At 42.3% G+C, this 72,089-nt stretch overlaps 1 protein-coding gene, 1 long non-coding RNA gene and 1 other non-coding gene across 8 annotated transcripts; 1 reads left to right on the top strand and 2 right to left on the bottom strand.

Moving 5' to 3' along the window:
• The first annotated feature begins 19,330 nt into the window (after positions 1-19,330).
• On the top strand, positions 19,331-56,783 carry AGGF1 (angiogenic factor with G-patch and FHA domains 1). Of its 3 annotated transcripts, none has more exons than XM_077817013.1 (14): positions 19,331-19,743; positions 20,676-20,778; positions 22,313-22,434; positions 24,997-25,143; positions 27,071-27,256; positions 41,070-41,424; positions 44,194-44,305; positions 45,591-45,642; positions 49,290-49,391; positions 49,780-49,945; positions 50,454-50,533; positions 51,923-52,050; positions 54,614-54,713; positions 55,618-56,783. In XM_077817013.1, exons 1-14 carry the CDS (start codon positions 19,561-19,563, stop codon positions 55,816-55,818), a joined length of 2,037 nt encoding a protein of 678 aa, XP_077673139.1. In that variant the 5' UTR covers positions 19,331-19,560; the 3' UTR covers positions 55,819-56,783. The 3 variants fall into 3 exon arrangements, with proteins under 3 accessions (XP_077673139.1, XP_077673137.1, XP_077673140.1); XM_077817011.1 differs by having other exon boundaries at positions 22,313-22,518; XM_077817014.1 differs by lacking the exon at positions 41,070-41,424 and adding an exon at positions 36,516-36,585 and having other exon boundaries at positions 22,313-22,518.
• LOC144264970 (uncharacterized) lies at positions 43,706-70,001 on the bottom strand. 4 transcript variants are annotated; one of them, XR_013346134.1, is made up of 6 exons: positions 69,912-70,001; positions 67,181-67,292; positions 62,565-62,687; positions 59,069-59,180; positions 58,667-58,743; positions 49,410-49,920 (listed from the first exon to the last, which is right to left on the bottom strand). It is a non-coding gene; the product is annotated as an uncharacterized LOC144264970 (long non-coding RNA). The 4 variants fall into 4 exon arrangements; XR_013346136.1 differs by lacking the exons at positions 49,410-49,920; positions 62,565-62,687 and adding an exon at positions 43,706-48,875; XR_013346135.1 differs by lacking the exon at positions 62,565-62,687 and having other exon boundaries at positions 59,060-59,180.
• On the bottom strand, positions 66,147-66,285 carry LOC144265485 (small nucleolar RNA SNORA47). Its single transcript, XR_013346301.1, has one exon. It is a non-coding gene; the product is annotated as a small nucleolar RNA SNORA47 (small nucleolar RNA).
• Positions 70,002-72,089: the final 2,088 nt, after the last annotated feature.

Raw genomic sequence — 72,089 nt, 5'->3', positions numbered from 1 at the left:
TGATTTGGTCTAAACCCCTTTTTAGAATAATGCATATTCTATGGCACCAGGCTTTAATAGGAAGTTGCCTAGCGATTGCCCTGAGGTGCTTTACCACAAGCCATGCTGCTCTATTTCAAAGGATTTAACAGAAAGATTACTGGGGAATTGTGGTTTTGCAAACATATATTTTGATAGGGGTTTGAAGAGGGCTGAGGGTATGTTTCCCAGAATGGTGAGAGGATGAAAAGGAGCTGTTTTATAGCAGAGTTCCTTTTTGGATAATTATTTAAGTGTAACCCTTCTGCCCGTCAGAGTTGGCAGCAACAAGGGCCGGGTTCAATATCTAGGGGATCCATTCCAATAACACAATGCAAACCAGCTCGAGCCCCCACCCAGTGACCTGGGACAAATATATACCACCCCCGCTGGGCACCTCCAAGAGGCAATACTTCCCCGCTCGCAAGCACATAGTCTGAGTGTAGCAAAAAGCCTTTTAATAACAGAGAGAAACAATGTGGCATTGTGTTGGGGAAACACCACCAACAGGATTCATAACACAACCCATGAGCAAAAAACCCACCTCAAGCAAATTGGGGCATGCCCTTTCCCTTTTGTTCTTGAGTCCAGCAACCCCAAATCACCCAAAGTCTCAAAAGTCCAATGACCCAAAAGTCTCTGTCCCTGGTCAAGGCAGCCCCAGAGTTCAAAAGTTTATCTACAGAGCTTTACCTCCCAACCTGGGTGGAGATGGGGGCGGAGGTAAGAGGCACCTTACATGATTTGAAGCTGACTGCCCCACAGCTCCATAGGCCTTCGCTCCGCTCCACCCCACAAACTGCTTCGCTCAGCTCCACGGCCCACACGCAGCTCCTGCCATCCCACGAACTGCTCCACCAGCCGATCCATGAACTGCTCCGTGTCCCACCAGCAGCTCCCGCTGTCCTATGAACTGCTCCACCAGCCTGTCCACAAGGCACTCCAGCTGTCCTTCAAACTGCTCCACAATATATCTTCAGGCTCCCCCACTACTTAACACAACGCTCAGTGATTTCAGCTCTTAGTCAGTTCAGCTCTTTGGTGAATTCAGCTTGTAGCAGCGGAGCCTCAGTGCTGGTGCACTATTAGCCCAAAGTGAGCTCAGCAACCTGTAACTAGACTCCTAATGGAATCAAAATTAGCTCTGATATTCCACAGTGGAGAGAGGAGGACATGCAATTAGCATGTAATGCCCTCACCAAGGGGCCCATGCCACCAAGTATTAATACCTGTCCCCAGCCTCTCTCAATTCACAGAGTTTTGGAACCCATGACCCTTGCCTAGCGAGTGCTACTTAGTTGATGGTGAGTCCCTCCATCATAACAAAAGGCCAAGTACAGTTCCAAGCACAGTTCCCATAATCAGGGTAATAACAATTTATTCTTCCTGCCCCAATAACAGAGACACTGGGGATCCCACAGCAGCCAAAGTGACCATTTGGGCAGCTATGGCCTCATTCTAGGCGGGGTGGGTGTGCCTATGCAAATGAGATCAGCCCCCAAAGTTCTCTTCCACAACTTGCCACACCTCACCACCAGATGTCAGGGTGGAGCTCATCCTGACACTGCTTACATCAGTAATATTACAACAGTTATGATTCAGGATGTCTAGCACTTTGTATATGCATCTTTTTATTATTTAAATCAAAATAGAGTCAGCTGCCTCAGACACAGCCAGAGTGTTAAGAAAGCCTCTTTAGCAACATACCCAGCTTTGTATGTTTGGCATAGGGAAGCATATATTAACTGCAGCTCACATGCCTATCGCAAGGTTTCAAAACCAGCTTCACATTTATATGAACAGAAGTATTTCATTACTGAATAATTACTATGAATGAAAGACGGCAGATAGCTTTTGATGATATTTTTCACAGTTTAATACTATTTTTGCAAACAGATTAAAGCTGTCTCTCAACTTTACATAAGGTAAAGTAACACAGCAGCTTACAGAACAATATTGTGTGTGGATGACTGAAGGGAACAGATAGAGAGGAAACAGATGCCATGATACCAGTGGCGGATTTAGAGTTAGTGGGGTCCTGGGCACAGCCGCCCCCCTGCCCTGGGGACCCAGCCAAGAACAAGAACATTCTCTCTTATCTCCCCCCCCACACATTTTTCATTCTTTTTTTCTTCATTCTCCTCCTTTATTATAAGTAATGGGAAGTAAATGAAAATAAAGTGAGGTACCTTGATTGGGGCAGGGGGTTAGGGTGCAGGAGGGGTTTGGGGGTCAGGCTCTGGGAGAAAGTTTGTGTGCTGGGTGCAGGCTCAGGGCCGGGGCAGGGGGTTAGAGTACGGGAGGGGGGCAGGTGGCTCCCAAAGCGACCGCACACACAACCCTCCGGCCGTGGCTCCTAGGTGAGGGGGGGCAGGGGGTCTCTGTGTGCCGCTGCCCACAGGTGCCACCCCCACAGCTCCCGTTGGCCACAATTTCTAGCCAATGGGAGCTGCGGAGTCAGCGCTTAGGGCGGGGGCAGTGTGTAGAGACAAACCCCCCACCCCCCAGGGGCCACAGGGACATGCCAGCTGATCCTGGGAGCGAAACAGTGCAGAGAAAGGGAGGCAGAGCAGGCAGGGAGCTGCCATAGCCCTGCTGCTGGCAGGCCTCTGCATGCCCCATGGGGGGAGGGGGACAGCAGGTCTCTGTGAGCTGCCCGGGTGGGGGCAATACATGGAGCCATCTCCCCCCCGCCAGGGGCCCGCAGAGATGTGCCAGCAGCCAGCTACTTCCAGGAGCAGTGTGGGGCCACCGGCCATGACATGCAGGCAGCCTGCCTGAGCCCTGCTGCACCTCTGGCCGGGACTCAGGGGCAGGTTGTCAGATATTTGTCCTGCATTTTGGGGGTCCCCCTGTTGTTGGGGGCCCCATGCCACTGCATGGTTTGTTTCATGATAAATCTGCTCCTGCGTGATAGCACATATTGTATGTTGAGCACTGGCCATCAAAACACCCATCTTCCTGTGGCATAGAGTTTGAATTCAATTTTTCATTACATTTTTATTTTGGATAGATAATACAGTAGAACCTCAGAGTTACGAACACTAGAGTTATGAACTGATGGGTCAACCACATACCTCATTTGGAACCGGAAGTACATAATCAGGCAGCAGCAGAGCCAAAAAAACAAACAAATATAGTACAGTACTGTGTTAAATGTAAACTAGTAAAAAAATAAAGGGAAAGTTTTAAAAAGAAAGATTTGACGAGGTAAAGAAACTTGTGCTTGTTTCATTAAAATTAAGATGGTTAAAAGCAGCATTTTCTCCCTCTTTTAAAACTGTCTTAAGTCAATGTTCAGTTGTAAACTTTTGAAAGAACAACCATAATGTTTTGTTCAGAATTACAAGTGTTTCAGAGTTACGAACAACCTCCATTCCCGAAGTATTTGTAAATCTGCAGTTCTATTGTATTTAGAATGGCAGACTCTAGTTTCCATAAATATTATTTCCGCATTATACAATAGAGTTTAATGTCTTCACAGTGTGATCTTACAATGTACGGAATAGGTTCTATGGCTAGTTACTGTACTTGTTTGTATTGGTTTATGAGCATTTGTAGTGGGCATGTAGTTGTAGTACGTAGCTGGTCATGCCCCTGTTTGCATAAGACATACCTGTTTCCAGTCTCTTATCTACTGACAGCTGACAAACAACTGGGTACCACACTGTTGTACTCTTCCACGGGTTTTCTTTGTGTTGGTTTTCTGTCCCCTATATTTGCCTTGTGGGTCTTGTGCATCCACGCAGCACTCCTCAGGAATGGATCCTTTCAGCATATTGTATGAATTTGTAGCCTGAAAACCTTCAACCATAGGAGACTATCCAATTGTATAAATGATAGCCCCTCATTTTGGCTTTACACTTTTTCCTTTTAAGGGCATCAGTTGAAGGAATCAAAACCAAAATCATGCTATTTTAGGGAACTATTTTTTCTATGGCAAGAAGTGCTATCAGCTTGAATGACAAGCAATTAAAAATTATTACAGTGCCTACACAGACAGTCTAAAACTGGTATTTTCACCAACTATAATCATGTATAGTGGGACAGAGCTCCCGTATATCCATTATAAAATTAGTTTCAGGGCTTGTGAACATACTGCATTAGTGCACAGAAGCTGAAGTGTATATTCTAGTGTGCCTCAGTGTGCCATGCACTGAGGAGCTGCATGGCCCCTGCTGACACACTAAAAGTTCCTTAGTGCATGTTGACATACTACTGTTTTGAGATGTAACTATGTCGACATGACCTGGGAACCTTAGTGCATGCCAGCAGGATCCATTCAGCCAGTTAGTGTTTGACACACTGGTACGCACTAGAATTTACACCTCAGCTGGTGTGCACTTGCACACTTTGTTTGTAGGCAAGCTGTCAGAGAGTTTAATGGCAAGATAATAGAACCCTGTGTGGATATAAAAATTTGGATCCCTATCTGAGCCGCAATAGTTAACTTGCATCTCACCCACGAGCTGCACTCCACCTTTTATATGCATCCGCACCCTATCTCACTGTTAGAGCCCTGCGCAGACACAAAAATTTGGATCTGCATCCAATCTGCAATCCACAAAGATGGTACACAATACAACCACATCTGCATCCACTGAAGCAGATATACAAGGATATAAAGCGCATATCTGCGGATTTGCAGGGCTCTGTAAACTAAATCCTACACTGAAGAACTTCAACTGGAAATTAATAGTAACTGTTGCCAGCCAGCACTGGAGGGAAAGGAACTGCATTGCTTAAGGGAATAGACAGCTTTATTGGTGCATAATGGAAAATTCCTGGGCACTGATTAGATATACCTTGAAGGGTACTGTATACTTAAAGCTTAAGCACTTTTCTTCATGTATTAAGGAAGTAAAATTTCTATATTACATGCAAGGATGTAAATGTAATATAGAATGTAAATATCTGTTATTAATGTATGTTAGCACCACTGTAAATCTATTCTGTACCCTACTATGTAAAAAATTATCCTAATATGGACCCAAGGCTGAGGGGAGGCCCCTTTGCCTGACATTCCCCACCTCCTCTCTGTCCTCACCTCCATGACCACTGGCAGCAGAACATGTGCATGAAGTGAGGAGGCAGGATTTGAGACAAGGAACAGATATCCTTATGTGTTGTCTACCAGACAACACACATAAGGCGATGGGGCAGGAAGAGGACCAGAATCAATCCTGGGGCCAAAGAATCCTATCCTAGGAGTTGAGAGAGGCTTTCCAGCAAAGACTGACTCCTTCACTGTGATGCTATTTATGTTCACTCTGATGAACAGCAGTGCTTTTCAAGGCTCTGATGGCAGTTATAGTGTTGGGAACCGCTGTAGCAGCGGTCTCCAGCCCTTTTAAGTACAAGATCATTTTTTTAATTTAAATGCAACCCAGGATCTACCTCAAAGAAAATGTAGAAATAACAGTAATCACACAAACCCATACACCCTTGCCCCACCCCCTGCCCCGAGGCCATGCCCCTGCCCCACCTCTTCTCCAAGACCCCTCCCTGCTCACTCCATCCCCCCTCCCTCCATCACTTGCTCTCCCCCACCCTCACTCACTTTAACTGGGCTGGGACAGGGGGTTGGGGTACGGGCTCTGGGCTGGGGCCAAGGGTTCAAAGTGTGGGAGGAGCTGAGCTAGAGCAGAGGGTTGGGGTTCTGGAGAGGGCTCAGGGCTGGGGCAGGAGGTTGGGGTGCAGAAGGGGGTGCAGGGTGCTGGCTCCAAGAGGGGGCTCAGGCAGCAGGTTGGGGTGCAGGATGCAGGCTCTGGGAGGGGGCTGGGGCAGGGGGTTGGGGTGCAGGAGGTGTTCGGGGTGCAGGAAGGGTTCGGAGTGCAGACTCCGGCCGGGTGCCACTTACATCAGATGGCTCCCAGGTGGCGACACAGCGGGGCTAAGGCACAGCCTGTGTCACCTGTAACTCCTCCCCCTCAGGAACCTACATTCCTCTGCCAGACAAGTTTGGCAGTGACCACAGCCAGTTTCATAGTTTTATGGACCAGTACTGGCTCCTATTCCTGCTGTGCCTCACAGTCCTTTCCCACTGATGAATCTCAGGTGGGACTTAGCCTGCTGACTGGGGAAGGCATTGGCTTGGGCTTCCCTGCTCCTGGAAGAGTCTAGCCATTTCCTGAAGCAGTCTGAGGACTTTGTTCTAGCCATTAATGGTAATTTTTAATGATCTGAGCTATGTGTGCATAACTGAGGATGCACTCTAGATCAGTGGTTTTCAAACATTTTTTCTGGTGACCCAGTTGAAGAAAATTGTTGATGCCCGTGACCAAATGTAGCTGGGGATGAGAGGTTTGGGCTGTGGGAGGGGGCTCTGGGCTGGGCCAGGGGTTGGGGTGTGGGAGGGGGTCAGGGCTCTGGGCTGAGGGTGCAGGATCTGGGGTGGGGCCAGGGATGAGGGGTTTGGGGTACAGGAGGAGGCTCCAGGTTTGACCGGGTTTGAGCGGGGGGCTCAGCGCTGGGGCAGGGGATTGCGGATTGGGCCATGGGGTTGGGCCCCGGAAGGGACCAGCAGCAGGTCTGGGTCCTAGGCAGAGACAGGCAAGCAGCTCTGCACGGCTCTCGCCCACAGGCACTGCCGCCCCCCGCCCCCCAGCTCCGGAAACCGGTCAATAGGAGTGCGGAGCCGGTGCTCAGGGCAGGGGACAGCACACAGAGCCTCGTGGGCCCCCAGCCTAGGAGCCAGACCTGCTGCTAGCCTCTTCCGGGGCGCAGCACGGTTTCAGAATAGGTAGGAACTAGCCTGCCTTAGCCTGGCAGCACCACCAACGGGACTTTTAATGGCCCAGTCGGCGGTGCTGACCAGAGCTTCCGAGACCCTGTCCCTTCCATTCCGCGACCCAGTTCTGGCTCATGACCCACAGTTTGAAAACCACTGCTCTAGATCCTCCAGCAGGGACAATAGCCAGTTGCTAATTATGTCACAGAGTTTTGGCATGTGGTAGCTGACACCACATGGAACGAGGCTGCGCATTGCTACCACTCCCGCATTGGCCTGGAAGATTAAATCAATGATGAGCTGGCGCAAGTAGAGCCATGGGTCAGTCTGGACACCTTGATCAAACTCAGTATTGAGATGGACAACCGCCTACTGGAATGCCGCCTAGAGAAGGTCGGCATCCCGAACCTCGCTAGCCTCACTAGATCTAGTCTGCCATCTCCTGGTGCCCTCACCCCAGCCCAAATCTATGCAGCTTGGCCAAGCCCAGCCTCATCTCTCTGAAGCAGAGAAAATTGACATCGAGTCTGTACTGTGGGGAACTGGGACACTTCACATCAAGCTGCCCTGTGAAAGCTTGGTCTGTGTTTCCAATCAGGAAATGGCAAACCTAGACCTGGGCCTGCCCAAGGGCCTGGGTTGGTGTCTTCCCCCTCACTCTGGTACTTCACACTAACACAGGTCTGCCAGGACTTTGGCAACAGCCTTCCAACTCCTGTTCATTTTCCTACACCCCGCTATGTTGGAGGTTAACCTAGAAGTTCTAGTGCAGTGGTTCTCAAGCTGTGCGTCACAATCTCAAAGTGGATTACAAGTTTGTTCTAATGGGGTCGCCTAGACAAAGACAAATGACACAATAATAATAGTAATAAAAGTTATTTTATTTTCTAATGGGTCACTTTCTCTACTCAGGCACATGTCTGTCAGAACTGTCTGAAATGGTTACCTAGCAACTGACTCAGCACACTGTGGTTGAAGCTAGTTTGAAAAGTTGCTTGTAGAAATCATTTTAGCAATGGACCATTTTCTAAAGAAAAGTGGTGGAAAGGGGGGTAAGGAAGGGGAATTGATTGCCACTTGCAGCAAAAGAAGAGCTGACAATGAGGAACCAAACAGTGAAAAACTAAGAAATTGCAATTATGATTTGAAGTATTTGGAATCGGGATTTATATGGACTGTTTTGAGCAGGACCCACAGCCACAGTGTGTGCTGTGTGGCAAAGTTCTGGCAAAGGAGAGTTTAAAACCGTCTAAAATGTTGCGGCACTTGCAGACACGGCATAGTTCTCTTCAGACAAAACCATGCTATTTTTTTTTCAACCAAAAGCTGAGAGAGCTACAGGCCAGAAGACACTAATGGCAGTAACTGCAAATGAGAAAGCTGTTGCTGCATCTTTTGCTGCGTCACACTGGACAGCTAAAACTGGGAAAACACACACTATTGGAGAAACTTTTTTTCTGCCATGTGCCAAGGAAATGATTTTGAGTATGTTGGGGCAAAGTTCAGCAACTCAACTTGATTAGATTCCCCTGTCTAACGACACTATTGCCAGGAGTATTCACAGTATGGCAAATGACGTGACTAAATGAGTGATCAAGCAAAATCCTTTTTTTTTCTCATTCAACTTGACAAAATTACAGACGTGTTGGGTACCGCTCAGATTCTGACATACATAAAATTTGAGAATGATGAAAAACTCCAAGAGGAATTTCTGTTCTGCCAGCCATTAGAACAGCGTGCTACAGATGAACAGCTCTTTGCACATTTGGGTGCTTTTCTCTCTGATTGGAATGCTGGGAACGGCAATGCTGTGTAGGAATTCACAGTGATGGTGTTTGTGCAATGACTGGAAGAAACTGTGGGCTAGTCACCCGAGTGCAGGCTGTTGCTCCGCAAGCAGTTTGGACTCACCATATTATATACAGAGGCAAGCCCTAGTTGCAAAAAAAAAAAAAAAAATGCCACCCGTTATAAACAAGTTCTTAGTGAAGCTGTTCGCATAGTTAACTTTATCAAAAGTAGCTCAACACATGTATGTCTGTTTGGAGTTTTGTGTGATGAGATGTGACAGGAGCCGAGCATCATCAGTTACTTTAATACATCGAAGTTGGGTGGTTGTCTCAAGGAAAGGTTCTCAATCGTTTGTTTGAGCTCAGAGAGGAAGTGAGAATTTTTCTTTCAGACAAAGATTCCCCACTGGCTGAAAAGTTTGCAGATACCAAGAAGCTTGCTTTACTAATTTACCTGGCAGACTTTTGTGAATGCCTAAATGTTTTAAATACCTCATTTCAAGGGCACGATGCTTCCTTCTTTTCTCTCAGTGACAAAATTGAAAGTTTCCCTGTGGTAAGCTCATGTGGCCAGTGGCAATTTTGAAGTGTTTTTTTTGGTTTTTAGGTTTTTTTAGTGGGATGACTTTTTCGATGAAAATGCCTTGCCAAAGCATGACTTACAATCTATTATCTTCAGGCTCCTGGAAAGCCATAAACTACAGTTTCGGGAGTACTTCCCTGAAAAGGATTGGAAAACAGAGGCATGATTAGAAATCCCTTTAATGAAGAAGTGACTGCAAGTGCTGTTATGTCACTTACAGTAAAAGAAACATTTATGGACCTTTCTTGTGAGGAAACATTGATGCTGAGATTCTCTAAGAAACCTCTTGCTGACTTCTGGATTTCTTTGCTGTCATCTGCAGCATTGAAAGCACTCATGCTGTTTTCATCCACCTACCTGTGTGAAGCTGGGAACTGCAGCCAATGGGAGCTGCAGGGGTGGTGCCTGCAGGCAGGGGTAGCGCGCAGAGCCCCCTGGCCCCTCCACCTAGCAGTTACAGGAACACCCAACCCCCTACCCCAACCCTGAGGCCCCTCCCACACCCAAACTGCTTTTAGAAAGGTTAATTTTTTAGTATACTTTTAGAAAGGTTAGTTTTTTGTAACCTCAACTGAACAGAAAACTGATTAAATACTGTAAAAAAAAATAGACACCCCTAAAGTATGGCCTAAAGATAGAAACTGCTTGAAATGAATTCTTGTTAAATTGACATTGCTTGAATGACTGTAGAAGTAAAAGACAGATAAGGTGGGTGAAATATTATCTTTTATTGGACCAACTTCTGCTGGTGGGAGACACAAGCTTTCGAGTGTACACAGAGCTCTTCTTCAGGTCTTGGGAATGTACTCAGAGTGTCTCAGCTAAATACAAGGTGGAACATTCTGAAGGCTCCCTTATCATATGAAGGATTGTCAGGAACAACAAGCCCTTGGCAAGTCAATAAATTAGCTTAATCAACCTGGATATTACAGAATTTTTTCATTCCACATTTGCGGATTTCTTCAAGCTCCTTCATCAGCCTCCTGCTGGCCACCATGAAGTAAAAAGTCAGCCATCCTATCCATGATGCCAAAACAGAACCATGAAAATTTGTAATAAACCAATGCCATCTACTGGACATCAGTGAAACCAGCTGAAAAAAGCTGAACCATCATCAAATTTGGAGCACATTTGGCCATCATCTAACAAAATACTAGGGGTATCCAGGGATTTCCCTACACCCCACCCCCTGAACTCTCCCCTCCCCCCCAGTTTTATGAACTAATTACATGCAGTGTTGCCAATTTAGTGATTGTTTGGACATTTGAATTGAAATTGAAACATTAATACACACTTTAAAAGCATATAAAGTGTATGATAAAATACATGTATCTGAAAAAGTATAATAGATTTGAAAAGTATGAACATAGACTAGCTTCCTTATACAGCTTTTGTTTTTATGACAATGTCAGTGCATTCATTTCGGTGATGTTGGCCAACCTAATAATTTCAAATGATGATTTGTAAGCAAAGTCTAAATGAGCTCTCCCTGACAGCTAGTGATGAGCTGCGGACTTGGGGGGAAAGGCTTCATGACCAGATTATATTTACATTCACACCTAGGTATCCAGCAAACTAAGCTGTGTTGCCCAAGTGATAGATTTTGGCTGGGGTTGGGTTACAAATCACTTGAATGTGTGTGTGGCGGGGAGGGTAATGAAATGTTGTTATTCTTATTTTATGAGTAAAGGGCAGTAGAACCGTACTTAGCCTGTGCTGATTGAGGGCATCAAGAGAGAGGGTGGGGCTAGGTGTTTTGCTTGAGTCACAAGTACTATTTGACCTGCCCCTCTCCACTGTTTAAAGACAGAGCTGATTAGGCTCCATAGGTAGTCTTTGTTTTGTTAAGTGACCACTACAGCTGGAATCACTGATAATCAGGTCTAAGTGCTTAGACCTGCTGTGACACAGTGTTTCTATGGAAGAGACAGCCCAGTCTGCACTAGCGGCAAGGTTCTCCCCACTGAGAGCTCAGCTGAAATCACTGAGAGCTGGGTGGAACCTCAAGAGACCAACTCGCAGGGGTCACGGTGGCAGGTGGTGACCATGCAGGGCCATTGGCAACAGAGCGATGGAGTGAATGGTGACACAACAAACAACAGTGGCCAGAGTGAACGGTGAGCAGCTGGAGGAACGAGCAAAGTGCCTTCTTGCCCCCACCTGGGAGGTAAACTCATGTGAATTCTGTGAACGTGAAACTCTGAATTCTGATCTCCACTGACCAAGGACAACACTGATGAGTGTTAATGAGGCCATTAAGAATGCTGAAGACACAACACAGTTCATGCGAACAAACATGGCTGTGGCATCATACTTCCTATTTAAGCAAGAGATACCACATAACATTGGCCTCCAGTTTGTAGTAAGTGCATTGTCACTTGCTCATCCTGAAGTTGAACACTGGTTCCGAACAAGACCAGCAAATGCACACTATCTTTCTGCAAGAAACTCAGCTGACAGGCTAGAAGCATGTGGTACAAAAGTGAAAGACTCAACAATTGAAAAAGTGAAGAATTCTTTCACCACATTCAAAATATTTGCATACATGGCTCATGAATGCACCAATGCAAACAGGCATCAAGTATTACGTCATTGTGTATGTTATCTTGATGTCAGTGGTAGGCCAGTAGATGCATTTCTAGATGTTCAAGTTATAGAAGACACATTGGCTGCATCTGTGACAACCCACATCTTAGAAGAGTTAAATGCTTCTCAACTGGACCCCAAACAGATGGCTGCTTGTGCATTTGATGGAGCTGCAAACTTCTCAGGTAGACATGGTGGAGTACAAGTTTTGCTCAGATAGAAGTGTAACCCTAATGTCTCCTATACACACTGCAGGGGCCATCTACTCCAACTAGTGGTGGTACAAGCTGCAGACTCTTCAAAAGACATTTTAAAAGCTATAAATTTAATGTCTTCATTATATTCTTTTTTCAGCAAGAGTCCAAAAAGATTGAATATCTTGGAAAATATAGAAGATACACTGGGACTGAAGTTCAAATTAGTCCAACCTGGGAAAACCCTCTGGCTTTCTCATGAGCAATCCTTGGCTGTTGTTTTAAAATTACTCCAGCCATTATTACTGACTTTGGAAAGTATATTCCAAGATGCAATGGATCTAAGTAGTGAGGCTGGTGGATTACTTTTGCTACTACGTTCAGAGAAGACTATTGCCATTCTCTCTCTTGTAAGTCTACAGTTGAAACCACTTGGATCATTAAACACTGCCATCCAGGCATCTGCTACAACAGTAGTAAATCTTTGTCGAGCAACAGAAGCTAAATTTGGATCAGAGAGCTATCCATTGAAAAAGAACTGGAAGAAGCAAAGACTTCAGTCAGAAGTTGACTAAGGAAGGCATTTATATTGAATCCTTAAGTGCAGAGGACAAGAAGCGTTTGTTAAGACAACTGAAAAAGTACACAGACTTGATTCTTAAAAATCTACAACAGTGACTTCTAGATTCTACTCAACCTCCATGTAGCTTTTACAGATCCCTGTCCTATAAACCACTGACAGTTGAGTGGAGTGAGGCACTACCAGCATTGGGACTTCCATGTGCTCAGGACATAATAGAGAATTTGAACACAGAGTGGAATATCATACGACGAATGAATGAAGATTTGACTTCAACTTCTTTTTTAACATCCCCAGTGGCTCGACGCAATCTTTATGCTATGTTTCCTGGGATGAAAGAAGCAGGAATTCATCTCTTGCTACTCCCAGTCACAACAGCTACAGTTGAGTGTTCTTTTTCATCATTGAATAGAAGTTTGTGTTCTGAAAGAAGTCGCCTTCTGCATGATCATGTGACTGAACTAATGAGCATATCAATTGAAGGAATGAAAGTACTGGACACAGGAGAAACCACCAAAGATGAACACACTGCATTCAAGAAGTTCATTAACAGAGCTGAGAAAAATTATAACAAGAAACCAAGAAGGATGTAGAAGTAGTGCTTCATAGAAGGCTTGAGTAGCCAACTTTAATTTGTGTGATGATTTTAAAACATGAGTTAAATCTAATAAAATGGTCATGAAACATTTTTCAGTTTTTACTATGGTGCCATACAGCCCACCTTCACCCTCACGGTCTTACCACTCATCGGCCCCGATTTCTTCCCTCACCCCCCATAAATTTGAACACCCTCCCCTAATTTCAATTCCTGGGGAAAACACTGGGGGCATCTCTCCCTCCAACCACATCTATCCCCTGAAGAGGATATTTAAAAAACCTAAGAGGACACAAAAAACTCTAGAAGAGCACGCCTCTGCAATTGCATGTCATTGCAACCTGTCCCAGAACCCTGGGGGGGAAATGGGATGGGGGTGGCTACAGTCTCCAGAAGCTGTTCACTTGCCAAGTGTCTGGACAAGGGAGACCGAACTATCATTTCAGAAAAAGCAGATAAAAAATGATGAACCTTAAAAGCAATTAAGTGAGCAGTACTGTCCTTCACAGCATGCCACAGCACCTGTGTAAAAAAGGAGAAGGGGGAGGTTTTAGATAGTGGTGTTTTTTCAATATTAAAGTATGCTTTGAAGTTTGTTATTGGCTCTTTAGGCTCTAGAAGTCCCACTAAGAAGTTATGGGATTCAGCTACAGATATAGTGAAAGTGCTCTGCTGTAACTAAAGTCCAGGTTGCAAGTAGTGCAGAGAAGGACTGTGAGCAGGCAGTAGGCTCTGTGGACGTCCCTAGGCTGAGAGAGGCCCTAACCACTGAACTACTGGAGGCCCACAACCTTTGTTGGAAAATTCCTTTGTGTTGTCATTCCACATTTTCTTTTTTCAAGACAATAAGCAAAGCCCTGAGGCAAGGGCTATGAACTGACTTGGACTGGCTGGTTATTTCTCCATACTGGTGAGCCAGCCCATTCGCCTACATGTGGTCAAGAAGATGGGCAGATACAATAACCCCTGGGGGTGGGGTGGAGAGAAGAGGAAACTGCCTGTCAGCAAACATGGAAGAGATAGCATGACTTATCAGTGATGCAGGAACAACAGGCATTCAAGCAGGAGCAGCAGTGATGGTTTCAGACCTTCTTATAGCAGTATCTGAACAGCAAGCCACAGAAGCCTGGAACTCCAGACCAACCCCACAGAAGTGGGGAAGTTTTGCTGGTGGTTGGTCCCTCATGCATCCCACAGGGTGTACCGAGGTATTGTTAAGGAACAGGGTGAAGTTAGGAGGAGGAAGGACGTTGGGAGCAGGGGAACTAATATCTCTGTGCATCAGGCCCTGAAGGAAGAGAGCCAGGATTAAGAGAAATCAGTCCGGCTGGGGGGTGGGGGTGGGGGGTTTAAAGGCCCAAAAGAGTGGACAATAGCCAAGAGGAGACAAGGAGGGGACAAGGAGGCATTCTTCTGATGCAAGAAGGTGAACCAGATTAGAGACCCCAGATGCCAAGTGACTGAAGGACTATTCTAATGTTGGCTACCAGTGGGTTACTGTTTGACTGGCAGATAAAAGACTTAAGATGCTATAATGCTGAAAGGGGCTGGTTACTGGAAGGAGCCTGACTGGAGGAACAGGCCTCTATCACAAGTACTCACCCAGGGAGCCCTGACAGGGTCCTCTGGGATTGGCATGTTTTGTACCTCAGGTACAGACACAGAGAGGGCTGCACTCTTAGGCCTTGTCTACAAAGGAAAGCTTTTTGATATAGCTTTAGTTTTTTTCACCATGAGCTGCCTTACGTCCAACACCACAAACTATTTTTTTATTTATCTGGCACCTTATCCCACTTTAATCAATGAGCTTTAGAAGTGACATCTATTTTCGAATGAATTATACAGCTGTAAGGTTTGTGTGGCTGCATCACTATTTAAAATTAACTATGCCACTTCAGGCGTCTTCCAACTGCTATCGCACTCACCATTGCCTTCACATTGGATTGACCTGTCTGACTGCCTGTGTGCCTTCCACAGCTCCAGGGTCATCTAGACTGGACATCATCTGTCTGTTTAAAAAATGCTAGCACACACTCATACCTGCCCATTTGTAATTCAAGGTCATGTCAAGGTCACCTGCCAAGGGTTCATTATAGCAATTGCGTCCATATTTCTACACGGTCCCATCCAGAAGTCTTAGATTTCCTTGCTCTTTAGGGAGAGGAGCATGTCCAGTTCCATCTTTCCAAGAGTCAGTGCAAACATTTATGTGTACATATTGCAACAAGTGCTGGAAATTCCCAGGATATAGCCCAGTGTGATGCCAGAGCTAAAGAACTCTGGCAGAATTACAAAAACATTAAAGACAAAAACAAGACCTCAAGTAACACTCCCAGTGCATGTACTTACTATGAGGAGCTAAACCAGATTATTGCCAAGGAGGCCACCACAGAATCCTAGTACAGTAGACACTTGTTTGCAGCCACACCTTGTAAGAGCAACTGCCACTTATGAGCAACATTTCCCCTGGGAACACTTTCTCTACCATGAATTGTCCACTTTGGAACAGCATCATAGCTGCCACATAAGAGCAATATTTGTAATGTCATGACATCACATCCTCTGCTTACTTGCATCATTTTTTGTGGCAAAAACAGACAAAATGCCAAGAAGTCTCTCACTGAAAGAAAAAGTACAGATAGTCCAAGACTGTCAAATGCCAGGGGCTACTCAAAACCAACGTGCAGTCAAGTGGGAGTTGCACAGATTGGCTGTATGCAGAATGTGTAAGCAGCAGGATAAGCTTTTGGCTAAATACAAAGACAGACAGTTTAATAACTGCCGTAAACACGGGCGTGAAGGAAAAGTCCCTGATGTCAACCAGGCTCTCTTTATATGGTTCAAGGAAAAGAGGGCACAGGGAGCACTGCTTGCTGGACTCGCAATCAAGGAAAAAGCCCCTCAGCTTGCTGCTTTACTTAGATTGAATGATTGGTTGATTTACCAAATGGAAGAAACACTTCAATGTTGCTTACAAAAAAGAGTCTAGCAAAAAACATTCGGTGGACAAACCAGCAGCTGAGCAGTGGCAGTGTGAAAAACTTCCTCACATTCTTGAAAAGTTTTCCCTGTTTGACATCTACAATGCTGACAAAACAGCACTTTATCTGAAAGGGCTCTGCGACAGAGGACATGTAGAAAAAAAAATGAAAAGCTAAAAGGAGGGAATGCTTCAAAGGGCAGGAAACTGCGCTCATCTGTGCCAACATGGATGGTAGTGACAAATGCCCACCGTTCATGATCGGGAAGTCAAAATGACCCACATGCTTTCTGAAGGATTTCAGTAAACTTCCCCTCAATTTTGTCAGCTCAGCAAATGCCAGGATGACAGGTGAGATTTTCATCAACCGACTAAAAAAGTGGGATTGTCAGCTTCGCTTGCAGCATCATAAAGTATGCCTTTTACTGGATAACTGCTCTACACACCTATTGACTGAGGTGTGATTAAGAATATGAAGGGACATTATCGATCAAAAAATCACAAATTGGATTTTTGTAGCTCTTGATGCAGACCCCAACACCAGCTGTTCAGACAGTCCTGAAAACTTTAAATTTGCTAGCTTGTGTTCATTTTGTTGCTGAGGCATGGCAAGATGTAAAAGCTGACAACAATTTCCAACTATCTCAGGAAAGACAAATGTGTTGTGTCGGTGGAAAGTGTGCAAGACAAGAATATTGAAGAGTTTGATGATCCCCTAAATGATGTTCCACTTCCAGTCAACATGGAAAAAGAGGACTTAGTAGCTGCTGTGGCTATGACTGAAGATTTGCTCACATTCAGAGAGCTAACTGTTGAGAAATTATTGAGCGCTGCAGCAAGCATAGGCACCAAATCTGTGGCTGCTCGGGGCACAAGCACCCACGGAGAAAAAATAGGGGGTGCTCAGCACCCATGGAGCTGACTGGGACTGCTGGTCTAGGGGCCCTGGCCCTGTACCCCCAATCAGTTATTGAGTGGGATTGACCCTGCACCCCCAATCAGCTGTTGAGGGGGCAGGCTCTGTATTCCCCCTCAGCTGTTGAGGAGGCTGCCCTGCCACTCCCTCCTCTCTGCCCCTCCATTGCCCTTAAGGCAGGAGGGGGCGTAAAGGAGTAAGCAGCAGACAGGAGATGCTCAAGGGAGGGGGTTGTGACACTGCATCCCATATTCTTCATAGTTGTATGAATATAATTATGACATAATTATGATGCATTTTGTACAAGATGGGGCATGTGAGATGTCATTGGAAAAGTTACGATTTGCTGAAAATGATTATCCTATTTGTATTCATGTATTGTTTTTGTATCTGAAGTTATGAATATTGATTAGGGATCTGTATTTCAAATGGGCTTACTCTGGAAACACCCACAGCCAGCCTTTCAGGTACAACAATGAAGAAGTCAGATGGGGCTGATGGCCCATCAGAAAAGACAATGGACTGTGGAATAGCTTAACCTTCTTGTGGGCATTCTGGCCAATCTATAAGCAATGGCAGCTATAACATTGCAAGGGCCACATGTCTCTGGACTCCAACTTGGGATGTCAGTATTTTTCCACAAACCGGTCTGGGAACCAAATTTTGAAACAAAGGGTTCCTGCCCTATATTAAAGCTATATAAGGCAGGGAGTGACCATCATCTGTTGTTCATCACTCCCCACAAAAGAAGACTCCTGGAAACATCTGAGAAACAAAGACTGATGTGGGGGAAGTGCTGGACCCAGGCTAAAGGGATTTCTAGCCCATGTATGAAAGACCTGGGAATTCCAAGCTATAAAACAAGTGCAACTTGTCCCTTAAGAATCTGCAGCCTGCTAGTATCATCAGCCAGGGTGAGAATTTGCTAATTCGTATCCTATCTTTCAAGTTTCTTAGATATTTTTTTGTTTATTTATTAGGTAATCTGCTTTGATCTGTTTGCTATCACTTATAATCACTTAAAATCTCTCTTTTGTAGTTAATAAACTTGTTTTTGCTTTATCTAAACCACTGAGTTGGAGTGAAGTGTCTGGGACATCATAGTTCAAGGGGCAAAGGCTGTTGCATATTCCGTTCCATGGGGGGCAGGAGAAGAGAACTCTATGAGCTTACACTGTACAGTTCCCTGTGCAGCACAAGATGGTATAATTTTGGGTTTATGCTCCAGAGAGGGTACATGTCTGGAGAGCTGAGAATTACCTTGGCTTTAGCCTTTCTACTGTTGGTTCATGCACTGGCCAGTTAGAGAGCCTGCACGTAACTGCAGCTGGCTGTGTCCCTACCTGTGTGAATGCTGGTGGAAGTGTAAGACCAGGAGTGGGTCTGCAGCTTGTCACAACAGCACAGGGAGAGGGAAAGGGGTCAGAGGGTTCAGTGGTACCCCAGTTTCAGACAGCACCCCAGAGGAACCCATCACAGGAGTCTCACAGCAGAAGTGGGAAGAGGTGGAGTGGGTGGTTGTTTTAAAAGTTATTTTAGTAATATTCTGCTGTTTACAATGCTTGCATGTGTTTAGTATAAATATTTGGTTTCTAATAAACTGTGTCCGGTTTCAAAGTAGCAGCCGTGTTAGTCTTCATTCACAAAAAGAAAAGGAGTACTTGCGGCACCTTAGAGACTAACTAATTTATTTGAGCATAAGCTTTCGTGAGCTACAGCTCACTTCATCAGATGCATCATTGGGAACAGCAGCAGGGCTAAGCAAACCCCCTCTCCCAAGGGAGAGCAATGGCCGACGCGTGGACTCGTGGATGTAGATTGGCACAGCAGGATTGGGGTCGCTATTCAGTGTTTCTGCAGCGTCGTCCCGCATACGTCCCCCCCCCCGGGCACCCAGGGATGGGCGGCCGGCCGGCCAGGAATCGCTCTCGGCGAAGGCCCGACCCTCGCTCGCGTTCTACTCCAGAATTTTGCAGGCCCGGAAGCTACCGGAGGGCCGCTCTCTCGAGCAGGGCTCAAGTGCCCCCGCCCTGAACAACCAGGGTGCCCAGGCTCTCCTACGCTGCCGGCTATTTGCCCTCAGCCCCTTGTAGCCAGTCACTCCTCACCCCGCCTGTGAGGAACCACCGCATGCTGCCCTCCAACAGCGCCCCTGACGCTGAGTCCCTCCCGCTCAGCCCGCCCATGGCGGGGCCCCGTATACCGGAGTCCAACCACCCCCTGAACGACTAGTAAAGAACACTCCGCTAAGCTCCCTATATTTATAGGCCTGGGTGCACTGCGCAAGCGCATAGCAAAGCCCCAGCACTCTCGCTCACTTCCTGTTGCCCTGGGACCGTTTCCGGGTCACTCGTCGTGGCCACGCCCCTTGGTGGTAGTGTGGTGCGCAGCGTACTGCCGCAGCCTCTCGTTCCCGCCGGAAACTTTTCTTCAGGAGCGTTGGTAGCCGAGCGCGAGGGACTCCCCGGGGGGGCGGGGCCATGGCGGGAGGTGCCGGGCTGCGAGGCCGCCGCTGCCGCTTTGCCTCCTGGCTCTGGCTGCGCCCCTGCTCCGGCCGCTGAGGGTCCCTGGGAGCTAGAGCCCCAGGCATGGCCTCCCCGCCGCTCCCGGAGGCGGGCGCCGAGCTGCGGGCCCTCCAAGGGAAGGTGGAGGTGCTGGAGGCGGAGCTGGGGTGCTGTCGGAGCCAGCTGGAGCAGGTGCAGAGGCTGCTGCGCCACACGGAGCGGCTCTATCGGGAGGCCCAGGAGAGCAACGGGGCGCTACAGACACAGGTACCGATCCCGTCTCAGGCCGCTGCGGGTCCCTCCCCTCCCCACTCACCAGCCTCCCCCTGTCACCCGGGCACGCCCTCCCCTCACCTCTGGGGCTGCTCCCCTTCCCGCACTGGCGCGGCCCTTTCCTTAGCAGCCAGACACCTCATCAGTCCCTGAGTGTTCAGGGTTTTCCCTCAGAGATCCGGGTCTGCATGCCCAGCCCCATGCTCCCCTCTGGCTCTTGACAGGCTGTGGGTCTTGTTAGTCTCTCATGTCGCTGAGCTGTTTTCCTCAGCTGCAGCACCAGACAACCATAAGCTCTAACATTCTCCAGTTCACAGAAAGTCCTACAGAGATATTTGATCTAATTTAGCTTCTCAAGTTGAGTGCCCAGCACTGGAACTTAGTTCCAGCATTTTTGAAACCATCGCTTACAAGTACATTCTATATAGTATTCAGACTTACAAACCTGGTTCCTTAATCGAAAGGGAAGATTACACTAGGGAGAGGCAAGAGAAGGAAAAAGATAGAAGACAGCCTGGTAAAGATTTGGGGCAGTATGGGTCACAGAGATTTTTATAGTGTTGACACATCACTAGCTGTGGTATACTAAAATGATAAACATTATCCTTTAGGGTCACATGAAAAGTGCATGTTTGAATTTTAGTCTTGTACCTTACAAACAGTTAGTGATTTGGTCGCTTCCTTCACATTTCCTTCTTTAATCAGTATAATTTTAATATGACTGGAATGTCATCTTTGTTATGACACCCAATTGTCTAATACGTGGGAGTCTCAAGAAACTAAAATCAGTTATGGTATCTATGATAGACATAAATAGTTGTTTCTGTACAATATATGCAAGAAAATAGAGCAGTACAGTTTTCTGAGATGGATAATTATAATGGCTTTGATTTAATAGTTTTTATAATGCACGCTTTTTCTTGCAGGTCGAAGAGCTGAGTAAGGAAGTCCATGATAGGAAGAAAAAAGAGAGAGAGACATCTAGTGTAGAAGTGCAAACTGAAGACTATGATTCTTGGCAACAGTCAGGTAACCAGTGGAAATTGCACTGGAAGCAGTGGAAAGAAAGATCCTTAACACTTTCATTAATCAGTTAAATTAGTTCACTGACTTAACTAACTCCCTAAATATTGTTCTCCATTTCTTATTAATTTGAAGTTTATTTTATATGCACATGTAGCTCCCCTTCCTGTCCTGCATCAAACACAACTTCTTGTCATTGCCTTTAAGGCCTTTCACTATTAAGCCCTGTCATTGTCTGTGAAATAAAACTGCTGATCCAGGCTTTGTACTGCTGGTGATTAGTTTCAGTTGTCCAGTTTTCTGCTTCTCCTTCAAGCAGTCATGCTGCCTTCTATGCATGCAAAAATACTTCTTCATCAAAATTTGGAAAGCTACCTGTGAAGAACTGAGAATGTGATTCTACAATTTTTGAACTCTGTGTGAGATTATGAACCCCATGTGTCTGTGTCAGATTGCAAACTCTGTTTTGAATGTGCACCCTTCGGTCCTTCTCCAGGTTGTGTTTGCCTCCATGTTGGGTTGGCATTGGAAAGTCTGGTGACAAAAGAATAACAGTAGGGGGGAGTTGACCATTAAATACCCAATAGTTGCTAATTTGCTAAAAGACTGGTCCCTGCACGGAAGAACTAGTTTAATGGGGGAGGTCTCATTGGTAAATCACCTAACAGGGATCTGTGCTCATGTGAGGAAGCTGGCAAGGGGATCACTGGACCTGGGGCTAAAGGTTTTAAAAGGGTAGAAACTGATCGCTCAAGGGTCCATTTTGTTAAGTTCAGGAGGGAAAAGGCACCCCGCATATAGAAGCCTCATGAGGAAGGAGGGCCCTGTCTGCTTTCCAGAGTCTGGATGGCCCAAGGGACTCGGACCACAGCCTAAAGACCCCAGGGGATCCAGAGCAGAGCGGCTTGGTTTCCCCTCCGAGCAGTCCTAGTCAATGATTGGGAAGGGGCACTTACTAGGATCTAGGGTACCATCCCCTTATCCTCTTTTAAATCCCCCTTTAAAAACAGCCTCTGCTGCGATGCATTTAAATAACTATTGTCTGGCATTGATTAGGCAAATGTTGAGTAGCGCTTTAAGCTTTTCTACTAAAGACAGTTCATTTTATTATTGTTTCATCATCCCAGTCCATTCTGTTTTATCCACTTATTATGTGCTGTCTGATTTCTAGATTGTGAGCTTCCAGGGCAAGGAGCTCAGCTCTTTTTGTTTGTTTTTGTTTTGTTTTGTTTGACTTCTCTGTGCAGTGCCTAGCACAATGATAATGCTGATCTTTAATGGAGGCTCCTAGACACTAGCATAATAGAAGAATAAATAACAGGATTACTTGTGCATACACTTCAGCAGTTGCAGAAGTACACTTAAGAAAGTTTTCATTTGCTCAACAAAAGTGGGGTAAACCCAAAATGGTGCATACAACCTGGAAATTGAGGCTACTTAGCCTATTTGTGAAAAGTGAAGCATATGCATTAGGGTCGTCAGGCTGATTTGTGTAAAATGTTACTTTGCTAATTTATGCAATTTAAACTTTTTTCTACAGATTATTACAATTATCAGAATTATTGTAACAACATTGATGCTCAAGATAACGCATCTGAACTATCACTGCAGCAGAACCATGAGAATGAAGGTCCCAATCCTAATTCTACAGAGCAGACTCAGGCAGGTGGTGATATTCATTCACACATTGGTAGCACAGAACTTGCTGAATGTGGACAAGGGGATAACTTAATCGAGAATTTACAGGTAGTAGAACTGTGTGTTTTGAAATACTTTTGGAGTCCTTAATCTGTCAGCATGTCTATGATTTTGAAAGTCTAGCTTCAGTTCCAATATTACTGTCTGAGATAGCTGTTTCAGTGATCCAGTACTGAAGATTGTTTATAAATTTTTCTCCTTTGTGCAATAAAACTAGGGTCCCAGTTCTGCAATCAGGTCCGCCAGTATGGATCTGGGTGCAGGATTGGGGCTAGGTTGTAAAGGTGTATGCACATTTTAAAGCAAGAAAATTTTAAGAAGCACAGAATTTAGATTAGGAGCTATAATTGCAGCATGTTTTTACACAAAGAACATCCTTCTAATCTGCATTATGTAGAACCATAAACTCACAACATCATTTATAATTTTTTTTTTTTAAAGCAGTCACATAACCTTGTATCCTCTATGGATAGTAGTCCTCTGATTTAACCATCTCTGTAAAGCTGGAACCAAATGAGATTTTTTTTTCTTTTAAGGAACAATTTAAAGAAAGTGTGTGTGTGTGCGTGTGGTAGCATGGGCCTTGCCTGGCATGGCCTGGAAGCATGAAAAGTAGCCCAGTCAGAAATATTTGCAAAACATGTGCAGGTAGGTTGGAGGTGTAGCTGGAGAGGTATACAGGAGTGGACAAGGAAATTGAGATTGCAGTCAGAGGTACTGCACTGGAGGTGAGTGTGGGAAGAAGCCCCAGACGTGTGGGGAAAGAGAAAGTGTAGCAACCTGAAAGGGGAAAAAGGGATGCTTTTAGATGCGTTGAAGATAGATGGAATTAATGGATCGAACAGTGGTAAGGCTCTGACAGTGAGTAGGAACTGCAAAGGAGAAGGCTCTTGTATCATTAGTTGTGAAATTGTGGGAAAAGCCTGGGAGAGAGGGTCCGTATTAGAAGATGGGGGAAGTAGCAGAGGAGAAAGGGAGAGACATAAGGTCTGAGGTATCTTATCTAAGGCCATGTCTGCACTTACAAGCGTGCAGCAACACAACTGTACCAATACAGCTGTGCCACTGTAAGATCATTTGTGTATCCACATTATGCCAACAGGAGAGAGTTCTGCCATTGACATAATAAAACCAGCTCAATGAGCGGTGCTAGCTATGTCGGTGAGAGACATAACTTATGCTGGCAAAACTTACATCACTCAGGGTGTCGTGGTTTTTTTTAAAGTTTTGCCGACATAAGTGTCAGTGTAGACATGGCCAAAGAATTGATACTCACCATAGTATCTGAAGTTGGCTGCAACTAGTATACACAGTTTAAAAACAAAGCAGTTATTTTTTAAATGGATCCTGAAATGAATGGGGAGCAGAGGGGAGTTTGAGAAAAGGTGTGTGTTGTGGTTATACTTCTTTTGTATGCTTGAGAAGGTAGACAGTAGCATTATGTGCATGCTGGAAACTGGAGAGCTAGAATTTGAAAGGTTCTAGAGAAAGGAACTTCATCAGTTAACGGGAGAGGGGATGAAACCATGAATGGGGGATCTCAGCAAAGGTGGACTCAAACCAGTGATATTAATGTTTGTTATAGAGTTTATGGTCACTTTCTGTTAGGGGTACATTTATAAATAGTTAGATGATCTATGAAAGTTTTAATAAGTGATAGATACTGGTATAACAGAACATATTCTAGATGGTTATATGCAACCCAGTGACCTGGATATCAGTCTCTAACACATACTACTCATGTCTATAACATACTTATAACCTCTATTACTGATTTATTAACCTTTTATAAACTAATAAATGTACCCTTCATATAGTGTGTGACTCTATTTATAAATTACTCAGATAACATGGTGATGAGCACATAAATGCATAGGTAGGCCTATATGGGCATAGTTGCAGTGCTCATAAGGATTATGTCGATTACTTTATTGGATTGAAAGTACTTACACTCAAATCTTCTATCAACAGAATAGGTATAGCATGGGCATTTGGCAGTGCCAGCTCTCCCACTTCTCTATGCTGTCAGTTTGCCTTACCCCCTGATGTAGGTAGACTATATATCGGGATAAGAAATGAGTTCACTCTTTGCCTGTCAGTCTTGCACCTCTCAAAGTATCTCAGTTGTGGTGCTGGTTTTGCAATCTAGTACTTAAACGCTGAACTGAGAACCAATGTTTATTTTATAAAGGTCACTGTGGGGCCAACAGATGGTAACTTTCTTCACTACTGTCAGTAACCTGAGTCACTTTTGAATTGAGTAATGAAAAATGAAAGGCTTTGGGTGGAGTTCTGGCCCCATTGACGTTAGTGGGAGTATTGACATTGTCATCAGTGCAGTCAGCATTTCAACCTCTTTTTCTCCACTAACAATCCTCTGAGACCTCCATATCCCTGAGGCACTAGATTTGTATCAGTTCATTAACACTGATATTTCTTTAAAATGCTGAAGTGTGTTACAATGGAAGAATAAAAGCTGACCTTTCTTGTAGCAGGCAACTTACTTTTTTTATTATCTGATCTTAGGAACTAGAAGATACTTCATTAGCAGAAGGTACATTAGCAGAAAGCTTGAGAGCTGCTGCAGAAGCTGCTGTATCACAGACTGGGTTTATTTATGATGAGACTACTGGATTGTATTATGACCATAGCACTGGATTCTACTATAATTCGGTAAGTTTCTTTTTCAAAATTGTTGCTGTTTTACATATATGGATCTGTTCTATTTGCCTGATATAATAAAAGTTGGAGTAATAAAGATTGATGGAATCAACAGAGAACTAAGACCTGAGCTGATTTTATAATTTAAAGTAAATATTGAGTGTGCAAATATCCTGAGAAATAATTTGAAAAGAAAAGGAAAATTTCATCTCCAAGTACGTTTTTTTCTAAACAAAGTGACAAAACTGGAGTAACACTTGTTTTCAGTGGTTTAACTCTAGACTGAAACCAATGCAACAGAGGTCAGACGCTGCTAAATATTTTTCATGGGACATAAAGCTGTTTAAGTGGTACACTCTGAGAAAAAATCACAAAAATGTGTCCCTTGATGTGAACAATATAAATCATGTTTACCGTGTGCTAAGGAACTCTTAATAGTGTTTTCCATAATTTTTGCATTATTAAGTTGATGGTGTTACGGTTTCTGTGAACCAGTTGAAATTCACTGTAGTTCAAAGATCAGTGCAAACACTTACTCTCAAATTGTCAGGTTCCTCATACATGCAATTGCAGTGTTTTGTGCAATCATCCAGTTCACATATGCGGTTTTAAAAGTGCAATTGCTGAATGATGATAAATGCCAGTATGAAAAGCAAACGTAGGCCTTTATCTAGTTCCTTTCAGACCTTGTGTACTGTTAACATTTTTGTACTATTAACAAAGATGTCTCTTAAGGAGAAAATTATTTCTGTAGCAAATTACTCTACAATAGCAAAGCTTCTGTTGGAATCTTTATTTTAAAATTAGACTCAGAAACATGAGCTTAAAAATAAGTCAAATTTTGAACAAAACAGATTGTAGTAGCCTACCCTGAGTCATTGAGATTTCTCTGCTACCAAAAGCCTATTCAGAGAAAGTGTAGGAAACCGTTCCATTTAGCTGGATGCTCTTATGATTAATTGAAAATAATTTTGGGAGAAAATAAAAAAGAATATCAAGAGTAGGTCTACACTACAGATTACTTCAGTATAATTTACATTGCTCAGGGGTGTGAATAATCCCCACCCCTAAGCGACATAAATTATACTGACCTAAGTGTGCAGGCAGGAGTTATTAAAAGTCAACAGAGAGCTTAGGGCTTCTTCACCAGAAGTGCTGGAATGGTGCTGTTGTGCCACTGTGATGATGTAGTGTAGACATAGCCAAAGACCTCAGGCAAAGTGGATCAAACTGCTTCAAGAGTTATTCAGCTTCAACAATATAGATGAGTCTTCATTTATGAATGTGGATGTCTTTTTCTTTTGTAAGGCGTCTATTTTGCTATGAATGTAAGAGCATACATGTTAATCTTAATGGAAGTCCTATATTGAAGGAAGACTAGACTCTTAAATTTGCAACACTGCATGGGCAAACTCAGTCATATGCTTTAGCAATGTATGTAATGCTCATGAAAAGTGCTATACTGACAGCACTAGAAAGTGTAGGACAGCTACAGCATAGACATTGGTTTTACAAGCTTTCCAACACACTCACCATTTTGGCTCAACCCTGCACCACCTGTTTTATTCTCTGCATCTAGGGATGCTTATTCCTAATGTTTTATTTTTCAGTATTGTTAATGTGTTATTGATGTGATAGGATGCAATCCTGTAAACATTTGAAGCCAGTGGGGCTACTCACAGAAGTAAAGGTAAGCCTGTGTATAAATGTTTGCAAGATTGGGATCATAGGGTCCAGCCTCATTCTGCATTACAGTTACTTGACCCTTTACTTGTGTTTTCTTGTCCAATGACTGTCACTATAGTAATATGTAATAGAATTTAGCGCATTGTTACATTTATATGAACTTCACGCACAGTTCTTTATTAATTTGATGTTTCAATAGGCAGTACATAAATCTGATTAAAGGATGCATTTTGCTTTATTTTTCTTTTTAAAGGAAAATCAACTTTATTATGATCCAACCACTGGAATTTATTACTATTGTGATGTTGAAAGTGGCCGATATCAGTTTCATTCACGAGTGGATCTGCAGTCTTACCAGGCTTCAACCACTCAGACTAAGGATAAAAAAGGGAAAAAGAAAAGAAAAGATCCAGAGTGGATTACTGCAAATGAATATAAGGTAATTTATTTCAGATTTGTAAATATTTATCAAAGGCAAAAATTATTTTTCTGTGAGCAACTTGTGATTGTGTGGATTTTGTGAACTGAAGGAATGATATGTATCCAGAATGTCATCAATGCATCACTAAAAGTTAAGAATTAACACTAGAAAGTGTTAAAATAATTTTATGATTGAAGGGGCTAAAGTGGGGGCCTTAAGTCAGGACATCTTTGTTTTTCTGAGTTTGAACTGTAATTGCTGCGCAAAGTATATACAACACTTTAAACTCTCACATGAGCCATAACTCTGCAGTAGATACGTACAACAAGGTGAATTGAGGAAGAGATTGCTTTGATGTTAAACACTAATGTTACCTTAATGTGTGTGTTTTTAAGTTCTTTTTTTGTGTATAAAAACGTAGGAAAACTTTAAGAAAAATCAATGTGAATACCTTTATCCCACAAGCCCATTCCATTGACATCATCTTGAATCTATAGTCATTTGGATCCAATCTGATCTTCATAGAATTATTTTAATTAATATTATATCCCACCTTTCTATTCCAATACCATTTGTTCAGGCCATCTTTGTTATCTACTGTGTCAACTGAACTATTGCAATATACATCTTAATACATACACACTGATTTCAGTGGCTGTTTATTAAGAAAAGTTTAGCTCCTCTTTGACTATATTTTGTCTCCCAAATGCTAAAACAGTTTACTGTGTACTACATTATAAGTAGACATTTTGAACTTATACTTAGGCATATTATCATTTTCAAGTTGTACAAGTTGATGCTCATAGCAGAATTAAAGAAACATCTCCTGATGCATACCAATATTTGCTATGTCAAATGATTGTTGCAGAGGAACACCATTTGAATTGTAAATTAAGTTTTTTCTACTACTAATTTAATGATACATGTTGATTACCTCTGTTCACAGTGCTTGCTAGTTTGCATTTCTAAAACAGAATGCGGTGTTATCTATTTTCCTCCATGAAATTACATGAGCATCTCAGATTTCAGACAGTCATGTTGTCTAAAACCTAGAATAAACAAAATTAATGCTTTTTACTATAGGGATTTTCAACCTTCTTGAATCAAGTCCCCCAACTAGCATTATTCTTTTTTACTTGGAGCCCTTCCCACTCACCCTACCCTTACAATAGTGAGTGGGATATTGCCACCTAGTGTTGCTGATGCATTTGTTCAGAAGGTATCAGGCAAATTACTTAAAATGCAAGTCAAATGGTACTATAAAAAAACACCCCATCCCTGTATTAGTGCTGCCGATGTCAGTCAGCGTGAGAAGTTTGGGCTTGTTTGGTATTGGAACTAGGATCCGTGCAAGGTTCAGTGTTTGAAAGGTCATCTACTTGAAGATGTTTTCTGTACTTTGTCTTCAATGCTGTAAGTCTGGAATACCCAACTTTGCATGGGTATGATGAAGCAAAAGGTAGAAAGAGTAGAGAGCTCTGGGAATTTCTCTGTAATTGAAAGCCAGAAGTCTGAGAGAGAAAAAGTGCCAAAATGGTCCTCCTGTCTGCTGTTGCATTTCAGCTCAGTTTGTTGTTCTTCTGCCTCCCCTGAAAGATGGCTTTAACCTACAAAGATGAGCAGATCATGAGCCCAGGCAAATGAGCTGCAGTCTTCTTGGAAGTAGTAACTGAATAGTGCTTTCAGTCCCGTCACATGTTCAACAACGGCAGCTTGTAAATCATCATAATTAGGCTTGAAAGGATTAGATTTTTATCAGTAAATGTCAGTTTTACCATATACACACATACCAATGAAAAATATTTCTATCAATAATAATTGAAATTTACAGAGAGGCAAAGTAAGAAAATGGCTCCTTGAAAACTTATTAGAGTTTGGTTTAACGAATTTACTTTGTTTATTTTGACATCATGTTGACAACTCATGTTTTAATGATTATAAAGCTGGAATATCAACATCTGTCACTAAATAACTCTTGTTTGGACCCCCCATAATTTTCCACAAGTGTGCACATTTAAATAGCTAAAAGTAAAAGCTTAAAATAAACAGACATTAGCCACTACATTATAAAAGAATAAAAATCAAGTTCTGCCAAGCCTAATTGCCACCCCACAATCGTAAAGGAAATCTGAAAATGTGGGAAGTGTTGTAGTTTCCACTTGCAAATCAAGAGGCTCACATGTCCTATTTCTGAATAGAATTTGTTAATTTATCTGATAGGAGGAGATTCTTCACTTGCATAGATGCATTTAGTGAATTCAGATGGTTGAAAACTTTAACAAAGTAAGCAAATAGAGGCAGCCAAGGGCAGTCATGAAGGTCTTTGCATCAGTTAAGATGATTTTAACCCCTTCACATAACTCAAAAAGGCGAAGTATTCTTCCTCTTGATAACTACCTTTGGTTTGGAGTAGTAGGTGGTGATTATTGTCATGCTGTCTGGAGTGGCTCACAACCATGACAACCAACCTCAGGGCAGACTCAGAAAGCAGGGCAGAAACCCCAAACTGGTTGTATGCTCTATAATTAGATTTCACCAACCCAATAACAAGGTGAACTCAATTTGCTCAATATAACAGTCTTACTGTGAACTGTCACTGCAAATCCCAAGGCAGCAAATGAATATTATCTAGCACAGTGGCTCTCAACCTTTCCAGACTAGCGTACCCCTTTCAAGAGTCTGAATTGTCTTACAGACACCCAAGTTACACCTCACTTAAAAACTACTTGCTTACAAAATCAGACATAAAAATACAAAAGTGGTCACAGCACATTTTACTGAAAAATTGCTTACTTCCTCATTTTTACCATATAATTATAAAATAAATCAATTGGAATATAAATACTGTATTTACATTTCACTGTATAGTATAGAGAGCAATACATATAAATGATTGTATGAAATTTTAGATTGTACTGACTTGGCTAATGCTTTTTATGTAGCCTGTTGTAAAACTAGGCAAATATCAAGATGAGTTGATGTACCCCGTGGAAGACCTCTGCGTACCCCCAGGGGTACGTGTACCCCTGGTTGAGAACCACTGATCTAGCATTTCAGATTTCTGTTGCCTGGTGTATGTTGAAAGGGGTTGGCAAAAAAGTTCTTCAGAAGTGACTCAGTGCACAAAACTGACATAAACAAGCAGTTGTACAGCTCTAGCAATATCTGTTGTTTTCTCAAGTTGGATTGCATTGTATTGACTCATCTTAATATATTTCAACACTTGATGTTTCACACCACTGAGTTCTGAAATTCTGCAACTCACTGTGTTTGACAATGGAATGGCACCATTCTGCACAGCTGAGCTTTCCCCAGACATAATGGAACAAATCTCCTTTGCAACTGGCAACATCAGTGTGTCTGCTGTGGTTTGAGGCTTATTAGTATGACATGGCACAAGAAGCTTTCAGATGCTTTGCAGGCAGTGTAGCATGCTTACTCATAGTACTTTTTGGCTGCTTTAATGCTTTGAGACTTCCTTTGAAAAAGTCAGGTGGCTACCATTTAGTCCACGATGTTTCATCTCAATTTGCAAGATTTCAAGCTGCCATTAGCCAGTACATCACCACAGACAATGCTTTGTGGATGGGGTTCATCTGCAGGGCCAATAAATGTAAATCCCATTTCCAAGTAACTTTCTTCATATTTCCAAACTTTTTGTTTCTTCAAAGATGAAGCACTAGTACAATCACCATCTCTTTTCACGCCACAAAAACTGATCCATTTTATGTACTGTACAAGGCAGCTATTTCTAATGACTAGAAGAACTGCAAAAGTGGATGCTCCAAATGCCTGAAGGAGAGGAAAGGTATAAACCTCAGGTCTCTGGCCCCCAACTACTTACAATACCAGGTGGCAACCCCAGAAAATAGACTCCATTATCTGTTTGCAGTTATTTCCCTGAGCTAAATCCGAAGATAGAGTACTTAACCGTATCCACAAGACACTCAGGCCTAAAGTTATGAAAATGGCCTCCAGTTCTGTGGGTGCTGTTATTTACACCTGCAGTTGCATACACTTAGTAATGATCTGATTGTACCTGTAGGTTACTTCACCAGGCATCTGAAGGGCACAGACTTCAGGTTCCTGGCTCTACTCGTCCAGTTACCTACAACACTTGGTGGCAACACAGGGGTTCAGCCCATTGCCTCCCCTTTCTTAGCCTTAGGTCTGGCAATGCCCAGGGCCTCTGGGCTTGGAGAGCTACAGAGGTGCCCACATTGGCAATACCTGGAATTGTGGGAGGGGGCAAAGGGCGGGCGCAGCTTCTTGTACAATAAAGGGCTCTTAATGGTAACTCCAGCCACTCCCTGCTCCATTTCAGCCTCTGGGTAGTAGCAGCATTAAGGCTATAGGCTGTGGAGGGGAATACCCGTAATGGCTAGGGCTCTGGACAGGGATTCTGGGAGGGGGGGTTGAGGAAAGGGCTCTGGCCCTACTTCCATGCAAGCCACACACCCTTAACCTGCAGGCTTGATGCTTTGAGCTCTCCTGAGGGATTGGAACCTTTAATGGCGTTGCAACCAAATGCGCCAGGTTGCTTTGCCATTCACTCAAGTTTGGCCTGGCTGTCCTTCCGCACTCCACGTGGTAGCAATGATCCAAAGGCATGTCATGCTCAGTAGTTACATAGAAACATTTCAGTTGTTTGGGAGAATTGTTAATAAAATAAAAACATTTTGTATCAGAAAGCAAGGGAAAATTACCTTTGGGGGGAAGTGGAGTGGCAGAATTTTATTCAGTTAATGTGGATCTGATAATTTTTCATAGCAAACTTGGAGTTAATTTGTTTGGAACAGGCGCTTAAAATAGTGTTGCTTTGTCATAAGGGTCAGATCCGTATTGCCTAAAATATAGTGTTACAAATAATGGTCTTAAAGTGTTTTACTTTGTCAGTAAGTACATGTACACTTAAATTCTGGATCGTTATCTAGCATATATCATACATTGCTACTAGAAACAGCCTTTTATTTACATTCTCTGCTTTTTTGTAAGAAAAATGTTTTTTTTTTTCACAAATAACTTGGAGGGTACTCTAGCTGAAACAACTAAGATATTATTTGCCTTGCTCTCCTTCAGACTCCCTCCAGTTTTCAGTTTGAGAGACAAGGTGGAGAAGGATGAGACTTCCTTTTTTAGGCACCCTGCTGTTTTGAGAGACCTGTCCAAAGTAGGCACAAATTTACTGAGTATAGTTGTGCTCCATCTTTATTAGAAGACCATCTCCATTAAGGAACCAATTTTTGTTAGACCCCTTTGGTAGCTTCTTAATACAGGTTTCACAGTACAATTAATCTCTAGTTTTCTTTCATTCTAGGTGAAGAGGCCGCTAGTTGACCCCCTTTACAGTGCTAGTGGAAGTAGTTCCTTACCTAGAACAGTTGCCATGAGTAAAGTAGATTCCCACTCTGGAATATCAGAGGCAGCAGGCCATCCCAGTCTGAAAGCATGCATTTGGCAGCTAGCACGGTTGAATAGCACAGTGAACTCTTAGGCTTGTGGGAGGGAAGCTAGTGAAGGGGGCATTTGAAAGTAGTTGTATTTTGTACAAATGTCCAAATCAGTAGTAATGTGAAAGCATAACTCTACTGATGCCACTTCTCCCCCAGTATATTACAGATGCATAGCTTAATTCAGCTAATGACAGGCTGCAAGATTGAAAAGTCATAATGGTAAATGCTTGTCTGTTGGGGGGGCGGGGGAGAGAGTAGACCACTTAAAGTTAGTTCTGAGTGATAAAGTGTTTCACATATCTAACAATATTTACAAGAATAAGACACCATAAAAGTTGTTAAGGCAACCCTTTACCCTAACTAGCAAAAGCATATCAACACATCTTGGTGCTTTTCCACATTCCCCTTGTTGTCGCCCTCCACTTCTGCTGTGTAATCATATTCCATATGGCCCCTTGGATTGAATGAATTTGATTTTTAGTCAGATATTTTATATATGAAATCTTGTTAGCAAGTGAAATCTTGTATGGAGGTTGGATGGTATAGTCAAAAGGCAGGAGTAAACATTCACAATTTATGATGTGGTCTATGTTAGATGCTTTTTAGCTATGTACCTTGGTCAAGCAGGCAAATCAGTTTACAACTTGATTGGGCAACAAGATATGCATTAACATGAAAAAAACCCAAAGTAGATAAGATAGGCAGTGCACAATTTTCTTAAATGTAGATGTTGTATCTTTATGAGCACAATAATTAAGGAGAAATGGTGTTTCCAAAGTTAACAGCAGTTACTTTTTGCTGTTTTGTAAATACAAGCAAATGGCAAAACATAAATGGAAAATGAAGTGTAAAAATAGTCTTATATTCAAAATTTATATTGAAAATAGTCACTGAAAGGTTTTTTGACCATTTTTATATAATTACATAAAACTTTATTATTGTGGTGTTCTTAAGCATCTTATATAGTTGAGTTGCAATACTTCCATTTTCAGTGATCATCTTATTATATAAAGAAATGTATTGAGTAATAAGAAAATTTCCAGCTTGTGTAGAAATTGACAGCACTTGTTACATAAATACTAGGGAAGATTTTCCTGTTGTAAAACTTACCTTATAATTAATTAGCTGCTGCTGTCATAAGTCATTAGTTCATGTCCATAAGGTATGTGGTGTTTCTTGGCAGCATTGCATGTCTAGTCTTTTTTTTTTTTAAGGCATAAGAGAGTCAATTTATAGTAATTATTTTAGCGTTTTAAAGATGTCTTTTAAATCTGAAAATGAACCAGGGTTGTTTGTAACTAGTAATGTTTTATGGTTCCAGTGTTGTATCTTATGCAGATAGCTTTGCTACTAAATCTTGCTTTTGAACCATTATCTTTGCCAGATACCTTACTTTAAATACTATTTGAAAAAGTCATATCTCTTGTCCTGCACGCCAACTTTATGTATCCGTATATACAAATTTAGATCTACTCCGCTTTCCTGTCACTCTAGAGATCAGAGAATATATTTTGCATAGTCAAGGGATGTTGATTCATGTCTCTTTGTCTTATAAAGCATTCTTTTAAGAGAAAAGCAATTTAAATTTTCCCAACTTTATACTATAATCGGTCCTATCGCTTGATATCAGGAATCCTAAACAGTGTATTATAATTAAATTATGACAAAACATCAGGCACAGCCAAGACAATGAGGTTTTTTTTCTCCAGGGTAGGTAATAGAAACTTACAGGTTGCCTACAAATATTCATTGGACTAATAATGTTAGTTATCTTGAAAATGAAATTATTATTTCTGGTTATTTCACAGTGAGTTACCAATTACTTTAAAGTGCAGTTTTACTCTGAAAAGTGACTGAAAAAAGCAACTTCTTACTCAATAGACCAGGTCCATGTTTGCATTCATAGTCCTAGTTAGCCAGTAACGTAAAGAGATACATTTTTATTACAGTTTACTTTACATTTCTCTTGCAGAGTCAATATAGCTGGGAGAATGAGCTGGATTTTATTTTCATTTGCACATCGTTAACAGAATTGGTAACTTAAATTCTGAATACAGAATCTTTATTTCTGGTGATACATAAGTCAGAAGGAACCCAGCTTGACTTGCAGATTCCAGGATGAGTTAGCAGATTTAAAAAAAATATAGGAAGAGAAGGAATTTTTAATTAGACGGTTTAAAACTCCTGTACAAACAGATTAGCTCTCAAAGTTTAATTGACAAACAACAAACCTAGAGCCGCATCCATCCTATATAACAATGACTTTTCAGAGTTGAAGTGCACTTTAGTTATTAGCTTATTAAATATAAACAATTTTGTTTATAGTACATATTTTTATATAAGTATTTAAAAGAGAGGGTTCCAAATACAGAAAGTAAGGAAATTCAGAGTTGCGACAGTATAGGTTGAGTTACTCTAGGTATACTATGACATACAGTACTAATACAGTAGGTTTTTTCCACAGACGTGATGAATGAATTCCTACCAATTTATTCCATTTAAACCATTTTTCTTCAGAGTTCAGTAGTTAATCTAATAAAGGCAGTAAATTGACTAATTTCTCTCATTTATTCTTCTCAACCACATTTCTTTTAATATTTGTTTTTGCAGCCACAGTGATGAAATACATTTATTGACTATAGTCTCAAAAAATCTAAACACACATCAGTTTATTTTCAGCAAGTCAGGACATTTTCCTAACACCATAGTAATGAGCAACATATTCCCAACATTTGAAATGTTCCTTAAAGAGACACATACGTGTAGGCATACAAAAGGTTAACTGTCTTTTTTAAAAAAAAAAAATCCCACACTTTTACATATGTTGGAGAAAAAAAATTACATAATAAAAAGCCAAAGAAGGCTTCTACTAAAATATTATGCTTTTATTGCAAAAAATATTGAAAGATTTTTTTGCATCTTTAATATCACCTATAACACAAAGCTGTTTAATTTTTGTATAAATAACAGAAATGTATTCTAGTTCCTTTTAGATAACATACCTTTATGGCATTATTCATTCTTTTAGATCTCCACAGTCACTTATTACAGACATTTTTTTCTTTGCAGGCATGAAACTGAGAATTTTGCCCAAGAAATTTGTTTTTAATAGATAATCCTAACGTCTGTCTCTGATAGGACACAGAATCAGATAAACTTAGTTCTTGACCAATAAGGGCTTGGTGCAATACATATTGAAGTCAATTGAAGTTTTTCTTTTTACTTCAGTGGGCATTGGATCAGGTTTCTATTTCTTCTGGCTGTGAGGGGTTGAAAATGAATAATATTGGGTGAGGATCCTCTTCATACATGGAAAAAACTTTTAAAAGTAAGTGAATTTGGGAGAATAAAAAACAGAACCTTTAAAAACTGAACAAGGATTGAATAAATGATAAACATAGGTCTCTGATACTGTAACTAGAACCATGGGTTCCACACAGGTGCAAAGATGATGTCTCTGTGTGGCTCTGTTTGCTGGATTGGGGCCTGAGCGACTACACAAACTTACTAATTTGAGGCCTGTTGGCTGCATCCAGTTTCTTATGCAATTTGCTCATGAAAAATACATTAGTAGCTTTTATTTGATCACAATAGAAACTAGTTTTGATTGTGTCTGTGTCCTACATTTTTATCTTGATGCCATGCTGATTCTACAGTTCACTTCTCTGACAGAATTCAATAGGCTATCTCAAAACCAGATGCATCTTTGCTATCTCTCGAGGAGACAGCATTTAATAGCAAGTATTTCCCATAGAGCTCTTGAAACAGATGATATTTTTTACAGTGTGCAGTTTACTATTTGCTGCTATTCATCCTGTCTTTAGGTACATCAGTTGACAGAAACCATGGCTAATCTGAAGATTTCTTCTTTTGAATTGGCAGCTTCTGGTGAAGGTAGAGTTGAGACACCAAACATGTTAGTCTGTGGATGTTTACCTTTAACCTTGATAGATTTAAAAAATTCTTAGTAGCTGGGTAGTTGCTGTTTAAATGTTTTTTTACCTGGAGGAAATAGGATTAAATTTATTGCACCTATTTGCCATAAATCAAATCCGGTTTTTAAATTATTTTCTAATTGAATTGAAATGTACAAATCCAGACATCTGCAGAAAACTTTGACAAGCCTTCTGTCTAAATTATAGTTGCCAAAAGAAATATTAAGCATCCTGCTACATCAATATATGGTGTCTTGACTAACCAAGAATCACCTTTGATGTTCTTATGGTAACAGTCACATTTGTGCTGCTTGCTCTGTAAAGGTGCCTGCCAAAAGGACTCGGGTGGGGTTTTGGCCCCCACCCCCACTTTTTTTTTTTTTTTAATACATTGAAAACTCGGCTTCTGGGTTGCTGGAAGATGGTGATAACTGGAGAATTAGTGGAATGGTGGTATCAAACAAGTGGAAGCTTAGCTATATGATTCTCCATGCCTTGTCACCAGGCTGGGAATGAGCATCTTATAAATCCTCCAGTAGAAAAATGAGAAATCTGCAGTTTACGTTTCTCTGAATCTTAAGGAATTGACATTTGTCTCAGCTTTTGCAAATGAAGTACTGGTTCTTTCCTCTAAGCAGTGGTTATGTTGAATGAAGTCTGATTATTAATCTAGTACATGTGTTCAGGCACATTTACAGGGACGTTATGTTCTGCATCAATACTACAACTGATATATAATGAAAAGGCTTCTTCTGCACCATTACTCTTTTGTATGTCATTGCTTTTGCATTTTTTCAGATGCCATAAGATGCCTTTGTACTTTAAGAATGAATTGAAGAGTGTCTCCAGGTTTAACATTACAGAGCACCAGAGCATGAAGGAAGGAACAAAATTTATTCCTTTTAAGAATGAAAAGGTGGAAGCTGCCATCTTTAAATAAATAAATAAAACCCAGATCTTTACAAAAATATTGGATTAACCAACAAAACCATAAATATCCCATGCGTCCTTGATTCCTAAATGTATTTGTTGCTGTACCCAAAGCGTGCCAGGAGCTTTATGAACAAGTATAAAGTCATGTGCCTTTCCCAAAGAACTTAGTCTGAGTGTCTGATCCTGTGCAGGGATTTACAAGCATGGACCCTTATGCTCACAGAGTTCCATTGTCTTCAATACTTTGCTTCAGCAGTAGTTTACACATGCATAAGGATCCATGCTTGTAGGTCACTTTGCAGGATCAGGACTAAGTTAGTGTTTGTGAGGGCTCAGCATCATGCAGGATCAGGTCTCAAATAAGAACTTTTCAACAGGGGTATTCACTATATATCATGAATAACATTGCACTTTGTTTTTGTACATTTGAAACAACCAGTCAATAAATTCTTGACCCTGCTGCCATGAATTTTAGTAATAGCAGAATTGGGCCAATAAATTGTAAATTAAAAATGTAACTGTAAATTCACTTTTTTGTTGGTTTAAAGATGATCTGCAAATATCTACACTTACTTAAATAAACAGGCTTTCTATTAAGTACTGAATGCTCTCATTTAAAACAGCTGAATTGGGATGTTTCAGTACATTCCTAAAGCTGACTTTGCTTTTTTCTTTTACATGGCATAATGTGCTGAAAACCATCTATACTTGGTGATTTGAGGCAGTTAGTTGGCATGTAATACTACATTTTTGTCAGGAGGAGGGGAAGATTGCCCTTAGATAAGAATTTGTTAATGTATGTATATTCAGTTGCTTTCCTTTTTTAAACTGAGTAGTCTGTTACTGCTGAGATCAGAAGATTGTATAAGTTTTATGTTTATATTGGCATTGATACTTTTAAAAAAAATATTGCTCAGGATGCCTGTCATGCTTTTTCTTAACGTTTGATCTGCATACAAGAATTTAAAATGTGTATTGCAGTTTTCATCCAAGAGTATCTAATCTTACTGGCCAGGAAACTGTCTATTTTCTAATATACAACATCTGAAGGGATGCTAAAACAATATCTTCACATATTTGCATAAATACTAAAGTGAACAGTTTGTGTATAAACGTCTTTATGATTTAATTGACCAAAGAAGCTTCTAACATAATTCTCTCTCAGGCACTTGTGACCTGTGTAACCTCTTCACCAAGCAGGTTGCCACATTGCTAATTACAATTTTAAATAAACTTTAAAAACTCTGATTCCTAATGACCCTCTCATCTTGTCCGTCCCTAGCTGCTGGAGCCAGCCATGGCCACTTGAAGCGCAAGCATCCCCAGGAAGGGCTGCATGGAAAAGATGGTACAGTCTGAGCTGTATCAATCTTTTGTGCCTTGTTTATGTGGGGCTGGAGCAGGAATGATTTGCATTCATTCCCTCCCTCTCACCACAGGCAGGCCTACGTCTTCTCCACCCAAGGAGGAAGACATGGTGTTGCTGAGGCAATCAAGTGAATCCCTCTTGGGGCTGGTCTACACTATACAGGTTGACACAAGGCAGCTTATGTCGACCTAATTATGTCAGTGCCTACACTACAGCCTTCCTCTAACCGTTGTAAGTGCCCTACTACACTAACATCATAACTCCACCTCCACGAGTGGCGTAAGGCTTACCTTGGTATAGTTAAGGCAATGCAATGTCTATGTAGACACTGTATCCATTACATTGGCGGTCTTGTCAATTTCACAGCAGGAGCCATGAAATTGACAAGAAAGCCAGGCAGCTAGAGCCCAGCTGTCCTCTGCTCCCCAGGGAAATATGCGGCTTCGGACCCTGCTCCCTTTTAGGAGCCAGGCAACCTTGTGAATTTCACAGCTTGGTGAGCCTTGGGTGGTGCAGGGGTGAGAAGGCCCAGCCGACTTCACCTAGGGAACGGTGAGGATGCTCACCACTGACTCTAGGAGGGTAGTGTGCACATGTACTGTGGTGGCTGTAAGTCGACCTAATATCGGTCAACTTAGGTTTGTAATGTAGACACACCCTTTGATGCAGAAAGGGGAAAAATTGTGCTCTGAGAGACACCCCCACCCTTCCTATGCAGATCTAAGTGATGCAGTGTGGTGGTCCTTTGGTTGGAACAGTCTAAGGTTCTTCTATAATTACTGTGTAATGAGAATTTAATGTGTGTTGAGTGGAAAAGCTCTTTGAAAATGTTTTAAAGTTCTCAAACAGCTAAATGTGCATGTAGACTTAAATGTTCTTCGCTGCCTAGTTGGTTGAGGCCAAGGCTGGGAGGCAGGAATTCTTGTGTTCTAATGACAGTTCTGCCATCGACCAGCCGTGTGGCCTTGAGCAAGTTACTTTACCTCTCTATTCTTGTTTCCACATTTATAAAATGAAAAGTCAACCTCATGAACTACTTTCACAGGGTTTACATTAAGATTAATTCATGTTTATATAGTACCTTGAAATCTAAAGTGCTATTTATAAGGGATAAATAATCTTTTAAAAAAATACTTGAAAGGCACTTTTTTCCATTGTTTATGTGCTCTGTTTCAAGAGTATTAGATTTATTGCAAAACATCTATTCTGAGTTCAGGGTTCGAAATAAGTAAATAATTTGGGATCTTAAATATTTTTCATTTACTTGATAGTTTTTCTGTTCACTTAAGTGTCAGGGTTGATAGATTCAGAATTATGACAACAGTTTTTCTTAAATACTCTGGAAAGTTTGTAATTCTTTGTGCTGATTTAATATTTTGTCTTCCTTCACAAGACCATCAAAAATTTCTCAAAATCTAATGAATGTCATAAGCCAAACACCGATGGACAAACATGCAATAAAGCTGTGTGTGTATGTGTAATAGAGAAAAGTCTTTCAGTAAGGAAATAGATTTTTAGTATGAATCTTCTGTGGCGTTATAATGGGAACTTAAAAAATTAAACTACCTCTGCAGTGTCTTTTAATGAAAGGCTTTATTAAAGATGCAAGTTTGAAAGAAGAAAGGAAGGAAGGTCGATCGGCGAATATAGCAGGGAGTTGCAGACATAGGGAGTAGTGTGAAAAAAGAGAAGACAGAAATAGCGGACGAGATGAAGAACAATTGAGGAAGCTTGGAAGGAGCATAGGAATTGAGTGAGGGGGAAAGAGAAATTAGGAGAGAGGAGAGCAGACATGTATTTTGGATGGATTTACACAGGTCTTTCTTTGAAAGTGAGGACAAGGATCCTGAAGCTTGTTGTGAAGAAAGAGGCTGTCAGTGAAGGGATTAGAAGAAGAGAGTGATAGTTACAACATCAGAAATTGAAGATAGCCAGACATCTTGGATATACTTGAAATGGGTGAAACGTGTCATCTGGAACCTCTCTCTTGCATGCACACACAAGTTTCTTGATTTAAAAATCTCTTGACACTATTTATATCTAGTGAAGGATTTAAATCTGTGTTATTTATAGATTAAAATAATTCAGTCCCTAAAGACATGTTAAATTCCTCAAGTTTGATTTCTATAAATCCTCTCCAGGATTTGGACACAGAAGAGCAGAAATCACCCAGAAGTCTGAATTGCCTTTCCACCACTGAGCAAATAAGTTCTACTGAAGAGGAGGAGTCTCCAAATGCAAGAAAGAAGGCTAAAGTGGACATTGATGTAAGAAATAGACTAACAGCCAAAGAATCAGTTATCACAGATGGTATAAATTCACACCTTAACAGAAAAACACAAGATACTGTTGCATTTATGGATGACAGTAAAATAATAGAGACAGAGAGTGAGCCAGAAGAAGGTGAAATTACTGACTCCGAATGTGAGGAGTATAGCAGTGAAGATGAAGTAACAAGTGAAGAGAGTGTAAATTCAGAAGACTCTGAAAATGAAGGTGAATTATTATGGCTTTTATATACAGTATTTTTTGTAGTTTTTTTTCAGAAGTCCAGTAAATAAATAAGAACAAACTATTAAGAAAATGAGTGACTCATAAAAATAAAACTGAAAAGGGATGACTTGAGGTAATTTAGCTTTAAAAACTGCAGTCTTCACTGAAATATAAAAGCTTAAGCCAATATTTATTGTGTTCTTTCCACTCTTTCCTTCAAATATTGTTAGGACTAAAAACAAATATGGATTTTGTTCTTGTAAAAGCTGTCATATGAGTATATCTTTATTTTGTGATATTAACATGATACTCTCTCTGCTTACATAGACTGAATATTGTTTGTGTAGAGAAAATTGTAACAGGAGCTTTTAGACCTGGAAGCAATGCCATAATATGTACATGCTAGAGAGTGTAACCTATATATACTAAAATTAATATCACGGTCCTATGCTTATAGTAATTTCTGGGATCAATTAGTGTATAGAATTTCTGTTACTGATAAATATTCTCCATATAAATATCATATAATCCACTGAGGGTGAAGCTCATCTACGCTGCAGAGGGCGAGCACAATTCCTCCAGACCACTTTAAGTCCTACTTTGGACATGTTCAAGTGGCTGTTGATGGAGTAGGTGTACAAGGAGGCCTCTATACCCCCTTTGAAAGGATATGTCTACACTACCAGCTAGATGAGTGATTCCCAGCTTGCATAAACATACTCGCATTAGCTCTCATCAGAGCTAGTGAGCTAAAAATAGTAGTGTAATTTCAGAGGCATGGGCAGCAGCAGAATGGGCTAGTCACCCCAAGTACGTACCCAAAAGGTTCAGGTGGGTTTGTGCTCAGGGCTGCCCTGACTGCCACTACCCATGCTACCATGGCTGCACTACTGTTTTTAGTGTGCTAGTTCAGATGAGAGCTGGCATGAGTATATGTATGCGACCTGGGAATCGCATACTGAGCTCGTAGTAGTCCTTGCCAAAGTTTCTACATTGTTGGCTCTAGATAGGATAGTACAGTCCCACTGCCAACCTCTAATCTGTGGAAGAGGTCACAAGATCTGCCTTTATGCAGATCCTCTGACCCATAAACATTACCAAAAAGTGCATGGAGGGGCTGCAGTTGTTTTTCAACCCACAGATTTGAGTAGTAGCTACAAGGGCCCTGTACTGCGACCCCATGACCTGGCTACAGTTAGGAAATGTTTCTGTAACATCCCATTTCTTCATTCGGGTTACCCAGACTTTATGTAGATAAAGTGAACTCCATCCTAACTGGTTTAGAACTCTAGTATTATTATTTAATAATGAATCCCATGTAACTGGTATGATAATATATTACAGTTGCATTTAAGAGCATGACTTCAGAGGTAAGTTTTGGATTTCAGTAAACATCAGAATTACATGCATGGTAATGACCATCATGTGCTTTTGGTGTAAATAAAGGCATCCTTAGAACATACTAGTCTGAAAAATGATTGCAAAAATAGCATCTTGGTAATCCGGTGGTTCTTACCTTGTGTCACCTTGATTAATTTTTCTCCTTTTATTCATTAAAAAAATGCTTTTCTAACTATCAACTCTGCAAACTCAACCTAGGATCTGAAAGTCAAGCTCAGTTCTTTCTGGCTTGTGCATCAACACCAGACTAATAAATAAACTGCAGGCTGATTTCTGTCCTTGCATCTGTGCAACCCAGTATCTTCAAATTGTGCCTTTATAGATTCATAGATACTAAGGTCAGAAGGGACCGTTATGATCATCTAGTCTGACCTCCTGCACAACGCAGGCCACAAAATCTCACCCACCCACTCCTGTGAAAAACCTCTCACCTGTATCTGAACTATTGAAGTCCTCAAATCGTGGTTTAAAGACTTCAAGGAGCAGAGAATCCTCCAGCAAGTGACCCGTGCCCCATGCTACAGAGGAAGGCGAAAAACCTCCAGGGCCTCTTCCAATCTGCCCTGGAGGAAAATTCCTTCTCGACCTCAAATATGGCGATCAGCTAAACCCTGAGCATATGGGCAGATTCACCAGCCAGATACTACAGAAAATTCTTTCCTTATTTACACCTGTTCAACTTCATTAAAGACCGTGCTGTTGCACATGTATATCTGAAGACACATAATTTACCCCAGCAATTGGAATTCAGTTAACAGTTCTCTTGATGCACAAGAAGGAACAGAATACAGCTCATTCTCTCTTAACTGCGATAGCTCTGTAGTGCTAAAAAGTACTCAAAACTAAACTTTAGTTACTAAAGCAATCAGATATGACTCTGGATACCAATAAGGAGCACATTTGTTGAATAAGATTATATTTTAGATAGTTCCTTCTCAGAGTAGAACAACATTTTAAACAAAATGTTAATTTGTTTATCTCTAATCGACTATCCCTAAAGACCCATAAATTAATAGCATGTCAATAACTTCTACAAAGTTACTTTTTATGCTGATTGAAGTAAATATGCACTTCAATACATACAAGTAATCAAAGTAGCCCATTCCAACACACTGAGAAAAAATATTTCTGACACTTTGGTCTGGAAACGGACAAATAAGCCTTTTGAAGAATGGCTTAATCAAAGTTGCTCTGTCAGAACTGCTTGTACATTTCATTTGCTAAGATTGACACAGGATTGTGCCGGATAACACCAATCAATTGCAGTTGAGGTATGGCTAAATCCTTTCAAAGCATCTGAAAAGTTAGAGGATTGTGATATCACAGTTGTAGGCTTTGCTTCTTACTAATATTTATTTTTTATAAATATAGATGAAGAGAGAATTTGGCCTCCATGTATCAGAGTAATTGTAATTAGATCACCAGTATTGCAGACTGGATCACTTTATATCATCACAGCTGTTAAAGCTGCTACAATTGGAAGGTAAAATTGACTGGAATCTGTGCAGTCCTGGCTCATGTATAACATTGAAAATTTGTGTGATGAGTCACTAGGTTTGTGTCCATCTTCTTCTACATTAGTAATTCTGAAGTTTTGGTATAGTAATAACCAGTAGATTGCAAATGAGTGCAGTGTGATTGGCTGCAGTGAATTCAGTGAAATCTATTATCACCTCCCGAAAGGTGATAATGACTTTGAGGCCACTAAGTGCCTCTTTCACAAGTAAAAAATATATGTTAGAAATTCAGATTGAAGCATATCAGATATTTATCATGGAACCCTGGTCTCACATTCACATTCCAGTAGAGTTGACTCAACTCTTCATCTCTGAAATACATAAATTGAGTTTATTTTGCTGTGGGTGTCTTTTGGATGAGATCTTCAAAAAGTCCTGTCTGCTCCTTGTGGATATCGGAGTTCTCTTGGATGTATTTTATGCAAGAGTAGTGATATTATGTAAGAGCATTGTTGTTTGCCAACATTTCTCCTCCCTTTCAGTTGTTTAGTGTGCTGTGTGGTAGTGGCATTTCGATGGTGGGATATGTATATAGGATTTGATTCCACAAGCACAGTAAATGGACATTGTAGTATACAACTTTGTAGAGACTGGAATAGCTGGAAATTCCCCCTAACTCTAAACCTACATCCTGAGGTCCTTTACTATCTGTACAGCCACTGATCAGTTCCTACAGCAGGCTCCTAGATTGTGATGACCGTCCGCTACACAGGAATTTTGGCCAAGGGATCCATGTAGTTTATAGTTCCACTAGTCATATCCCCTGTCTGATGCTAAAAATGCACACTTGTGCCCTAAACACTGCTGTAGAGACCCATTGAAGAGCACAAAGGATGCAGGATTCCCCCATGTGGTCTCTCCACAACCAAAGCCATTTTCATACAGGCGTCGTGTGCTTGTGTGGGATCAGCATTTTTCCCTAAGTTTACAGATTCAGCTTAATTATATGTTCATTGTTTGCTCCATGGGTTAGTATTTATAGATGTAACAAGGTACATAACACAATTCTCCCCATCATATATTGCATCACAATAGCTTTGTAAAGCTTCTTAATAGTTCAGAAAGGAAACTTGATATTGCGATTTGTACGAAGTGTGGTTCTCACTGATTATATTAAAAAAAATTTCTTTAAGAAATTATAACACAACCAAATTAGTGTGACATATCTTAAATCTGTCTGGTACCATGATGTAAGTTACATAATTATGTATGACAGAAATCAAGTTAATTAACTATTTACCTGTTTTACAGAGAGAAAGATATGCAGCATACCCTCCAGATTCCTGAAGTTGGAGTCAGTAAGGTAATTCTTAAATTAAGTTATTTTTGTATTGATAGATCAAGAAATTTAAAAGAACCGTGTCAGAAATATAAACCAAAATTTTAGTGTGTGTTTGAGTCTTGCTATTAAAAGAAGTGTTTTTTTTTTAAATGAACTTGTCTTTAAGCAGAGGAATGTTTTTAATAATTTCCCTGCAGTTTTGGAAACAATACCGTCCACATGGATGGGAAACAAAGTAAAACTGACCAAAACCAGGAATTTAATTTCAGTGTCAAAGTGCAGTGAAATGAAAAACTTAAAAATTCACCATATAAATCTTGATTTTTTTTTAAATTCTTTGCATTTAAATAGCTTGTGATAGTAACACAGGAAGGAACTTATTAAATACAATTTTAATCTTGCATTTCCCATTTATTCAAAAGTTTAAAACCTATTACAGCGGTAGGTAATGGAATATTCTGGAAACCTAATTAGGACTTTTTGCTGGTCATATCAATATTCAGATCCCCACAGATGAGTTGAGATCACTAGCTCTTCATATGTTCATCTAATTTATCTTCTAGGTAATTGTTATGTAAAATGAGCTCTGAAGGGGAGAGGAAATTTAGTAGAATTCTCTTCTTTGATACAGGACAATGGAAAAATATTTTTTCCAATTAAGAGATTACCAGAGGCTAATACGATTATATTTTGTTATATACTCACTTTTATTTCACTAACTACCTCAATAAGAAAGTACAGTCCTTAAATTTAGCAGTCTTCATCAAGAAAAGCAGTATGAAGTGAGGACGTTTAGGCTATATAAACACCCTTTACACCTGTAAACAGGCTTCAGACAGAACCAGGTAAGCGGGGCCCTACCAAATTCACAGCCACGAAAAATTTATCACGGACCGTGAAATCTGGTCTTGTGTGTGTTTTACCCTACACTATACAAATTTCATGGGGCGGTCCAGCATTTCTCAAATTGGGGGTCCTGACCGAAAAGGAAGTTGCCGGGGGGGGGGGGGGGTCACAAGGTTATTTTAGGGAGGTCACAATATTGCCACTCTCACTTCCGCGCTGCCTTCAGAGCTGGGCAGCCAGAGAGGGTTGGCTGTTGGCCAGGCACCAAGCTCTGAAGGCAGCACCGCCCCGCCTCCCCCCCCCCAGCAGCAGTGTAGAAGTGAGCATGGCAATACCATACCATGCCATCATTACTTCTGCGCTACTGCCTTCAGAGCTGGGTGGCTGGAGAGTGGCGGCTGCTGACTGAGGGCCCAGCTCTGCAGGCAGCAGCTCAGAAGTAAGGGTGGCCATACCATAGCATGCCATCCTTACTGCTACGCAGCTGTTGGCACTGGCACTGCCGTCGGAGCTGAGCTCCCAGCCAGCAGCTGCTGCTCTCCAGCCGCCCAGCTCTGAAGGCGGCAGCAGCAGTGCAGAAATAAGGGCAGCAGTAACGCAAGCCCCCCACTACAATAACCTTGCAATCCCCCCCACAACTCCTTTTGGGGTCAGGACCCCTACAATTAAAACTCTGTGAAATTTCAGATTCAAATAGCTGAAATAATTAAATTGATTATTTTTAAAATCCTATGACCGTGAAATTTACCAAAGAGGATCGTGAATTTGGTAAGGCCCTACAGATAAGCTATTTAAACAAACTAGGTTCTACCAGTTATCCTTTGCTTCTGGTACCTGAAACACATTTTACTGAATCTGTTCCCTGACCATCACTCCAGTTAATCAACAGTACCATTTATCAGGATGCCAATTAAGTGGTTTCTACTGAAAACAGTGAAATTCCTTTTTCTACTATTAGTATCATAGGGCTGGAAGGGACCTCCTGGGTCATCAAGTCCAATCCCTTACTATTGCAGGCAATCTCATCATATAATCCTGTTTGTAAATGTATCAAGCTCCATCTTAAAACTAGTTAGATTGTTTGCCCCCACTACTCCTATTAGAAGGCAGTTCCAGAACCTCATTCTTCTGATGGTTAAATGATTGGTGACCATTAATGATCTTTTGGGAAGGTATTGTTCAACTCAATACAGAGATGCCATCCCTCCCTATTTTTTTGTAATCCTAATTTTTCATGTAAGTATGAAATTATTAAATAAGTTTAAATCTACAAATTTTGCTAGATGAACTATGCACACTTTATTTATATAGAGAAAAGTGTGGGTCAGTCACTCATCGCCACTTGGGTTTGACCAACACAGCAAATAGTGCCACAGTGGCATTCTTCACCACTACCCCAGTGGCACATGTGCAGACTGTGTAGTGAGGGTCTGACAGGAGGCATGCCACAGTCATTTTTGAATCTTTTGGGGGCACTGCTGGATTCATGGGCCAAGCCACAGGTTACATGTTGCACTTTAGCTGCCCTATGTGAGCTCTGTTGGACGTAGTGTGTGCCAGCAGGCTTCACGTTGAGCATCTGGAGTGTAACACACAGCTTGTGGCTTGAGCTGTGAATCCAGCAACGCAAACCCCACTGACAGTCACCGCAGCTTGCATCCTATCAGATCCAAGCCCAGGACTGGCCAAGGTACTTAAGGGATTTAGGTGGTATTGGAGGGCAGCTTTCCTAGGGCCAACCCTACCATTCTTCCTGCTTGGAGTTGTGGGGTCAGGGGCACAACAAGGGAGGGCCCAGGGAGCCAGGGCCTACTCTTGGCCATAGACTGGGAGGGGAGAGGGATCCTGGTTTCAGAGGGGAGGGGGCAGAGGTTGTGGTTTCTGCAGGAAGGGGAGGAGGAGGATAGAAGGAGAGGCCCCAGTCACTCTAACATGGACAGAATTGCATCTGAAATTCACTGCAAGTGTTCAAATGCTACCCCAGACCCTCTGCCTGTATTTGGCTTTGGTACTTGCTGCTGGTCCAAGCAATCTCCCTAATTTTTTTCATAAACATCCCTAAAATTCTCAGAACAAGATTAGCATTTCTGTCAAGAGCTTTTATTTCTCTGTAACACCATAATTTGTTTTTTTAACTCCTCCTAGTGTGAATAACCAAATTCACCAATTTTTTGTGGACAGTTGAGTTGTTTTAAAATACCTATCATGCAAGAATCTCAAACTGCTTTAATATCATAACACCCATGAGGTCAGGGCTTTTTCTCATTTTCATGGAGAAACTAAGGCAGGGAGGAGTTAAGTGACTTACCAGTGGAACCATAGAAAGTTAGTGGCACTAAGCTGTTTTCCTCCACCTGCAACACATAGCAGCATTTTGTTGCTGTGTGGATCACTTTCACATTTACATCCTTTTTTAAAAAAAGATTAAAATGAGATAATCAAAAAGCTCCAGGGTTAGCATCTTTAAAATAAACTTTAGTTGAATTGTGGTTTATCCTGTTCATAGAATCTAGAGACCGAAAAGATCTGAGGTCATCTTCGTCAATCTCTCTGCCATTATAGGATTGTTCCCTACTGTAAATCTGTACAGCCCAATCAACAAATACAGTTGTGCTGATAATATGGAATTTAGTACGCCAGAAATATTAGGTTTTGTTCATGCACTCCTCAGTTTGGTCAAGTCAGAAAGCCTGCGACAGTGTGACTTGACTTACAATACCAGAGGTATGTTAATAGACCACTAAAATACATCCTGGAATATTAAGATAATATGTAAACTAAATGCTATGCAGTAGAAACATTCTATTTTATCATTTTTCTAGTTTCATGCAGAAGTATATTTTGACCATGAATTGCAAAATTATGTTCTTGTGGATCAAGGCAGTCAGAATGGCACAGTTGTTAATGGAAATCAGATTCTACAGGTGAGCATTGCAACTTACTGTGATTAGAAAACTAGGTACTTATATTGCATTATAGAAAAGTATATCAGTCACATAGTCATTTTAAATGAAATTCTGACTTATAAATCACAGATGATTTTGCTGAGTGGTTTTTCTTCTATGCATTGATCATTTCTTTGCTTCTGCTCAGTTTTTAGGTGTACTTATGATACATTTTCCTATTTATTTTGGATTAGGAATTATGAGAAATTTGTTCCAGTTAAAAATGCAGTTAGATTACCGAGATACCAATTTAAATATACTGAATGACTCACATATAAACAATATTCCTGGAATACATGTAATGGTGAATTTTATCAGTTATTCTAATAAATACAGTTGACAAAATTGTGTAATTCTTTTTCTGTAGCCTAAAACAAAATGTGACCCCTATGTTCTGGAACATGGGGATGAAGTAAAGATTGGAGAAACTGTGCTATCCTTCCACATACACCCTGGCAGTGACACCTGTGACGGATGTGAACCAGGACAGGTCAGAGCACATCTTCGCCTTGATAAGAAAAAGGAATTTTCTGGTAAGTGATGATATTGTTGGATATGGTATTGACAGTAGCTCTTACATAACAAAATTAATTGAGACTGTAAAATAGTTACCCTTTTCCCTAACCAGATAGTTCTGTTTCAAATAGCTATAAAAAAAGAAAATGGTCTGCTGTCAACTGGGTACATTTCTGTACTATGTAGTGTGTGGTGTATTTTCCTCTCAATACATATACATTAAATACATTAAAACATTTTGGTTATTTAGTAGCATTGTGTTCTTGAAATTAACTTGTAACAGAAATACAACATTCTGATGATATCGTTGCAGCTAGCAATTTTTGTTTAGGATCTAGGAACACACAAAACAGAAAGGAATCTTAAATCTATTATATCCAGTCGTTATACTCAGTTGTATTGGTCATTTTAGCAATTGTAGAACACTAGTTAGAACAAAATATTCTATAATATTAATTCTGTCTATACTTCAAAACAGTATTATTTAATTATCCAATTAAATCTGGTCTTGTGGTCTCCCTTTAGGTCCAGCACTGAGCAAAGAAGAGAGAGAATTAGTCAGAAGAAAAGCATTAAAAAAAATACGGGTAAAATATGGTTTACAGGTAAGTTCACAATAAGTGTTTATGAAATGCTTGAAATCTGTGGAGTTTATATTTACTCTGTGATTCCTAGTTTAAATCATAGATTTTAATAGGGAAAGTTTTCAAATATGCAACTTCTTTAAAGTATGTTGGTTTAATGAGAACTTCTAGTCTTACAGGCAGTAATTATAGCTGCTATTTTACAAATATATTTTAAAGAGGAAGAGAAGTAGGTGGGGGAGGTGGACGTTCTTTCATAAAGGCTCAGAAAAAATGACCAATTGTAATGATTTGAGAATAAAGCCAGATTCCTGTCCCTTTGAAGATAAGATATCCTATGATTTTCTTACTACAAGCTGGGAAAGGGGCGCTGCAGTTCAGCACAAACTAGAGTTGGAAGGAGAGAGCCTGAAGAATAAGGAGGGAGAGAAAGGAAAAGCAATGGAGAAGAAATTATGGGAGGGAGATACAGTATTTAAGAAAAAAATTAAACGTCTTTCTTCTTTCCACCATCCCATAAAGAAACACTTGGAGTGTTCTGAAGCTTAGTTGAGGGTTCTTTTAGTCTCACTTAAGCAGTTTATTGTAAAAGATGCCATATATTTTTAATCTGTTTTATTTTTTCCATGTTATAGTACAAAATTGTTTGAGGGGGCATAATACCATTTCAATCAATAGTGTAGCGTATGTATCCATACATATCTATATGCTTTAAAATGTGATGCATATATTGTTCACATACTGTGTATATGTTGTGTGTGTGCATGTATTTACATACACTGGTTGTATTATGTGTATATAATGTGTATATGCATATGTGCATAAGGATATTTTAGAACCCAGCCTTAACATGGAGTCACAACCAGTCCCTCTCTAGTGCACATTCATGTGGGGAATAGGATGTCTTCAGGGTCCCTTTACTTTGGCAGCTAATCAAATGTCACCAATACAATCTGTATAAGTACAGAATTTCTTGTTCATTCTGTAGTAATTGACACTAATGGGCAGCAAGATTTCTGGGACACTATTTAGAGATATAAAATTGTAATACATGAAATTCCCAATGGTTTGTAAATATGGTTTTGTGCTTAATATGAGGAAATTGACTCTTCATGTCAGGAGATCACATGCATTTAATTACAGCAGGAACATGGTACTATAGAGAGATTATATGGTTTTAATTAGACTGGCATAAAACTGATGTACTTGCTAATAACACATTATCATGTGGTAGTGACATGGAACTACTGAAGGAGAATTTTATAGTATTTGGTCATGAGGTTTTGAATTAATAAAATATGGTGAAGCTATTCTAGTTGTTTGCGGAAAAGCAAAACAGGCTTAGAAAAAAGGAGCATTTAAAGCCAGTCACTAATATCTTTCCCTAATGGAATTTTTGTGTATGTAAAGAATACAGACTATGAAGACAACAAAGCAGTGAAAAATCCAAATTACAAAGATAGAGCAGGAAAACGCAGGGAGACCATTGGAAGTGAGGGGACATTTCAAAGAGACGATACTCCAGCTTCAGTCCATGTGTAAGTGTGTAAAATCTTATTCTGTGCTCTGCTAATGCATAGCAAACCTTTCATGCACGTTCATAGGTGGTGATAAAGTGAATTTGTAATGGTAACCTGATTTGATATCATTTGGGCTGAATGTACAGTGAGAGAGCTCAGATTACTGCACTGACTCCCAAATTCACATTAGGCCACCATTAACGCGTGCGCGCACACAGATTTTAATCTAGCATTAAGTTTACTCAAGTGCATTTCTTATCAGCAAAATAAGTTAAAGTCAAGGAAATAACCAGTTACACTACATTAGTATCTACAGCAACCTCACTTCGTATGCCTTATAACTAGGGCCTTACCAAATTCACGGTCCATTTTGGGCAATTTCACGGTCATAGGATTTTAAATATAATTTCATTATTTCAGCTATTTAAATCTGAAATTTCATGGTGTTATAACTGTAGGGATTCTGACCCAAAAAGGAGTTGTGGGGGATCACAAGGTTATTGTAGGGGGGGTTGTGGTCCTGCTACCCTTACTTCTGCACTGCTGCTGGCAGCGGCACTGCCTTCAAAGCTGGGCAGCTGGAGAGAGGTGGCTGCTGGCCAGCAACCCAGCTCTGAAGGCAGAGCTGCCACCACCAGCAGCGTAGCAGTAAGGATGGCATGCTATGATATTGCCACCTTTACTTCTGCGCTGCTGCCTGCAGAGCTGGGCCATCAGTCAGTAGCCACCACTGTCTGGCCGCCCAGCTCTGAAGGCAGCAGTGCGAAGTAAGGGTGGCATGGTATGGTATTGTCATCCTTACTTCTGTGGTGCTGCTGCAGGGTGCTGCCTTCAGAGCTGGGCACCCAGCCAACAGCTGCTGCTCTCCAGCTGCCCAGCTCTGAAGGCAGCGCAGAAGTAAGGGTAGCAATACCGCAACCCCCCTAACCTTTAGACACCCCACCTCCACCCTGCAACTCCCTTTTGGGTCAGAACCCTCAATTTGAGAAATGCTGGTCTCCCCTGTGAGAGCCATATAGAATAGGGTAAAAGCACACAAGACGAGATATCATGGGGGAAGACTAGATTTCATTGTCTGTGATGCATTTTTCATGGCCATGAATTTGGTAGGGCTCTACTTATAACCCATTGTAATATGCACACTTAGATTCCTCACCTCCAACATATAGTCACTCACAGTGCATACAGCCATTTCTTCTAAATCAGAGGTTCTCAACCTTTTTCTTTAAGGCCCCCGCAACAAGCTATAAAAACTCCACGGCTCACCTATGCCATAACTAGTTTTCTGTATATAAAAGCCAAGGCCGGTGTTCGGGGTAGCAAGCAGGGCTGTTGCCGGGAGCCCATGCCGCAGGGGTCCCCACAAAGCTACATTGGTCAGGCTTCAGCCCTGGTGACAGGGCTCAGGTACCGGGCCTTCAGCCCCATGCAGTGGGGTTTTGGCTTTCTACCCTGGGCCCCAGCGAGTCTAATGCTGGCCCTGCTTGGAGGCCCCCTTGAAACCTGCTCAAGGCCCCTTAGGGGGCCCCAGACCCCTCATTGAGAACCACCTTCTAAATCACATTCAGTTTCACGTGCTTAATTACGACAAGTCGTAATCTCACCAAGATTATCATTAAGAGCGGGTTTTAGAGGAATTGAATGTATGCATTCGTGGGGGGCTGTATGTGGAAATTAAAAGAAGCTTGTTGTGGCAAATAAACTTTTAAGAATTTATGAAGTTTGGGTAATAAAATAGGTGAATTGACATTGCTCTGGATGTTAATGTAGACTTAACTGGCAATATCCCTGATTTTAATTATGGTTGCACTTATAGAATATACACTTGAGCCAACCCTAATTTTGAGGCAACAAAGTTTTTTTTTGTTTGCTTTTGTTTTTTTTGTGTGTAGACATTTCTTATTTAAAGAGGAGATTAATGATAAACTCAGGGCATAAGGAAGACCAGGATAATAAAGGTTGTCAAATGGGAGAACTTGCAGATAGGGCACTTGGGATTGGTGGGCAGAGGAAGGTTTTGATGGTGGTCATGATGGAATCAGAGGATGGTGGTTTGGGATGGGGAAACAAGGGGTTTGGGACGTGTAGGGTTTGCAGTGATAGTACTGGGTGTCAAGCTGCCAGGGACTCAGACTGTACAGTGAGGCTCTGTGGAGGCAATTCATTTGGAGAACAAGAGTTACTACTGCTAACTTTTTTACACTTCTGTTCATGAAAATATAGCTCGCCAAGATTGTAATGGTCCCTTCACTTAAAATGGCAATTTTCGCAAAGGGTGACTAACTCTTTTTCGCTAAGCTAGTGTATACTAAAAGTCACTTCATTTCTTGAAACAGATTTTGTCAATGCCAACAAAAATTCAAAGTTTAAACTTTTGCATTGTGTTCAGCATAGTCTGGAGGCAGACATGAACATGTTCAGCCCCTCATACTTGCATATCAAGTAATGGCAAGTGCAATTGCCTAGTTTGCAGGAGCAGCAGTTGTGCACACAGTTGAAAATTTGACCTCAAATACTAGGAATAAAGAGTTAAAATTCTGTTCATCCTTCTCATATTAGCTAACTTTACTTTCCTTTAAAGTGAAATCAGTGATAGCAACAAGGGTCGTAAAATGCTGGAGAAGATGGGATGGAAAAAAGGAGAAGGGCTAGGCAAGGATGGTGGCGGAATGAAGAATCCGGTAGGTTTCTGTGACTTTTGCTTTGCAAGTTACACAAATATAAAAATGCATTTGCATCGAAAATGCTAGTTTCATTGTAAGTCATGAGGAACTTACAGGATTTCAAAGTACTGGATGGGGGGCATTTCAGCAGGGCAGTTACTTTAAATTATAATCAGGTATTTTGAAATTATGTATCAGTAGTTACAGTGCTTCACTGGAAAATGTTAGTGGCGTATACATTGTTGGTTGTTAGGAAATTGAGGTTGGGGCTGGGGTACAGATAACTGAACTACGGATAAGCTATCTTAATGCTTCAAACAAAACCTAGAGGAAGACAGAAGAAATTTCCTTTTTGTTCTCCCTTTTATAGGGAGCATGCAAATATTTGGGTAAGATCCTCTGCTGTGCCCCACAGTGGCATAGCACAGAACTTGCAACCAACAGAGGAGTAGAAAAGGGCTAAGGTGGTTTTAAGCCACCTTTGCACCCTTCCAGTTTTGGGTTGCCATGGAAGAATGCAGACTGGGGAAATAAATATGGGGTTTGGATTTTAGAGTGGTAGGTGTTATATTATGGAATGAGAATCTGGCACTTGCATGGAAATGTAGAGAGTGGACTGCACCTCACATTTAAAAAATATGCTAGTTGCATACATGCTAAAACATCCTCTTACATTTATTTAGATTGTTCAGCATCTAAGAAGTTCAGGGTTTGGGTTTTTGTTTTGGGGGCAGATCACCTCTAAAATGAATTGGGTGAGTAGCAGGCTTTTATCAACATGAAATCAGTGTTCGTGATTTGGGTATTTTATTGTTAGTCAGAACATAGCAGGTTTTTAAATGTTGCAGAGCTTGATAGGTGTACAGTAATGTTGAAGTATTTGTAATGTGGAATCCATAGCACTTTTCAATGTGTTTGACAGATCCAGCTTCAGATACACAAGATGCATGCAGGCTTGGGTACAAGTAGACCAGCTTCTGTTGAAGATGTTCAGATCATCAAAAGCAAGAACAAAAAGAACTGGGATAAAGCAAGAGAGCGGTTTGCTGAAAGTTTCCAGGAAGCTAAAACACAGAAAGATGCACCCAAAGTTATGCCTTGGGTTAGAGGGACAGCAGAATGAAAATACTCAGTCCCAGAGCAGGACAATTCATGTATATAAAGAGTGGGTGAGAGGTTTTTTTTATTTTTTTGCTAAATTAGAAGTTGGGTAATAATATACCTCTGTGAAGAATCTCTTCAAGATTCAGAGATGTATATTAAGATTAAAAAAAGGTGTGAACACTAGTGTAAACCAAATAAGACTATAGTTAAACACACTTTTAAATAAGTAAGCAGTGAATAAATCAGACTGCCAGTTTTGTTTAGAAAGATGTTCAAATGGAAGTACTTGAATGTGATGCTTGTTAAGGTAAGGAATTTTCTTTAAATATTTTTAACACAATAGCCCACTGAAATTAAAACTATTTTCTGATTTGCTTTTAAACTGTTTTTCCAAACTTATGAAGATTATTTTTTTAATGTTCTAACAAGCAAAAAACCCACAAAACAAGGCAAGGGATTTTTAAATGTTGCCTTTTCCTCTCTTGTGAACATTTGGTCCAAATTGCTGTGAAACTTAGCAAGAGGTACATTACAACTAAATTCATACAATTCAGTACTGATCACATGCATCTCAATTTACTCCTCATATATGAAATTAAATTCCTGATATTTTTAACAATCCATGTCTACTTTGTATTTCTAAATACTGTGCTCCATGAAATAAATGTCCACTGTTAGTAAAAGAATAATATTCAGAGGACAGTTTGTAGTAAAGTCTTATTTTCTTCTGTGAAGAATTTGTGAGTGAATCTGTAACATACCATTTAGAAGGGGTATGCTCAGAAACCCACTATCTAGGAGTATTAAAGTATTTATTAGCCTCTTCAGGCTGGCTGTTCTGATACACCCATTGCTGGCAATGGAGTTTATGCCAGGGGGGAAAAAATCAGACTTTCCGTGCACAAGGATTGCAAATCTGAAACTGAAAACTTGATATTTATTGAATGTTCTTAAACACAATAAATGAAATATTGTCAATTTAAATTGTGTGATTCTTGACATTAACTTATGAGTATGTTGGATGTGGGGGTTCTCTTTAAAATTAGGACACTTTCCTAATATCTCTCCATTCAGGTTAAAGGGACCTGATATTGCTGTCACAGGAAAGGAGACCAGTAAGCAGGCATAAAATCCACCTAGTTTACCAGGACTAAACTGTCTAACTGCAAGCAGACTGCTGAGGCCAGAACAGCTGCCAGTTATTCTTCTTAGCATTTCTTATCAGAGTCATCGGAGAGTGTAATAAGAAATAACAATGCTTTGATTACTATTTAATGTTGTAGTTTAAAGCCTTTGTTTAATAATCTGAAAGCAGCTACTGAAAAATGCCTTGCCCAAAGGTAGTATTTTAAACAGTTATGTCTAGAAGTGCTTAGAATGGCTATAGCAACACTGTTCAATTTTATATTAAACTATCTTTGAAGAAATCAAAATATTAAAATTAGTCTTTGTACACAGTATAATATAAATCTACAGGTAAACTGAAGATATCACAATTACCAATACAGTTTAGTGCTAACATTTTCTTTTAAGACTATATTCCACAATAACAAATTAACATAGTCATTTCTGAAGGTGTAGCTCCAGAAGCGTGACTTGTATTCCAAGACATTCTGAACCTTTTGTTATAGTTAAGGGGGAAGCTTAGTTCTCCAAGTACCAAAAAAAAAAATACTGGAAAAATGCAACAAGATTTTGTAAAAATATTTAAGAGATTTTGATCTTACATGAGGAAAGTATTTTCCTTGAAAATAAAAATGTATGCTTGCCCATGCATATGCAATAAGAACCTGGTGAACCTGCACCACCACAACTAAGGAATTACAGATACTATATTTCTCTGCTGCTAGCAAATATTTACTTTTCAGATCAGTGGTTCAAGCATACAATCATGTTAAATGAGTTATGTCCACAAACAGGTGTGCTTGTCCACTTCAAAGGCCCCTTGAAAATTTTTCCTTTGGTATCTGATCCTACAGTTGTCCTCTGTCAAAGCTGAGATGAATACAGCACTGCCTTTTATTTGCCTGTTTCTGCTACCCTTCTGGCATCAGGTAACATTTTCTCACATTTTCTCTCACCCCCTGCCTCCAGGGGATGAGGAGGAAGGTAGCATATGTGAAGCCTCATAGCTTGGTAAAGGAAAGGGAACTATAGTGGGCGGAAAGGACAAATGAAAGACAATGCAGCATTCTTGCAAATCTAGAGTCTTGACAGAAGTATCTGATTTAATATTTAATATCAAGTTCTGGGTACCATTGCAAAGACTAGTCAGATTTACTGTGAAAAGACAGTAGGGTAACTTAAGTATTCAGTTACAATAGAAGCATTAGTTTTCCCTCTTGGATTGCCTTTCCAAAAGTTTGTTAGAACCTAAATCTTAAGTATTACTTACTACAGTTTTAAGAACTGCTGCACTGCCAATATTTTGTAGATATTTAATAGGTGTCCCACAGTTTGCTTTGATTGTACAAGTCAAAAATTCTTCAAAGAGCGTTCAAATTGACTAAAAGCTATTTGAGTTAAATGCAATTTTACAGAGTAATAGCTTTCTCTCTACTCCTCATTCGGGAGAAGAGTTGTGCGTAAAGATATGACCATGAAAACATATCTAACAGTATTGTGTAACTGTCCATTTTTTCTATAATGGATCATCAGTTTCAAGTACTGAATGAACGCACAGAAAAATAAAAAGAAAAGGAGTACTTGTGGCACCTTAGAGACTAACCAATTTATTTGAGCATAAGCTTTCGTGAGCTACAGCTCACTTCATCTCTAAGGTGCCACAAGTACTCCTTTTCTTTTTGCGAATACAGACTAACACGGCTGTTACTCTGAAACCTGACAGAAAAATAAGATACTCATACCTGGGTGAACGTTTTTCATTAAGTGACCATCACACTGCATGCAACCTCTTTGTCCTCAAAGGAAACTTGCACAACACCTTCAAAGACAAGTTTGGAAACTTAATAATTCTGCTAGACATTACCATGGACCATTACTAAACAAACACTGGTTTTATGGCTCATTACGACAATCTAACATCCTACAGCCTGCTAACCCTTAATTGCCCACTCCATGTTAAGTTGTCTTACAGCAGGTGTGCTCTTCCCTCCTCTTCTGCCCCATATGCTTAATAGTCCCAACTGGTATTTAGCTCAGACGTGCTGGTTACCTTCCCCAGACCTGAAGAAGAGCACTGTGAAGCTCAAAAGCCTGTCCCTCCCACCAGCAGAAGCTGTTCCAATAAAAGATATTACCTCACCCACCTTGTCTCCAGCACTTTAAAGATAATTTTCAAAAATGTCAGTTGAATAAGTCAATGTAGGTTTCACAGATTCCAGAGTCTGAGTTTTCATAAGAACCTGTTGGAGTATTACTCTCATATTTGGAGAAGAGCAATAGCAGATAGAAATAGGCTGTGTTAAATAACCATCTTTGTCTAAGTGGGTCTCAACTGGGGTAGATGTACCCCTGAGGGTACATAGTGGGGTACAGTACATCAGCTCATCTAGTTATTTGCCAAGTTTTACAACAGGCTACATAAAAAGCATTAGCGAAGTCAGTACGAAATAGAAATTCATATAGAAATGACTAGTTTATATTGCTCTGTATGAGCGCTGTCAATTACAGTTAACTAACATGATTAACTCAAAATTAATCATGATTAAAAAATAGTCTTGATTAATCAGTTTAATTGAACAGTTAAACAATAGAATACCAATTGAAATGTATTAAATATGTTTTGATGTTTCTACATTTTCAAATATATTGATTTCAATTACAACACCGAATACAAAATGTACAGTGCTCACTTTATATTTTTGATTAAATATTGCACTGTAAAAATGACATAATATTTTTCAATTTACCTCATACAAGTACTGTAGTGCAATCTCTATCATGAAAGTGCAATTTACAAATAGATTTGTTACATAACTGCTCTCAAAAACAAAACAATGTAAAACTTTAGAGCCTACAAGTCCACTCAGTCCTACTTCTTGTTCAGCCAATCGCTCAAACAAGTTTTTTACATTTACAGGAGATAATGCTGCCCGCTTCTTGTTTAGAGTGTCCTCTGAAAGTGAGAATAGATGTTCTCTTGGCACTGTTTTAGCCAGCGTCGCAAGATATTTATGTGCCAGATGTGCTAAAGATTCATGCTTCAAACACTATTCCAGGGGACATGTGTCCAGGCTGATGGTGGGTTCTGCTCAATAACAATCCAAAGTAGCACAGACCAACATGTTCATTTTCAACATCTGAGTCAGATGCCACCAGCAGAAGGTTGATTTTCCTTTTTGGTGGTTTGGGTTCTGTAGTTTCCACATCCAGAGTGTTGCTCTTTTAAGACTTCTGAAAGCATACTCCACACCTTGTCCCTCTCAGATTTTGGATTGAGTGCTGTAGCTATCTTTAGAAATCTCACAGTGGTACCTTTGTTTTGTGTCAAATCTGCAGTGAAAATGTTTTTAAAACAAATATGTGCTGGGTCATCATCTGAGACTGCTATAACATGAAATATATGGCAGAATGTGGGTAAAACAGAACAGGAGACACAATCTCTCCCAAGGAGTTCAATCACAAATTTAATAAACACTTTTTTTTTTAAACGAGCGTCATCAGCATGGAAGTATGAGCTCTGGAATGGTGGCCGAAGCATGAAGGGGCATGTGAATGTTTACATGCCAGATATGCTAAATATCTTGCAATGGCAGCTACAACAGTGCAATCCAAACACCTGTTCTCACTTTCAGGTGATATTGTAAATAAGAAGCTGAGCTTTCTTTGATCCCTGCACCAGGGGCACTGATTGAGGGACTCAAGGCATACCTCGCTGGTGGAATGGGGCAGACCCTCTGGGGTAGCTCTGGCTCAAAGCGAGGTTCCCTGACTGCAGGACAAGTCCCAGTACTGGTGGTGCCAGCTACATTATCAGCACTGAAACCTGCCCCATGGCCCCAAGGGCAGCAGCTGGCACCCCAGGGGGTTCACCCAACATTCCCAGGCTGCCCGATCTGTGTCGGGAGCCTCAGAGGCCAGCGGCCTCAGTATCCCGTCCCCCTCTGGTACTCGAGGCTTCAGGGGGTAAAACCTCACAGGGCCAGGAGGACCTAGGGAAGCGAACTGCTGGACCACCAATGGATATGGAGGTTCCCGCAGCATCATCCTTGTTGTCGCCAGACGAGGCTACCAAGGGGCCCACTCTCCTTGTTCCTCAGGAAGGTGCCAAGGTGCACCAGGAACTTTTGAAGAGGGTCTCTTCTAACCTGGAGCTTCAGGCAGAGGAATTGGAAGAGCCCTCGGACTCTGATGTCCTATGTCCTAGGCCCTACCCCTTCATGAAGGGGTCTCCAAATATCACTAATGCCCTGTGGCAGACCCCCTCTTCCCTGGCCCTGTCTCTAAAAGGGCCAAACGTAAGTACTTTATGCCAACTAAAGGGCATGAGTACCTATACTCCCACCCAGCCCCCAATTCTCTTGTGGTTGAGGTGGTGAACCACAAGAGGAGGCAGGGACAACCTAGGGCCACCCCCAAAAATAAAGACTCAAGGAGGCTGGATCTTTTCGGGCAAAAGGTTTATTTGTCTTCCAGCCTTCAGCTGAAAGTAGCTCACCATCAAGCCCTCCTTAGCCAATATGATTTCAATAGGTGGCAAGCCATAGCCAAGTTCAAAGGGTCACTCCCTCAGGCTTCCCAAGAAGGAGTTCCGAGCAATTCTCGATGAGGGCACGACGGCGGCCCTCCAGGCAGCACTGGATGGTGCTGATGCTGCTGCCTGCACCATGGCTTCCGCTATTTGCATTCGGCGAGTCTCTTGGCTACTCCTCTGGGTTGTCCACAGAGGCCCAGAAGTCATTGCAGGACCTGCCCTTCAATGGCAGGGCCCTATCTGCGGAGCAAACAGACAGCAAGTTGCATAGCCTCAAGGACTCCCACACCACCCTGAAAACCCTGGGTGTCTATGTCCCAGCCCTGACGCGTAAGCGGTTCAAACTGCAGCAACCTCAGGGCCAGGGGAGCCAGCCTCAGCAGGACAAGGCCCATAAACAAGCCAAGGGCTACAAGCGCCGCCCGAACCACCCACCTCCACCCTCTGCCCAGTCGGGCTCAACCCGTAATAAGAAGGCGGCCAAACGGTCATTTCGAGAGTATGCCCAAGGGTGACCTACCAGACTATTCCCCGGATCCACCTTTCCCAGTGTTTTCCAACCACCTTTCCTCCCAGCTTGGACTGCTATAACTTCGTACCACTGGGTCCTCACCACAGTGGAACAGGGTTATACTCTCCAGTTCCTTTCTACCCCACTTCCCACCCACCTTCCCCATCCCTCTTCAGGGACCCCTCTCATAAGAGTCTCCTCATGCAGAAGGTAGAGGGGTTACTACAGCTGGATGCGGTGGAAGAAGTTCCTCTTAAGTACAGGAACAAGGGGTTCTATTCCTGGTACTTTTTTAATCCTAAAGACCAAGGGCGGTCTACAGCCCATCCTGGACCTGCGAGACCTCAACAAGTACCTACAGAAGCTAAAGTTCCGCATGGTCTCTCTGGCTTCTATTATCACCTCCCTGGATCCGGGAGGTTGGTATGCCGCCCTTGACTTGAAGGATGCATACCTCTACATAGCGATCTTTCAAGGACACAGACGCTTCTTCTGGTTTACGATGGGGCCCCACCACTACCAGTTTATGGTCCTCCCATTCTGCCTGGCAACAGCACCAAGGGTGTTTATCACATGCATGGCGGTGGTAGTGGCTTACCTCATGCGCCGGGGTATCCAGATCTACTCGTACCTTGACGACTGGCTTGTCAAGGGCAGTTCCAGGTCTCAAGTCCAAAGGGATGTTGCAGTGCTTCAAGCCACATGCCACTCTCTGAGCCTACTGGTGAACGACAAAGTCAACATTAGTGCCAGTGCAGAGGACAGAGTTCATCGGAGCAGTCCTCTACTCTACCTGTGCCAGAGTGTTCCTGCCGCTGGAAAGGTTCCACATGATGGTGAACCTCGTCACAGAAGTTTCCACGTTCCCACTGACTACAGCCAGGGTCTGTCAGCAGCTGCTGGGCCACATGGCAGTGTGCACTTATGTGGTCCATCATAGCAGGCTCCAGATGCGGCCCCTGCAACAATGGCTGGCGATGGTCTATTCCCAGTCCTGAGACCCCCTGGAAAAGGTAGCTACCATTCCCCAGGTAATACTCACCTCGCTGATGGTGGACAGTCCTTGCGGGGGTTCCATTCAACAACCCTCCTTACACCATCAAGTTGGCGTTGGATGCCTCGGACCTCGGCTGGGGGGTCGCATCTCGGCAACCTCCAGACACGGGCTGTGGTCCCCAGAGGAGGTGTGGTTACAAGTAAACCTCAAAGAGCTCCAAGCAGTCCGGCTGGCATGCAGAGTCTTTTTGCCCCACCTGTCAGGGAAGGTGGTACGAGTCCTGATGAACAACACAGCCTTAATGTTCTACATCAACAGACAATGGGGAGTGCACTCGCTGGCTCTCTGGCAGGAGGCGCTCTGTGAGACTTCTGCATCAGCCATGAAATCCACCTGGAAGCTTGTCACCTTCCTGGCAAAAGGAATACACTGGCAGACTAGCTTAGCAGAGACTTCTCCTCTCGCCACAAATGGTCACTCCATCCAGAGGTAGCCTGCATGATCTTCCAATGGTGAGGAACTCCCCAAGTGGACCTGTTCGCTACCAGACAGAACAGGAAATGCCACGAGTTTTGTTCTCGACAGGGTCTGAGCCAGGGCTCTCTCTCTGATGCCTTCCTCCTGTCATGGTCAGGGAGCCTAATCTATGCATTTCCTCTGATTATGCTCATCAGCAGGGCCCTTGCAAAGACTGAGAGGCCAGGCGCAGGTTATCATGATTGCCACAGCATGGTCTTGCCAGCATTGATTCAGCATGCTCAGGAGCCTGTCAGTGGCCCCACCCTGGCCCCTGCCCAACCGACCGGACCTGCTGTCACAGGACCACAGTCGGCTCTTACACCCCAACCTTGCGTCCCTCCACCTCTCGGCATGGATGCTGTGTGGCTGAACCTGGAGGAGCAGACCTGTTCAAAAGGACTCCAACAGGTCCTCTTGGAAAGTAGGAAGCCCGCAACTAGCCTGACTTACCTGGCCAAGTGGACGAGGTTTTCCTGCTGGGGGTCCAAATGGGGCATCTCTCCCTCATGTTCCTCCATACAGGCTGTCCTGGACTACCTGCTCCATTTGAGGAACCAGGGCCTGGCACACACTTCCATTAGAGTGCATCTTGTGGCCATCTCTGCTTTTCACCCGCCGATCCAAGGACAGATGGTGTTCTTCCATGACATGACTGTCAGATTCTTGAGAGGACTGGAGAGACTCTTTCCGCAGGTGTGGGCTCCCATCCCACAGTGGGATCTTAACTTGGTCCTCTCTAGGCTCACTGGCCCGCCCTTTGAACAACTGCGTTCCTGCTCCCTTTCCCATCTGTCATGGAAGGTTGCGTTCCTGGTGGCAGTGACATCAGCAAGACGGGTCTCGGAAATTAAAACTTTGACCTCAGAACCGCCGTACACGGTCTTCTACAAAGATAAGGTCCAGTTGTGGCCCCACCCAGCCTACCTGCCAAAGGTGGTCTCCGCCTTCCATATGAACCAGGACATCTTCCTCCCGGTGTTCAGTCCCAAACCGCACAAGAGCAGTGAAAGGCATCTTCATGCACTGGGCGTCCGGAGGGCCTTGGCATTTAAATTAGAACATACCAAGCCTTTCTGTAAATTGACTCAACTCTTCATTGCTACAGCGGATAAAATGATGGGTCATCCAGTGTCCTCGCAGAGGATTTCCAGTTGGATCACCTCATGCATAAGGACCTGTTACGACCTGGCAGGGGTTCTGCTGCCGCCAGTTGTCAGAGCCCACTCGATGAGAGATCAGGTATCTTTGGTGGCCTTCCTGGCACACATCCCTGTAAAGCCACAACATGGTCCTCTGTCCATACATTTACCGCTCATTATGTCATCACTCAGCAGGCCAGGGATGACACTGGGTTCGGCAGAGCTATGTTGCAATCTACACATCCGTGAACTCCTACCCACCTTCAGGGGTACTGCTTTGGAGTCACCTAATATGAAATGGCCATGACTGGTAACTGGTGTTCTTCGAGCTGTGTTGCTCATGTCCATTCCATGACCCGCCCTCCTTCCCCACTGTCAGTTTCCTGCAAGAAGGAACTGAGGGTGGGGGGAGCTGGCAGCGTCCCTTATATCACGCCATGCGAGTGCCACTCCAGGGGGTGCCAGAGTCAGTCCCCTATGGATACTGCTGAGGGAAAAACTTCCAGCGGCAGTGCATGTGGCGAGCTAGGGTGACCAGACAGCAAGTGTGGAAAAATCGTGATGGGGTGAGAGGTAATAGGAGCCTATACGAGAGAGACCCAAAAATCAAGACTGTCCCTATAAAAATCGAGACATCTGGTCACCCAATGGCGAGCACAAACACCTAATATGGAATGGACATGAGCAACTCATCTTGAAGAACACCAGTTACAGAAAAGGTAACTGTCTTATCTCCTGCAAATGTAACCAAACTTGTCTGTCTGAGCAATTGGCTGAACAAGAAGTAGGACTGAGTGGACTTGTAGGCTCTAAAGTTTTACTTTGTTTTATTGTTGAGTGCAGTTATTTTTTGTACATAATTCTTAAGTTCAACTTTCATGATAAAGAGATTGCACTATGATACTTGTATTAGGTGAATTGAAAAATACTATTTTTGTTTTTCACAGTGCAAATATTTAATCAAAAATATAAAGTGAGCACTGTACACTTTGTATTCTGTATTGTAATTGCAATCAATATATTTGAAAATGTGGAAAACATCAAAAATTAAGTAAATGGTATTCTATTACTGTTTAACAGCTCGATTAATCGCAATTAATATTTTAAATCACTTGACAGCCCTACTCTGTATACTGTACACTGAAATGTAAGTACAATATTTATATTCTAATTGATTTTATAACTATATGGTAAAAATGAGTCATCAATTTTTCAGTACTAGTGTGCTGTGACACTTCTCTATTTGTCTGATTTTGTAAGCAAGTAATTTAAGTGAGGTGAAACTTGGGATACACAAAACAAATCAGACTCCTGAAAGGGGGACAGCCACTGGTTTAAACAGGCTACTGTATCTAGTTCCCTATTCAGTGCTTAGTCATAATTCACTGAATTGAATGGGACTATGGCTTAAGTAGAGTGCTAAATAGGGCTCTTGGCTAGAGAATCTACTCCCTTAAACTTATCACTATAAAGAATATTTTCCAAACCAATTAAGCTCAAGTAAAACAGTCATCCGGCTATGCAAGCCATATATGCAAAGGCAGTATTGTTTCCCCTCAACTTAGGAGAGGAACATGGGTTGCTTTTGCACTATTTTAATCTTGGAGGCTATAACCAGTAAGAACCAGTACAGGATATAACTGCCTTACCTTCTCAGTCCTCCATAAATATTGATGGTCTTTCTAATGTTAAGAAGACCCATACCATTTCATCATCACCAGTTACATAAGTTATTTTTCCCCAGCACCAGGCATGAAAACTGACAAGTAAGAATACCGAGCACCAATAAATTTCACTGGAAGCATTACTTTGCACATCAGTCGGAATGCTTTTTCTAAAGCCTGCCATAAAATAGTGAAAGAGTAACACTGAAGAATATGGAAATATCTGAAGACAGCTATTAGACAAAACTAGGATGGGGGAAATTAACAGCACTACCATTATTCACTTGAAACTCAGGACAGCACCCCCTTCTGTGTATGTTTGGATCCATACTAGCATTTCAGAAAAGGCTCAGCAGTGTCGTATACTTGCAAAGCATTTTTCCAAGACACATACACAACACAGAATACAAATCCCTATGTATTCAGGCAGCTGCCCCAATCAGCTGTATCAGATACCCATTACTGACTGATCTTAATGGCTGAAAAAGTAGAGAGACTGACACCAGGATGAGATGTGGGAGTAGAGCATCTGTTTAAGAGGGGATGAACTATGATTGTAGAAAGTTGCAGACCAATATATTTTCTGTTACAAGAATGTGTATACATGATATCCTCACATTGCCAAATAGGATCATGCAATCAAAATTTCTGCATTCTTGTTTCCCTATGGTCAACATTTTTGGTGCAAATACATGCTGAGACAGACAGAAACTGTCTCTTCAAACAAAGAAAGCTCAGCAAAGCACCTAGACAGAGGGCTGTGAAGGGTGCCGATTTATATAATAAATAAAATATTGGTTCAGAACTATTATGTCGTGTACATAGATTGCTTATGTAACTACATGTTCTACTGGTGTTATCTTCATGTTCCCCCCTAGTGTTTGTGAATACTCACTTGTTGCATCTTGTTTTCAATTAAAGTGAAAGGAGCTAGGACCTGTCATCTAACAGCTTTGTACAACACCTGATACAATTGTACCTCAATCCTGATGGACCTTTGGGCACCTCTGTAATATAAACAGATAATGAATTGTTAGCGAAAGATACCTTTTTGTCCAGACATACTGTCTCTTGGAATGTTTCATTTTAATACAGTACTTGGGGTGCATTTCTTGGCTTTTCTGTAGCTTTTTAGGCCTCTTCAGGCCTGTAAAAACCAAATTGTAGAAGGTAAGCAAAGAGCACAAAATGCTATTTAGCAAACAAGACTAGGATGCAAGTCTAATAATGAATAAAAAGGAAGTAAAATATATATTAAAAAAAAGAGTAACCCAAACATGGTGTTCAATTCTGTACTGCTGAAGCCAATTGGAAAACTCCCCTCAATTTCCACTGGAGCAGAAACAGACCCTAAATTTTCATTTATTTATTCCAAAAAGGCAGCTGTGATGATTGCTAGCATTCTACACTTGAGATGATCACATGACCCAAACCAGTTCTAACTGAAATACCAGTACATTTCCAGCAAAGAATTATTAGCCCAAAGGGCTAAAGTTGTAGTCAATGGGCATTTATACAGACTGGCCACTTCTCACAATTTTATCATCAGTCCCATGGCATTTGGCATTTTTAGAGCTCCAGCTTCTGAGGTCAGGTGAGATTACATTAGAACAGCAGTGGGCAAAATACAGCCTATGGGCCGGATCCAGCCCCTCTAACATTTCTGTGCGGCCTCCTCTGCCACCTCACAATCTCTGAGTCTGAGCCACTAAAAGTCCCGCGGGGCGCTCAGGCAGGCTGCCTGCCTGCTGTGGCCCCATGCCGCTCCTGGAAGCATCTGGCTGCTGCTAGCACATTTCTGCCTGCCCCTGGTGGGGGGAAGGCAGCTCAGTTCATTGCCCCTGCCCCCAGCACCATCCCCACAGCTCCCATTGGCCAGAAACTGGCCAATGGGAGCTGCGGGCATAGGCACCGACTTCTTCTGCCACTGGTGAGTGCTTGACCCCCCGCCCCTACCCCCATTCTAACCCCTTTCCCAACTCCACCCCATCCCTGCCCCTATTCGACTCCTTTCCCAAATCCCCACCCGGGCCCTGCCTTCTCCCCTGAGTGCGCCACGTTCCTGCTCCTCCCCCCTAGAGCTTGCTACAGCTGTTTGGCAGTGGCATGCGCTGGGAGGGAAGGAAGAGTGGAGATTTGGCGCACTGGGAGGAGGTGAAGTGAGGGGGCGGGGAGCTTGGCTGCCCGTGGGTGCAGAGCACTCCCTAATTTTTCCCCGTGGGTGTTCCAGCCCCAGAGCACCCATGGAGTCAGCGCCTATGGCTGCGGGGATGGTGCTTGCGGGCACAGGCAGCGCACGGAGACCCACCCTCCCCGCAAGGGTTGCACAGAGATGTGCCAGCAACAGCCGGCCACAGCCACTTCCGGGAGCGACGTGGGGCCAGGGCATGCAGGCAGCCTGCCTGAGCCTTGCTGCGCTGCTGGCCGGGAGCCGCCTGTGGTAAGTGCCTCCTGACCAGAACCTGCACCTCGCACCCCCTCCTGCACCCCAACCCCCTGCCCCAGGTCAGAACCCTCTCCTGCACCCAAACTCCCAGACCCCTCACCTGCATCCCAACGCTCTGCACCAGCGCAGAGCTCCCTCCTGCACCTAAATTCCCTCCCAGACCCCGCTTCCCCTCCATTAATATAGTAGAAATGTGCAGCCTGTGATGACTTACCAAAATTCATGGAGTGGCCCCCCTGTGAAAATTATTGCCCACCCCTGCATTAGAATCTCGGCTTTCATTAATATATATATTTCTAGCCTTCATGATGCTAGATAAAAGCTTGAAGATGTGAACCCTAGAGGTCACATACCAAAAGGTATGGGGAGGGGGGAACACTTTTTTTAAAAAAATCATGATTTTAAGCTAGTCATGACTTTTGAATGCTTGCAGTTGGCAATGCTGCTCAGTGGCAACAGTTTTCCCAAATCTTCGTTGCAGTTTTCACAGCTGACTAGGGAATTTAGCTTCACAATTCCCATGAACTTCAAAGGGAACTGTGCAGCAAAATCCCCATACCTCCTCTTGAAATTGATGTTAGGAGGCTTCGAAAATTTCAGCTCTTAAATCCATTCTCTATATTAAGATACACTTGTAAACAATCCAACTGAGTTTTTTTTTAACATTTTAACATCTAAACTTCGAGTTTTTGAGGGTTACTGGCGCAAGTTGTTGAGCCAAAGCTGCTTTCTTGTCCTGAGTTGAATATAGCAGCGTCCCTATACTAATTTCATTTGCTCCATTCCCAAATAAAACAGGATCCAGCTGCAATCTGCAAAAAAAATCTCCCTAATCCCACCAGGCCGCAGGTCCCCTCCCTTGGCACTGCACAAGATTCTGAACTCAGTGAACTCCAATCGGAAAGGGAGTGGAAACGCTTCCTGGTTTGCGGAATTACAGAGCTGCAGCCCCTTGCTTTCTGCACAGCAGACTTCAGTTTACATTGTTCAAACTCCTTAAGGCCTTGGTGCAAACCTAGCTAACAACACTGGCGGGCCTAAGCAACTCAGAGCAGGCTGCCGCCAGGACTTCAGAACTCCCCACAGGCCACAGCACAGCACTCTGCACATGGTCCCATACCACCCTCCGTGCCCGCCCCGGGGCTCTGCAAACTCCCATCGGCACGGCTGGAGCGCTGACCTGCACCGGCAGCCTTGAGCTAACCCGAGGGGCGAAGAGACCTGGCAGACACCCTGTGCTCCGCAGCTGCCGCCTGGAGACATTTTCTTTTGCTTAGCAAACTGACACGTCACGTGCTGTGCGTCTCTTAAAGGCACAACGCTTAATTCCTGATTTGTGCTGACCACACCAGCACCTCTAAAGGGGAGCTCCCCACGTCACGTAAATGCTTTGCAAACAGCGTAAGGTCTCCAAACCAGCCACGGCCCATGCACAGCAGGCATGCGCTGAGAAATCTCAAATGCATTTATATTTCAAAATCGCTTCCTCCTTCATCTACCTGACAAGACCTGGGTTTGTGGGTCTCTCCCCGCTTAGTTCCTGGAGTGATGTTTGCCAGGCTCCCAGCTATTGCAGGAAAATCTGAGCATCACGAGCCCAGGTCTTGGCAGAAAAGTAGAGGAGGGTTTGGTGTTTAAAGATGTAAAATGTGCTAAGAAAATGGGTTGGTAGTTTTTAAGTCTACACATCCCAGACGTGTTGGGGTCTGCAGTAGCTCACGCAGCTGTTCCAGATCGGTCATTGGGAATGTTGTACTGATGAAGAAAAAGCTTGCGAAAGTGCCCGAATTCATTATCTTTGGTCAATACTTTTCACAGCCTAGATCAACTATGCATAAAGCAACTCCAAGCGTGGCTGTATGGGAGCAGGTGCTGGACTGGGGCTCAAGAGAGCTGGGCTCAATACCTCATTGAAACTGAAGATAGCAGGAGCAGACACAGAAGCAGCCTCAGGAACAGAGGTCCCCTGCGGGGCATGCCCCGCTTGGGGGGCACGGGGGAACATTTGGGAGGGGTGCAGCTGGGGCCCAGGCCAGCCTCCATGGGGGGCAGGGATGGAGCACCACCCAGCTCTGCTCCTGGCCCCAGTCTCAGCCCCCTTACTCCTCTCCGCGTGTTCCCCCTGGATCCACGGCCCCACTCTGGGCCCCAGGAGGGAGGCTAGGGTTGCCAGGTGTCCAGTTTTCAACCAGAATGCCCAGTCGAAAAGGGACCCCAGTGGCTCCGGTCAGCAGTTAAAAGTCCAGTCAGAGGTGCAGTAAGGCTAAGGCAGGCTCCCCACCCTAACCGCCTGCCCCAGCCCTGAGCCCCCTCCATCACGCCAAACCCTGCATCCCTGGCCCAAGTCGGAGCCCTCAGCCCCTCCCACACCCCCACCCTCTGCCCCAGCCTGATGAAAATGAGCGAGGGTAGAGGAAAGCGAGTGGCGGAGGGAGGGGGGATGGAGTGAGTGAGGACGGGGCCTCGGGGCAGGGCAAGGGTGTTTGGTTTTCTGCAGTTAGAAAGTTGGCCACACTAGAGGAGGTGCAGACAGGAGTAAGGGGTGGCAGGGGTTGACCCTGAAAAGTTTGGGGACCACTGTTCAGGAGGTACTGTAGCATTTGCGGAGGAGAAAGGTAGGTCAAATTGTTTTTCAACTCTCTCCAGACCTACAACTGAGTGGCATGATCTCCCTTGCTTCCTCTATGGGAGCACTAGGATCCATGCAGTACCAGTGGCATTGGAACCGTTTTTATAGTGGGGATGCTGACAGCCATTGAACAAAACTGTAAGCCCTATATATGATGGAAACTATTTCAAGCCAGGGGGTGCTGCCACACAGCACCCGTCATTTTAGCAGCCCTGTACAGTACTCCCTGGCGCTTTGTGGACTGGGAGAAGAAAGCAGTGTTCCCAACTCACAATGTTATCACAAGTCTTGCCATATTTGACATTTTTCTAACACCCAGCTCCTGGATGCTTGTAATTAGGCGAGCGTCTCCACTTTAATGAAAAAGAACGCTTTTAGCCCTCATGATTGAAAAGCTTCAAACTGTGACCCACGTGCATCCCAAAGTCTTGGAAACCAAAAGACAAATAAAATGAGCCCCAGGTTTGTTTGTTTTTTTTAATCTCATGATTTTTGAGGCCTGATCCATGATTTTTGAACACTTGGTGTTGGCAATACTGACTGAGAAAAATTCCAGGGAGGAGCCAGCCCAAAGAACAGAATCAGCCTCACCAGGTGCTGCAGCAGGGACTGGTAATAGTGTCAGACTTCTTTTCACAGCTTTCACTCTGGACGTTCTTTCCCCCTGGCTGCCTGCTCCAAACCCCTTGCAGTCTCTTCACCTCAGCCTCACTCCACTTGCCCTCCATG

The sequence above is a fragment of the Eretmochelys imbricata genome, chromosome 5, assembly GCF_965152235.1.
Source record: "Eretmochelys imbricata isolate rEreImb1 chromosome 5, rEreImb1.hap1, whole genome shotgun sequence".
In the NCBI taxonomy this organism is placed as follows: Eukaryota; Metazoa; Chordata; order Testudines; family Cheloniidae; genus Eretmochelys; species Eretmochelys imbricata.
This window is presented reverse-complemented; position numbering and strand designations above follow the sequence as displayed.

Excerpts from the sequence above, each read along its gene's own strand:
- AGGF1 (XM_077817011.1), top strand. The coding sequence starts at position 19,561 with ATGGCCTCCCCGCCGCTCCCGGAGGCGGGCGCCGAGCTGCGGGCCCTC. Across the intron at positions 25,144-27,070 it reads CTGGATTCTACTATAATTCG|GAAAATCAACTTTATTATGA; the intron begins GTAAGTTTCTTT and ends TTCTTTTTAAAG. Across the intron at positions 41,425-44,193 it reads AGAAGACTCTGAAAATGAAG|ATGAAGAGAGAATTTGGCCT; the intron begins GTGAATTATTAT and ends TTATAAATATAG.